We start from the raw sequence: 72089 nt of genomic DNA on the forward strand, positions 1-72089 counted from the left end.
AGACCATGATATTTGAACCAAGCTAATGGAACTGGAATTATATATTACAGAGAACAAAAGGCTGGGAGAAGGAATATTAATGGAAGGGGGCATACTTGCTAGCAGTCATAGGAGCAATGCTAAAAGCACCTGATGATTTTCTGCTAATACTTTGGTGGGCTTAAACAGCTACAGAAAAGATACGCTATAGTGATATTTAAATGTTTTATTAAAGGTGATATTAAAAGGCAATTAAAGGTGAACTCTCTTCTTTCTATGTCTGGCCTATTTAGTATATATAACATGGCACTTATTATATGTAGTCTGGAAGTCTAGTTATAATTGCTTTGTATCCAGGTCCCACTCTGGATTATGGGTTTCCTGCAAGCAAGAATACTTTGTACTTAGTTTTGTACTTCTGACACTAGCTTGGGTCAGGCACATAGTAGGCACCCATCAACTGAATAAATGAGTACATGAACAAAATAACAAATTCTAGCACTGGTTAGTTTTAGAAACTGGAAATGGTTTTTGAGAGAAAAAAATGAGAGTCTTACTTAGAGTATATTACCTGTAAACTTGAGGAGCAGGTTTGATTCTTACTTGAGCACTAGGAAGGAAAAGAATGAACTACAAGATCTTAGAATGTTCATTCACTCATTTAACAAATATTTACTAAACTCCTGTAGCTTCCGAGCAGTGTTCTAGGTACTTGTGGTATATTAAAAAGCATAATACACAAAACATCTCCCTCATATTGCCCACATTCTAGCAGGCAATAAAAATAAGTAAGTTATATTTGTGTTTCCCACTCTTACCTGCCCTTTTCTAGAATATCTGTGATATTTAAGTCTAGGTTTATGGACTTGGATAATACAACCATTTGATGAGGAAAAGTTGGAAGAGTTTTGAGGGCCAACAAACGATGGTCAATGTAGTGTTCAGTATATATGTAAAAGAAGGGGAAGGATGGTCAAAGAACATGTATAAGGACCCACAGACAAAGGCAACTGTGGGGCAGAGGAGGATTGAATATGGGAGGTGGGGGTAGGTAGGCAGGGGAGAGTAATGGGGGAAAATGGGGACAACTGTAATTGAACAACAGTGAAAAATAAAAATGAATTTCTTGTTGCATTCCTGGGATAAAAAAATAACATATCCAAAATAAATTATTAAAAATAAAAATAAACAGAGCCTGGCTGGTGTAGCTCAGTGGATTGAGCGTGGGCTGCGAACCAAAGTGTCGCAGGTTCGATTCCCAGTCAGGGCACATGCCTGGGTTGCAGGCCACGGCCCCCAGCAACCGCACATTGATGTCTCTCTCTCTCTCTCTTTCTCCCTCCCTTCCATCTCTAAAAATAATAAATAAAATCTTTAAAAAATAATAAAATAAAAATAAATAAAAATAAATCTGGAATAGCCAGGTCCACAAGGAAAAGTTTTTACTAATCCAGCTGTAAATGACACAAAACCTCAAGAAGAAATTTGACTTTGAGGATAAAGAGGAGAGAGCAGCACAACGAGGCACCTGAAAGAGGAGAGACAAAAGAAAGGAAGAGTACCTATTACCTCTAAGATTAAGGACAACATAGAAGAAAATACAAGAATAAGAGCAGAATTAAGTTTAGGACATTTGTATTGGTTGAATTCTTAAGGGGATACTGTGTCCATTTCAACATCCCTGTTCCAGCTGGACTTGTCAGCTTTTTCTACTTCTGCTTTGCTCCCAAACTAGTGAGATAGAAAAATTTGATTTGCTCAAATGTTTTCAATTTCTGTGGTCAGTGAGAGCCCATGACCTAGCAGGGCACAGAGCTACTCTTGGTCAATCTGGAAACACTTTAACAGAACACATGGGGTTCCACTTCCAGACCCTCAAGAAATGGTCCAGGTGTGTGAAAGATGATAGCTGTGCAATGGATGTATGGAATGTGCCAGGGAATGTTTACTCACTCTCCACTTGAATTAACCTAGGTGGTGTGTGCAATATGAAGGAGCACAAACTTAATCACACAGAACAGGGTAACATTCCTTGTTCTACTATGTGTGACCCTGAACAAGTTATTTAACTTTAGAGCCTCTATTTCACATATAGAGTGATAATAACAACTGACAGTTGAGATAATGCATGTAAAAATGGTTCAGTTTCCAATAATCTTTAAGAATGAAAATATCAAGCTTTCCCATCCAGGGAGCTCCTTTGCAGGTTATCAGATATTCTGCTCCCCACAGAAAGGTTTAATACAATTTTTGCTGACTTTGTTTGGTAGTATGACAAAGTCATCAAATCATTATCTGAATGTGAATTGTCTATTTTTCTTTAACATTTTTTTTCTAGCCTCAGAAACAATGCATAAAAATTAGAGCAATAAATACAAAGCAGAATAGCTAGCATTAATTAAGCATGTACATGCATTTTCCATCTTATCATCAAGACAACCCCATGAGATATGTACACTTTTTAGCTTTCTGTAACATATGAGAAAACTGAGCTTAGAGAGAGAAAATAACACAAGGTCCCATGCCTTAATACATAGCAGATCTGTGATTTATATTCAATTCTCCTCATTTAGCAGAAAGTGAAAGTCCCCCATAGTTTCACTCCATAGATTAGTTTGTCATTTGCCCTGCACAGAGTTGTACTGTGCATAAATTAACCTTTTTTGTTTTCTAAAAATGGATTCATATTATATATTCTCTTTTAAAATTTGCTCTCTTCAATTAAGAATATGTTGTAGACATCTCTCTTTATCTGCTCATATTTATTTACCCCATTTAAAAAAATAACTATAATATTCTTTATTATATTGATGAACTATATGGTATTCAAGTAATTCTAAATTATAATTCATGTCAATAAACATATTCACTTCCATACTGATGGACATTTAGGTTGCTTCTAATTTTCTCTATTATAATCAATGATGCAATAAACACACTCATTTTTATGTCACTGTACACTTGTCTAAGTGGTTCTATAGAAAGGATAATATTCTAAAACTCCAATAGCACAGTATATCTGTTTATCTTGTTAGATATTGCCAAATTGCCTTTCAAACTGTTGGCACCAGTTTAATATTCTGGCCATCCCCATGAAAGAGTGCCTCTTTTCCCATACTTTCACCAACAATGGGAAGCAACCACTAGGTTTTGCTTATTCCCGTGTATTATTAGCCAAATGTATTGTTTCTTCTGCAAGTTGTCTCCTGATTATTGCTTATTTTTTCACTGATTAATGTAAATTATGTTATTTATTTGTAGATACTACAATATACAATGAACATTTTATGGTATTTTCAAATGCTTTAGTTTTGTCTGTTTATTAAAATAATGAATTTTAACTGTAGAAAAATTTGAAAATTATAAAAATAACAAGTTCAAAAGAAAAATTTAATTGTTTTTAACTAACTGCAAACAAATATTAACAGTTCATGCTTATTTTACACACACATAATTGTAGAAACAAAATATAGGATCATTGAGAAAAATGGGAAATACAGAAAACTTAAAACATTAAACACTATATGCAAGTCCATTATATTTTTAATCTAATTGGGGTTATGACATGTACAGCTTAATATTCTTTATTGCTTAACATTGTATTCTAAACTTTTCCCAAGCCATTAAAGATTCTTCCAAAATTGTAATGAATTTTAACAGCTTTATTGAGAATTTACAGAACATGAACTACACCTATTTAAAGCATACAATTCAATGATTTTTAGTATGTTCACAGAGTAGTGCAACCATTGTCATCAATTTTTGAATACTTACATAACCCCCAAAAGAAACCTTGTACCAGTTAGCAGTCACTACTCATTCCTTCTTGTTTCCCAGCCCTAGGCAACAACTAATCTATTTCCTGACTCTATAAATTTGCCTATTTTTAAATTAAATTTTAATGCTGGCTTATTTGTTTCTTCCCACCAATATGATCACAGATACCTCCTTGATATCCTATAGATGGTACATGCTCAGGAAATGTAAACTTATGCCTAGTACAGTAGATATTTTATTACATAGTGTGCAATTTCATAGCTTTGGGTATACTATAGGTCAAATCCTGTCCTGAGGCAAAACATGGGAAATACAGAAAACTGAAAACATTAAACACTATATGCAAGTCCATTATATTTTTAATCTAATTGGGGTTATGACATGTACAGTTTAATATTCTTTATTGCTTAACATTGTATTCTAAACTTTTCCCAAGCCATTAAAGATTCTTCCAAAATTGTAATGAATTTTAACAGCTTTACTGAGAATTTACAGAACATGAACTACACCTATTTAAAGCATACAATTCAATGATTTTTAGCAAATGATTCACATTTGCTTATGTCTTGGGGTTGAAGTCTGGAATATGAGTCAAGACTAGAGGCACTGAAGAGAAAGTCATCCATCCACACAAAAGTGACCCTGCTTCACCCTGAATTTCAGCTTGAAATAACTCATTCATGTGCCCCATTCATCCTATAGAAGACCTACCAAGTCTTCAAAGTCCACTTAAAATGCCATCTCCTCCTCAATGCTTTTCTTGACCCTGTGGGGATTTAATCCTTCATTCTCTTATGGTTTCATAGTACTTTAAATTCTTAATTATATCACCTTCCACATTAATTTTGGTTAAACCTAACAAACACTAAACACATACCAGGCCTTGACTTGACTCCAGAATTACAGAGATGAAATTCACAGTACAAGATGCACAGTAGCCAGAACAAGGACTCTGGTACAGACTGTATAGGTTCCATTCCCAGTTCTGCTTCAGATTAGCTATGGAGCCTGAGGAAAGTTATCTACATTTCTTAATCCTTACCCTTGTCATTAGTAAGATGAGAATTAAATTGGTACCTTTCTTGTAGCCTTGTTATAAGGGTTAAGTAAAAGAGTGTCTGTAAGTAACCTAGCACAAGCCTGACACAAGTCAGTAATAAAATCTTTTGATGGAAGGAATTGAAAATAAATTGAAAGTCCATTCAAGACATGGTGAGGGGAAAGGCTGGCATGTCCAGCTGCCAAGGATCTTCTTAGGCATTGGGATAGCAGTGGCTCTTGCTTAACTTTCCAAGTCAGTGGGGCAAATGGGTGGGAGCAGGAAACGTGAAATTTGGACAATGCATATGTATATCACATCCACCCACTCACAGCCACAACTCTTACTTCCTTTATTTTTTGTCACCTTAAGAACCAGAGCTCAAGAAACTTTGTTCAGTAAAAAAAAAAAAAATCTGGTGGCATAGACTTGTTTTATTTTTTGTTTGTTTCCCATTCTGTGTACATGCATGCAACCAATGGATCCAGTCTTGATTTTCAAGTGTATTCTTTGCTGTTACAGTAGACTGATCAATTATATTGCCTTTATATTTTAGAGAGACAAACCAGGGCCCAGTAAAAACAGAAACAGCTCCACTCTGCTAAGGGGCTTTTTCCAAATACATTACTTATGGTGACTGAGCACAGTCTGTAGAATTAGGGGATATAGCAGCATAAGTGACAGTGTGATGTATTGAAAATTAGTCTGAGTTTTAGTCCTGCCTTTGACACTGACCTTCATTGTGTGACCTTTAACAAATTCCATTTTCTATCTAGGCTTCAGCTTTTCCCACCTGTACAGTTGAGGCAAAATGGGACCCATGGTTATCTCAAAAGTTTCTCTAGGGTTTAACTTTCTGTAGTTCTAGGTATGGGCCTGGAATCAGTGGCAAAGGAGGGAGTAGAGTGTACTATAGGAACAGTTACTTCTCCATCTTTGACTCTCTGCTTCTTTCTCCACTCTCCTCTCCAAGCTCCAATGGCTTCATCATCACCTCTCTCTAAATTATTGTCAAAGATCTGACTTGGCATGCCCTCTTTTCTGAGCTCCATTCCCTACTACATACTCCCTAGGAAGATATCTCAATGCAAAAGTCCCATCACTTCTATTCTCATTTGGCTGGTCCCAAATTGTCTCCTGATAAAAATAGCTTCTTCCCCTCAGCATTTCTTGAGTTGTATTTGTGGCCTTACTTTTGCCCAAGCTATCCAGATCTACCGCATGAGTGGTATCTGTGCATTTTACTTAGCCATCATTCATTCTGACACATACCCAAGTTCTAGCCATTCTTCCCCCAGTCTCTTGCATTTACTTTGTCTACCCTGATTTAACTGCCACCATCCTATAGTTACTCATTTGTTTCAAAAGCATCCAACTGGTCTCCCTGCTTCTACTCTGCCCCTCTAGAGTTTACCATAGACTAGTGAAGAAAATCCTTTTAAAACACAAATCTGATCATGCCATCCCTATGCTCAGATTCCTTTCATCATTTATCTCAGAGTAAAAGCTAAAGATCCTTTAAGTGACCTACAAGACCCTACCCTCAACCATCCACTTTCTCATCACATCCTCTATCAATTTTCCACTTCACTCACTCTGTCAGCCATGCTCCCTCCTCAGAACCTTCCACTTACAGACCTCCATTCCTCGAATTGTCTTTCCCAAGATATCTGCCAAGCTCCCTCCCTCATTTTATTCAAATCTCTATTCAAATGTCATTTCCTCAGAGAGTGCATGGTACCTTAGTACCCCTGTATTAGTTTTATATCATTGTCATAACAGATTATCACAAATTTAGTGGCTTAAAACAACACAAATTTACCATCTCACAGTTCTAGAGTTCAGAAGTCTGCCATATATCTTATTGAGCTAAAATCAAGATGTCAGCAGGGCTACATTCCTTTTTGGAAAGCTCTAGGGGATAATACAAATTTTTGTCCTTCTCAGCTTTTAGAGGCTGCCTTCCTCCATCTCCAAACCAGCAATGGTGTACCGCTCTGTGTTCTTTTTCCATAGTTAACATTTTCCTCTAACTCTGACTCTTCCATCTCTTCTACTTCTAAGAGCCTTTGTGATTACATTGACACCACAAATATAATCCAAATTAATCTCTATGTTAAGGCCAATTGATTAGCATGAGTAATTCCATCTGTAAATTTAATTATCCTTTGCCATGTAAACTATCATACTCACAGGGAATTAGCATGTGGGCATTTGGGGGAGTCCAGTATTCTGCCTACCACTGTTTCTGTCTTATAGCATTGTTTTATTTTAACTTCATGATACTCATCACCACCTGACACATTATATACTATACATATATTTCTAATTAAATGTGCATGTAATAAAAGCAATCAAATTGTTTTATGATTCTTGTTAAAACACTTCCCCCTCTTCATAGACAATAATTTCAAATGTTTTAACTGTTTTTTTTTTTTGGAGAGGGTAACTCCATAACACTAAAAAATATGTTTATATTGCTAATCCTTCTTCTATATTCTATAGCAGATAAGAATCTAGCTCTCATTTGCTCCCACACTTCCTTTCATCTCAGTCCTGCACATGCACAATCATGAATATTTTCTGTCTTCCCATCTTCTCAATAAGTTCATGGATAATTTTGGTGGTGAAAAAAAGATTCAGTGTTTTTTGCTAGAACTTCATGGCTGAGCCAAATCACATATATTTTTACTTTTCTATATGTATTTGTTTGGTTTATTCATTTAATAATGACCATTTTTCATTAGAAAGTAATCAGCATAATATACATGTCTGTTTAGCTCACTACTATATCCCCAGTACCTAGAACAGTGTCAGAAACCTTGAAGGTACTTAATTTGCATTTTTTCAGTACCTACTATGTACCTACACTCATGCCTGTGGTCTTGCGCCAGAGCCTTGTATAATCAGGCTTAGCAGGGCCCTTAAGAATGAGCTAGGTGTATAATTTTTAAATCATCCAAGTCATAGATTCCTTTCAAGAAAATGACATGTTAGAATCCCAACAGGTCTAGCAGATAAAATCAGAGGTGTTTTGCTTAATGTGGGTTTGAAGAGTTGAAACAAGTAGTATGTGGATGAATGTTTAAAAGTAGATTACTGAAGGAAAAAAAGAAGGCCAGGATTATGATATTTGTTAATTTTTGTGCTATAAATATTCCCACATTGGTCAATTTCAAGCTACCAACATGATGTTGCTGAATATGGATTTGGGAAAAAAAACATGTACGATCAGCTCTTGGGATTCAAGTTGGCTATACCACCTCATTGGTTGAAATAGTCACCTACAACTCCCTCTCCCCATTCCCTCCAGATTACCCTTTACAATTATATCCTAAAGGACCCTAAGTATCTCTAGATATAGCTTAAAACCCATGAGTGAACATGATATCTTTAGGGTACAGATGGGAACACTGATGCCCAGAGGAGAGGATGAACCCAGCTCTCCTAATATCCATCCCAATGTTTTTTTCCCATTGCATTTTGCTTCCAATAACCTAATTAGTCTCCCATCCCTCTACCTCCAATTTCTTTACCTTATTCCATTGGTATTTTAGCAAATAAATTTGGCCCTAAATTACCTCTTTCAGCAGCAGCATGTCCCAGCTCCACTCTAAAACCCTCTATGGCTCCCATAGAAACCTATAAGATCGAGTTTAGGCATCTTAGCATGGTCTTCCAAATTCTCCACAATCTTGCAAAGCTTTTCCTCTCCTTACTTTTCTACATATACACCAAGCTAAAGTCTAACAGATTTTCTCCCTTTTCACCAGTTTCCTTGTCCATGTTGCTTCTGAGTCTCTCTCTCTCTCTCTCTCTCTCTCTCTCTCTCTCTCTCTCTCTCTCCCTCCCGATATTCCTTTCCCATCCCTTTTGCTTCTACAATACTGTCCAAATCTCAGGTTCCATTCCACACCACACTCTAGTTCTTCAGGGAAGCCTTCCTAGAACACTAAAGTCCATTGGGTTTGTTACCATCTCTCTACTCTCATTGTATAAATGAGTTTTCATCCCCCTCCATTAATGTGTGAGGTTTGTTATTGTTATTTTGCTTTTAAACACATATGCCTATCTTTCTATGTATCTTTGAGTTAATGTTTATATGTGTGTGTCTCTGTGTTTATATGAATGTTTATATGCATATATGCATGTATTGTCTGCTTATGCTCTGCTTGGACATATGAGTTTGTGTTTCAATGTTTCTTTCTATATGACTGTGCATATCTGTATATTTCTGTCTCTGTCACTGTTTTGTATGTCTGTGTATTGTGAGATGTGTATCTCTTCATGCACATTTTGTGTGTTATGTATAAATGTGTTAATATTTTATGCCTATGGCAGTTTTATACACATATGTACATCTATCTGTATGTTTTCATGTGTCCATGTGTATCTGTGTATCTATATTTATATGTGGCTTTTCTGGTTTTGTATGTATGCATGTTCTCAAACTATTGCTTTCCACAAGGTACAGAGACATACAGGGTGGTCTTAACTAATGTTTTCATGGTAATGAATTGCTCCAATATGCCTTTTAAACCTTTTTCCAGGAAGGCGGGCTATGGAGATGGATGTAGGCACAAAGCTACAGTAACCTCTGGATACTCGAATTCAAAGTACATGGGTTGCTTTCTCTGATGTTCACCCACAATCAGTAAGCTTTTACCACATGCATACCATCATCCCAGGGAGCACTGTGGTTGAGAATAAAGAAAAGGTAAACTCTCTGGATTAAAGCAACTATGCATCTCCTTCTCCTCATCCATGCAGCCATCTCATCTTTCTTGGTAAAGCTCATGTATAAACCCTAGGGAATGGAAGAGAAAGGTTCAGGCTTTAAAAACAAACCTACTTGAATTGGAAATCTCCTTTCTGACACTTACCAGCTGCATGACCATGAACACATCTCTTAGTGTCTCTAGACTTCAATTTTCCCCAACCAAAAAAAAAAAAAAATGGTGAGATTCATAATGTCTCCCCTGCAAGATAAAGCCTAGAGATAATGCATCCAGCCCAAAGCAGAAGTACCATAAATAGTAGTTGTCATATCATTTTCTCTAGGAAGTATTTTCACACTACTCACTAAATGTTATTTGAACCACAAGGTTTAAAGTTCAATAATCCACCTTGTATCAGTGTGTACATGTGTGTGTGTCCATACATGTGTGTCTTGATTCTATATATACTAAAATATCACAAACACAGGGATCATATCTAAAATTTCTTCTTTCTACCTTACGACATCCAGAGAATGTCTGGAAATGCTTTATAAGTGGTCATTAAAGATGTGAAGGAAGCAAAATAGTGTGGTGCTTAACCGTATCATTAGTAGAGACACATAGATATTAGATCTTGTCTAGGCATCTGCTATACACCTGAGTGATTTTACCATTCTAGTCTTCATTCTCACTAGTAGAATGGTCATTTATTCAATTAATTCATTTAAAATTATTGAGTATCTATTATATGTTAGGTACTGTTTTAGGCATGGAGGACATAGCAATGAACATGAAATACAAAATTTCCTGCTTTCATGGATTTAAATTCTAGAATGAGAGACAAACAGCAAACAAGCAACCAGTAAATATACACTATGTCAAGTAGTGGTGAATTTTACAAATAAAAAGTAAATCAGTGTAAGGGAGTGACAGAGTGACAGAAAAGACATAGGAGCAAATACAATAATATCCATCTGAGGCTGTAAGTATCAAATGAAATAATGCACAAAAAGTGCTTAGTACAGTGCCTGGAATACTAAAAGATTAAGAAATAGTAGTGCACTGCACATGTGGGAATATCCCAGAGATGGCATCCTGAGAATCGTGGGTCAGCCTTCTTTTCTCAAGGTTGTGTGGTAACTCCCCAGGCCATAAGGCAATGGTGTGTTCATCTGTGGCCCAGCCCAGTCAGGTGCACCTCTGAGCAGGTCCCAAGCCCCATTACCATTCAGCTCATGCTTGGCTCCAGGAATTAGTATATTGGGGGTAGCAGGAGAGCTTGCCAGGTATGAGGCCCAAGGGCTGCCACCTGGGCAGCATGAGTCAGGTGCAGCCAGCTAGGAAACTGTGCAGCCTACCTGTGGACCCAACAGATGAGACATGCATGTCTCATAACATGGAGGGCCTGCTGCCACCAAAAATAAGGATTAATTGAAAAAAAAAAAAAAAGCAGACTTCCGGCAAGATGGAGGCATAGGTGGATGCACCATACCTCCATGCACAACCAAGATTGGAACAACAATTTAGAGGCAGAATAACACCCAGAACTGACAGAAAATTTATCTGAATGGAAGTCAGACAGCCAAGAAGTTGAAGTAGACCCGTTTATCCAGACCAGTAGGAGGGGTGGAGACAAGCAGCTGGGCTCGGGGTCGTGGTGCAGAGAACAGGGAGAGTTGGGCACATAAGGCAACCAGAAGAGCATAAGGCATCTGGGGTGCACAAGATTGCAGCAGGTGGACCCTGAGTGCACAAGCGGCAGCTGGCAGACCCAGTGAGGCTGAAATTATGGAACAGGGCAGAGCGCACAACTAAGGATCCCAGGGAAGGGACTGAGGTCCCACGGAGAACGGACCTACCGCCATTGTTCCCTCTCGACCCTGCCCTGACATACAACGTCACAATCTAGCGACTGGGGTGCCCAGCTCTGGTGAACACCTAAGGCTCCACCCCTCAGCGTAACAGCAGCGACCAGACCAAAAAAAAAAAAAAAAAAGAGAGGGAGGGAGAGATGGCTCAAACAGAAGCACAAATCCGTACCCCAGAACTCATCCTTTTGAGCAACCAAGAGATAGCTAACCTATCAGACGCACAGTTCAAAACACTGGTGATCGGGAAGCTCACAGAATTGGTTGATTTTGGTCGCAAATTAGATGAAAGAACGCAGGTTACCATAAAAGAAACGAAGGAAAATGCACAGGGAAACAACAGTGATGGGAAGGAAACTGGGACTCAAAACAATAGAGTGGACCAGAAGGAAGAAAGAAACAACCAAACAGGAAAGAATGGAGAAATAAGAATTCAAAAAACCAAGGAGAGGCTTAGGAACCTCCAGGACATCTTTAAATCTTCCAACATCTGAATTATAGGGGTACCAGAAGGGGAAGAGGTAGAACAACAGATTGAACATGTATTTGAACAAATAATAAAGTCCCAATCTGGCAAAGGAAATAGACTTCCAGGAAGTCCAGGAAGCTCAGAGAGTCCCAAAGAAGTTGGACCCAAGGAGGAACACACAAAGGCACATCATAATTACATTAACCAAGGTAAAAATGAAGGAGAGAATCCTAGAAGCAGCAAGAGATAAGGGGACAGTCACCTACAAAGAAGTTCCCATCAGACTGTCAGCTGATTTCTCAAAACAGATCTTACAGGCAAGAAGGGGCTGGAAAGAAGTATTCCAAGTCATGAAGGACAAGGACCTACATCCCAGATTACTCTATCCAGCAAAGCTTTCATTTAGAATGGAAGGTCAGATAAAGTGCTTCTCAGATAAGGTCAAGTTAAAGGAGTTCATCATCACCAAGCTCTTATTTTAGGAAATGTTAAAGGGACTTATCTAAGAAAAGAAGATTAAAAAAAAAAACATGTATAGTAAAATGACAGCAAACTCACAATTATGAACAACCACACCTAAAGCAAAACCAAAAGAAACTAAGCAAACAACTAGAACAGGAACAGAACCACGGAAATGGAGATCACATGGAGGGTTAGCAACAGGGGAGTGGGAGGAGGAGAGAGGGGGAAAAGGTACAGAGAATAAGTAGTATAGATTGTAGGTAGGAACTAGACAGGGGGAGGGTAAGAATAGTATGAGAAATGTAAAAGCTGAAGGACTTATAAGTATGACACATAGATATGAACTAAAGGGGGGGGAGTGAGTGGGAGAGGGTGTACGGAGTGGAAGGGAGTGAAGGGGGAAACTGGGACAACTGTAATAGCATAATCAATAAAATATATTTTAAAAAAGAAAAAAAAAACAAGGATTAATTTAGAAGATAATGTACAAAGTGTGTCCATGAGTAAAACTCTAAAAGAAAAGAGAAGTCATTTTGATGCATCACTGGCTTATTTAACTCAGAAATTTATGGATATTTACAGAAATGTTCCTGGATGTATTTTTAGATCTTTTGACATAAATAAGGTTGCAACAAAACTGGGAGGATGAAAATGAAGAATATATGACATCACCAATGTATTAAGTGGAGTTGGCCTGGTTATAAAACAATCTAAGAACCACATTTGATGAATAGGATCTGATCTCAGCAATTTGGGAGCAGTTTCCCAACAGAAGAAGTTCTAGGAGGAACTTTCTGACTTACCAATGATGGAAGATGCTGTGGATGAGTCCATTAAAAATTGTGCTCAGCTGTTGAGTTAACAGATAACAATAAAAATATAAAAGGACTGGTATGTATAACATATCAAGATCATCATAGCATTGGAGATGTCCATGAACAGATGTTATTGCAGTTAAAATTTCAGCAGAAACTAGACTGGATATTCCAGTTCCCAGAGAAGACTCTATCATGGTACATATGCGGAGCACCAAAGGGTCCATTGATGTCTATTTGTGTGAAAGGGAACAGGATTGCTCGAGTAACAAGGTGTATGAAGGTGTACGGACCTTTTCATCTAAAAGCAAACACCCAGAACACCATGATAAAAAAAGAAAATCCTCCACAGGAAAGTGAAGAATTGCTTGAAGTGATATTTGTCTTTCACTGACAGGCTTATTTCACTTAGCATAATAGTTTCCAGTCACTTATAAGGAGAATCTAATGACCAAAATTAGCTAACAAGCAAAACTGAACTGAAGATGTGGAAACATGGAACAGACTGACAGTCACTAGAGGAGAGAGGGCAGGAGGAAGAGTAGAAAGAGGAAGGGAGTAGTCAAAGAACATGTATGAATGACTCATGGACATGAACAAAAGGGTGGGGATTGACTGTGGGAGCGAGGGGTGGAATGGGCAGAGGAGGGCAGAGGGGGAAAAATTGGGACAACTGTAACAGAATGAACAAGAATAATACAAAATAATAAAAAAAATAATTTCTTGAAGTGAGAGCAATTCACTTGATTTGAGAATTCGTGTAGTCAATTTTTTTTTAACATCCCATATGGAAGTTCAAATGAATGACCCCTGAAGTTCCCTCATTCTCAGTGGCAGCATTAAGGCCAATAGTTCTTTGAGTAGTTCAGTACTTAGAGTACTGGATAATTATGGTTTCCACATTTAAAAACAACTCTTTTTATAATCATTTACTGCTTTTTGTCAGTGAAATAGACATCCTGACTACTGAAATAACTTCATCACAAAGGGTATCACTAAAACAAATGCTGAGACCTGAAATGGATAGTTTTTCATGGACTCTGTCCCTTCCTTCAAGAATCACATGTCATTATCACAAAAGCCAAACAACATATATGTATAACCCATAGACACAGACAACAGTGTGATATGGCCTGAGGGAAAAGGGAGCAAGGGCTGAATGGAAGGGGACAAGGGGGAAAAATGGGGACATCTATAATAGTGTAAACAATAAAAATTAAGTTAAAAAATAAATTCTTACACAGTTCATATCTGTAATTAGCTGTTGTGCATTGGATGGGTGTACACACGAATATAAATGTGATGTCTTTGTATACATCTGTACAATGTTTAGGTAACTTATGGCATATGTCTATGTGAAACTTTTCACCACTGTATAGCCAAAACAATGTATATATGGAAAGTAGCAAATTATGTAATTTCTGTAGTATCTATAACTTATTAGATTCCTGTGAATAAGGGTTATGGTAGAGTTTTTTCCAAACTTCTACATGTAGAAGTATCATAAATATGCTGTATCATTAAAGTTCATGGATTTAATTAAAGAATTTTAGTATGATTCCCAGTGCTAAACTTGGATTTCAAGCTACTTACAGTTATTGCGACTGAGCAGACTGGTGGTATGCCCCAAGCCTTTAGGGGCAAGTGTAGAAATGCCATAAGATATTGGCTTCATTGATTACAACACATGAATTCAATGATAGTAACAATTGGAAACTATTTTAACCTTTTTGCCAGCAGATTATGTATTTCTGTATGCAGCCTTACTCTTCAATCAAAGGGGTTTATTTATGGTGAATAAGATGTAACCTGTCTTCTCTCCATCACAAGCCCCTCACTTACTAGTAACTAGCTAATTCTATCTCAGTGGGTAAGTCATTTACCAGTCTGTGCCTCAGTTTATCAATATTTTACCATTAGAGAGTGAACTCCTTCCAGGACTTTCTCTTAATTATTGTTATACACAGTGCCTTGCACCGTGCCTGGCACATGAAAGTACTCGATAAATGTTTGAACAAATAACAAAAAGAAATAGTAGCTATCATTGCTATACTTGTTGTCGTATGTATAGTATAGTTTGATTTTTAAAATCTGAAACAATAACAAACAATAAGTCTAATAGTGTTCACGTTAAAATTAGGGAAGCTGTGGTTCAGAGAGACTTAACTTGGCCAAAGTCTCAGAATGAAGTAAATGCAGAACCAGGTCTGTCTCTGGGCTTCCTGACTTCCCCTTCAATGTTCTTCTTGCTTAAGAGGACTACAGAGCCCACTGAAGGACTGGAAGTGTTCACCAGAGAAATGCTGCCCCCCTAGATATTTATTTATCTTCAGATCCAGGAGGTTCTAACAAGAGGCAAGAGGGAAGTTTAAAAAACATGCATCCATCAGGCCAGAAAGAAATTGACATCAGTGTAATGGGGCATGGGCCTTAAGATTTTTATCATGTAGAGGGCAAGGGTTGTGTGTGTGTGCACTCACATGTGCATGTGTGTGTGTATAGATGTATGGTGGTAGTGGTGGTAGGCTGTTGGTTGGAAAATATTGGCCTTTGTAGGACCCAATAGGAAAGAATCCCTAGAAGTTCCAGTGATGTGGACAGAATGAAGTAACCAAAAAACAAGCGATGACAAGACAAAGGGGACTGAATTTGGGAAGCAGAGGGTCTTGACAGCATTCCATATGGTAATGACAAAGGTTAAAATGCTAGAGTTTCTTCTTAGCCCTTGCAGAGCCCCAGATCATGTGTATGTAACCACCCATTGGCAAGCATATGAAGGAAATAATGTCTTTTTTTCTAATCTTACTCCACTTCTCTGCAAAGCTCACCCCTCTCCTATCAAGGTCTCTCTTATCCCACTAATTAAAATGAAAACTAAGATTAGATGTTATTTACAAGTCAGGATAAATTTGCTGGGTGCATTTCTCCTTTGGAGGTGTTTATATTTTGAAAGCTTAGTAGACTGTGGGCAGTGCAAAACCTAGATGTAGTCTGCTGGTGGATTTATAGTCATTCCAGGACCTGTGAAGAGAAGAAATTAAGCTTCCTAGGAGGCTTACTATCATTCTCTTGTTTGTCAGGGGTCTCTATCAATTGAAAGTCATTAAAAAGTTCAACCTGAAAAACTTAAGTTTCCCTTAAAAATAAATAAAAGATCCCTTATGAGCACTAATGGGAGGCTTTCCCACCAAAAATGTTGAACTGTAGGAGAAAGTGATTCAGAACAGAGGAAAGAAGGGGAAGGGTCATCAAGGAACATGTGTAAAGGACCCATGAACAAACCAAAGAGAGGTAGGATTGAGGATGGGAGGTGGGGGTTGGTGGGGCAGGGGATAGTAGTGGGGGGGAAATGGAGACAACTGTACTTGAATATCAAAAAATAAAAAGAAAAAAGATGCCAAAATTAAAAAAATAAAGAGTATTATGCTAAATGAAATTTCTTCAGAGAAAGATAAGTACTGCGTGATGTCATTGATATGTGGAATCTAAATAACCAAATAAACAAATAAAACAGAAACAGACTCATAAATACAGAGAACAGACTGATGGTTGCTGGAGAGGAAGGAGGTTGACAGGCTTGGTGAAAAGGTAAAGGAATTGAAAAGTAGATATTGGAAGTTACAAAACAGTCATGGGGATGCAAAGCACAGCATGAGCAATATAGTCAATAATATTCTAATAACTATGTATAGTGCTAGGTGGGTACTGGTAATATCAGGGGGACCTCTTGTGAAGTGTATGATTATCTAAGCACTATGCTGTACACCTGAAAATAATATAAAATAATATTGAGTGTAAACTTTAATTGAAAACATTTTTAAAAGAGTTTTTCCAATATGAGAAATGGGAGTATATTCCCCAGTGACAGCCTTATCCAGCTGAACAGGCAGTAGTTAACACTATGATCCTGAATATTACATAGGCTAGCAATGTGGCTCTCTTCTCTGTAGTCCCACCAGAAAGAAAAACATCCCCAGACTGGAGGGAGCAAGCTTATCCCAAATGCCACCCCCAACCTCTAAGTCTTGCAGAGGAAACCTAAAATAAACACATCCTGGGACATCAAAGACCAGAGAGCCCTACTGACTCCAGAGAAAGTCAAATCAATACCCTAGTAGGGGGAGAAATTTCTTCCTCCACCATCAAACCTCTAACCTCAGGCAGAGGAGGGAGGGGGATGCTCATGTGACTTGTGCTGAAATAGGGAAGGAAGGGAAATGTGAGATAGGACTGGGAGTCCAAGTAAGAGATATAGGGAAGGAAGGGAGCTGAGCAGGCACAGACACTGGCAGCAATCAAGAGTTCAAGACTCTTTGACAGCAGGAGCCTGGAAGAAAGGACAGAAATGGCTCTGGCTGTGATGGGGCTCTTACTGGGCCTGCTGCTTCCGGACCACCTAATTGTGGTCACCTATGGTAAGGCAGAAAATGGTGGCCTGCATGCCACTGCTGACTCAGGCAAAAGGCTGGGGAGGGAGGTGGGATTGAATGTCTACTGAGGAAAGCTTATTTCTGCTGAGCAGGTGAGTTTCTCAGCCAATGGTGCAGACTTTCTCAGCTTTGAGCAGAAGACAGGGAGATAGTTGAAGGCTAATGAAGAAACCATGATGTAGGTTTCCATAGAAATTGAAAAGAATCCTCTCTTGGAAAGTATCCACATAATTTCATAGTACTTGTTTTATCTCAGGGACAGTCAGAAGGTGCCCAATGCCATCCAAATCCCTCCTCCATCTGATGTCTTTCAACTTAAATTCTACCATTATAACTTCAGAGTTTGATCCCTATTAATATACATATCTTCCACAGAAGGAATGCTGTTGAAGAGCTAGATGGGACCTTAAAAGTAACCTACATCCCCCCTTCACTATAATGAACAAATATTCAGAATATCTGTTCACATAGTTCCAGTGGCTGGTAATTCATTACTTCCCCAGGCCATCTAGCTTATACAGGTGCATCTCCAACTCTTAGAAAGTTCTTCCTCATGTTGAAGTAAGTACACTTCTCTGTGGCTTCTATCGAAAGGTCCCAGCTCTGCTTCTTGCAGACACACTGATTACAACTGTTCTCTCTGTACTGTGACAGCCCTTTACATTTCTGAGAACAGACATTGTGCCCCCTTGACTCTGCTCCAAGTTAAACAGCCCCAGATCCTTCAATTCATCTTCACAGAACTTGCTTTCTTACCACTTTCTGGAGTAACTCACTTCCCTGTGGATATGGCCCAGTTTGTCTGGGCTAGTTGTGGGAGCTTAATGCTGGACACATATCCCAAAAGTGGTTTGACTGTCCCATAGTAGCATTATTTCCTTGGGTCTTCCTCCATCTTTATTTATATCCCTGAGAATTGAGATAGCCTTTTAACAAACTAACACTAAGTAATAGCTAAATGCAACCATGAGAGGTCAAAGGGGTTCTTGCTGAACCCCTGCTTATTCCATATTCTTAGAGTGAGAGGCTGGAGGGTGTTAGCTTGGTGTCATTTTATGGTCAGAATGAATTCAGCTTTTCATAGCTGACTCATTTTAGACTATCCTATCCTGGGGCTCTGTGATCCATCAAATTCTAGAATATCAAGATAGAATTAAGTGGCCTAAGAGGTAAAAGCATTACTGGCACAATTAAGGCTTCTAAATATAGTGTTCTTTCTATAACTACAATATTTTCATTTTTTAGAGTACACTTCCCTACCTTCTTCAAATGTATTGGTTTGAGGTGGAACTTGTAGAGGCAGGGCTGGGGCTAATGGAAGCAGTTTGTAAATGGTAAATTTAAATCATGTGTGGGCATGCATGTGAGAGTTCATGTGTGTATTGTTTCTTCCTCAGACTGTTAGGTACCCCATACTTGGGAGCAGCGCTTCCATTTGAGTGATGGGTCTTACCTTACAGACCCGAGGTTCATGACTTACTGAATTGCCAACACCACCTTCCCTCTCCCTGAATCTTAGTGTCCCCAGCTCATTTGTACAGTGAGGAGATCATCTTGGTTGGTCTCAAAGGGCACTGCCTGCCAGCTGGAAAGTTCTGTAGGACTGTGGCTTCATTTCTAAAAAGCCTCTAAGGGCCAGAACCAGCTGTTAAATCTAAGATGCATGTTTAAATAAACATAATAAAAATAAATCCTAACATTTGAATTTTATAAACATCTATTACCTAAGTTACTCTTCTATCCAGGAGATACCCCAACAGAAGAAAAGTAGCCAGACACAAGGGCATGGGGTCATGGGAAGATACTCCCCTCTGTGCAATAGTAAGAGGAGGAAGATTCAAAAAGGGACCCAGTCTGAGTTCTATACAGGGGCCCACACCCAGAAAACTAGGTCTTTCCTTTCTTTAGGACTTTTGCTTTTATAGGTCCAGGGCCAGGACCAGAATGGACCCCAGTACTGTTCCCTCTTTCTCAAGTTAAACCCTTTTCCAACCAAGCCCTGGTCTTTCCCCTGAGGGGAGACAATATTTAAAGGAAATTCAATTGTTTCATGAGGAAAAAAAGAACAAGGCTTTAAAGTTCTAGGAAAGTCTTTTTAGAAAGTAGCCAACAGATGGGGGAATTCTTTTGCAGGCAGTCAGGGGACATTATCCAGCCCTAGGATAACATCATTTCAAACCATGCCAAGTAGGCCTAGGTAAGAGGTTGCTGGCTTCGGGCACAAATGAAGCCCACAAATCCTTAATAAGTTTAGGAACTTAAGAAGGTAAGAAGGCAGTATAGCTTCTGAAAGCTTTTATTTTAGAACTCCAAGCCCAGCTCTACTCATACTATCTGTGTAACTTCAGATAAGCATCTTCTGTCTCTGGGCCTCAGCCTTACCCATATGTACCATGAGGGAGTGCAACTAAGTGGTTTCTAAAAGCCCTTGGATCTGTGTCATTCCATACATCTCCAAAGTACTATCTTGCCTGGTCCCTCAAGACCTGCTGTACTAAGTACCTAACCATTTGGTAGTTTTCATGGATCCTCTCAGGTGTTGAGGTTTTCCTGAAGTAGATTTTTCCTAACCAGTCTTCCAGGAAAGTCAGGAGTATTGCTTAATATGGGCAACATTTCACATTGATTGTTATGCCAGTCCTGTTTTTGGAGGTACAGGTTACCGTGTCCTCTCTGGCTGCCCCCAAACCCAGGGATAGCCTATTACCTCCTTGTAAGTTGACAGATTCCATCAGTGTGGGAAGGATAATTCCTTACTTTTTCATGTCTTAACTTCTCCTTCAGGTAATTATTAAAGCTGACAATGATCTAGTCCAATTAATCTATTCACCCTGCAGAAAACATAGTGAATACTTCTATAGAATAACAAGAATCAAGATAAATATGAGAAGTTTCTCTTGAGACATTACACAGGACTGGCATGCTAGGTACTTTCATACCTATGAGTTCATTTGGTATTCACAATAACCCTTCATGTAAAGTTTATTTTCACCTCTATCTTATTGATAATGACCCAAAGCTCAGACAGGTATAGCAATTTATTCAAGGTCACACAGAGAAATGTAATGGTATAGCAGACTTTGAATTTATATTGGTATATATACTGGTATAAGAATACTGGTTATTCTTACTTATCATGCAGTCTTTCACTACCCTCCTGATTTCACTTGGTGCTCCTACTTAATTTTTCTTTAGATTCTCTGAGTACCACAGTGTAAGGGACCAGTTTGTTTCAGCCTGGCAAATGTGACTCAGCTCTGTATGGAAAATCTGCAGAAGTGAAGTGGTGGGCAGGAGCCAGACTTTCAAACCAGGTTTTCCCGTGGGAATGAGGCCTAGAAAATGCATACAGACTGTTATGTCTTGCTTTTGCTAAAACTCCATCACCCTGGTCCAAAACAACAAATGTGCATTGTCTATCTTCAAGGTAATTTCCAAAGCCTGTGTGAATTTTCCCAAGGACAGAGCTCATCAGCTCGCTGCCATTCCCCTCTGCTTGTTATTTTCATTTCCTTGATTATACCTAAAATGTAGACAATAATATTCTGTGTAATAGATAATAAATCTTTCTCTGATGTAAGACCCAAGAAAAACAATAAAAGCCTGTCTAGGCAAGGGTCAGGGTGCTCTCCTCTTGAGAGAGTGGCCGAGGCACTCATAGGCTCTCTCTCCCCTTGAGAGAGTAGCCGTGTTGTCCCCTTTTTCTCCACAGGACTGCTGTCTCCTGTGCATTTATTTTCTTTTTCAGTCACAATAGGCAGGCTCTGCTAGCTGGAGTCTGCCACACCACAGGATTGTTGGAAGGTATAATTCAATGCTATTGAGGTTACCCTCACTTTGGAGATTAGTACATGAGGAATAGTATAATGTTTCTTTTCTTGTGATGCCCTTTGCCTACTGTACTCTTTCTTTATGCTGCTAATGAAGGAGGATAAGAGGAGAAAAGAACAAGAAAAAGAAAGAGGATGAAGAGAAAAAGATGAACGGATGGGTGGAAGAAAGGAGAAGGGAAGGAAAAAGGAAAAAAAAATGTGATTTTTAGAAGTTTGGTCACTAACTCTGTCCCATGCCCCTATTCTGAGATGGAAGAATTGTGTCTGACTTAATTCTAGAAGTGATGTCCAGGATTGAGAAATTGGGACTGGCTGTCCATGTTCTTGACAAACAAGAGTAGGCTATGTGAGAATCCCCAGAATTTCCCAGAGAGGGTAATATGAGGCAGGCATCATAGTTCCCCCAAGGTTGGAGGGAAGACATACAAAGGCATTTTCAGCTGCTCCAGATGTCCTTACAGCAGAATGCTGCTTTGTTTCTCAGGAGGGTAGTGTGAGAATGCTTTTAAGAAAAAGGGACAAAGATTTGGGAGGGCTGGAGGAAGATTAGTGGAAAAGAGCCACCCTAGCTCCCAGGTGGATGTGTTATCAATGTCTGCATTCTTCCTCTGTTCCCCACCTTCAGGCCATCCAATCCTTGAAGCACCTGAGAGTGTGATAGGGCCTTGGAAAGGGAATGTGAATATTCCCTGCACCTATGGTCCTCTGCAAGGCTACACCCAAGTCTCAGTAAAGTGGCTGGTACAACGTGACTCTGACCCAGTCACCATCTTCTTACGTGACTTCTCCGGAGATCATATCCAGCAAGCAAAGTACCAGAGCCGCCTGAATGTCAACAATGAGGTTCCAGGAGATGTGTCCCTCCAACTGAAGACCCTGGAGATGGATGATCGGAACCACTACACTTGTGAAGTCACTTGGCAGACCCCTGATGGCACCCAAGTGGTGAGAGATGAGATCATTGAGCTCCGTGTCCAAAAACGTAAGTTACTGTTGGGGGTAGGAAATCACTGATAGGCAAAGACCTAACAGAGGACTATAATCTTAGAAAATCCTGAGAAAGTCTGAGACATCTGTTAATGTATACATAGTCTCTCATTAGTTATATGCACTAATAGGAGGAAATGGAGAGGCAGAGTATCCTCAAGGTCATCCATTTCATGGCATAATTTATTTTTTATTTAGTCTTTATTATATTTTTTCTATTGCCATTTACTTTCCTCATACCCCCCCATCCCCCAGCAATCACTATACCATTCTCCATGTCTGCTTCATGACATAATTTAAAAAGTATTGGGAAGTGTTCCTGGCTTTCAACCCTACTACTTCAAGTGTCCCAGAAATTCTAGCATCCATAACCTTGTTGCCCTTCTTGGGCTCTGGGTCTTAAAACTGATAAAAATGAGTGTATCTATTAGGATATTGGAGAATGAATTGGTACTACCAGAGAAGCTCTAGGGAAAGGGATAAAACTTAGCCAAGATAAATTTTGTTGGCTTGACAATTTTACAAATATCTGCCCCTATAATCCCAAAACTGTAGATAATCCAAAAACTCTACTTGAGCTTAAAAAACTTTTTTTAAGAGTCAGTTGAGTTTTAGCTCCAGATAATCACCCCCCAAAAAAGACAGATAGTATAAATGGTACCTAATCTTCTAAAGGAAGCTATTTTTATTTATATTGTCCTATTTGCTGCCTCCCTCCCATGTCAGGAGCCCATTTTAGTTCCCTTTGTAGATATAAACATACCCCTATACCCAGAAAGGATGATTCAACTTTATGTTCCGATATTCTTACAATTTCCCAGAGCCTCCTTTCTTGTCTTCCATTTGCAGTCTCTGTTTCCAAGCCCACAGTGACGACTGACAGTGGCTATGGCTTCACAGTGCTCCAGGGAACGAGGATTAGCCTTCAATGCCAGGCTCGGGGTTCTCCTCCCATCAGTTATGTTTGGTACAAGGAAGAGACTAACAACTCAGAACCTATTATAGTAACAAGCTTGGGTACCTTAGTCTTCACGGCTGCAGTGGTGGCTGACTCAGGCTACTATTTCTGTACTGCCAAGGGCCGGGTAGGCTCTGAGCAGCGCAGCAACATTGTGAAGTTTGTCGTCAAAGGTGAGCAACACTCTCTCTTGGTGAACATCTCAATGGACCACCTTATTCCAGATATACCTCAGTAGAGTGTCTTTATTCCAAAAAAGAGAAATTGATGTGTGTATGTTGGTGGGGGTGGGGGCTGGGAGGTATTCATTGTACGATCACAAAGAAAGAAAAATTCTGGACTGGGCACAGTAGAACTGGAGATAATGCCTGCCATGCTGTAAGTTAAATAAATAAAAGATAGTAAAGGGAAAAATGATGCTTACTAGGTACATAGTATTTGCCAGATACACTGCACAAGAACTCAACACGTGTTTTCTTATTGAATCCCACAACTATCTCATATGATAGCTATCATTACCCTCATCTTATTTTATTTTTTGGTGTGGCTCTTTTTATTTTTTATTTGTTGATTTGTTTGCAGAGATAGAGGGAAAGAGAGACATTGATTTTTTGTTGTTCCACTTATTTATGCATTTATTATCTGGGTCTTATATGTGCCCAGATCAGAGACTGAACCCGCAACCTAGCTGTATGGGGACAACACTCTAACCAAATGACCTACCTAGCCAGGGCATATCCTCATTTTAAAGAAGATACTGAGAGTCAAAAAGGGGAATCTACTTACCAACGAGCTCACAGCTAAGAAGTTGACATCAGGATTTGCACTCAGATTTTATGTTTTTTCCACTATATCCGACTGTTTCTCATGGTTGAATCAATACCAGCTCCTAGACACCCTTTGGAAACTTTTTTACTCTTTGTTTGGTTTGGTTAGTTTTTTATTGTTATTTTGTTATGTTTTGTTTTGCTTTATGGTTTTGTTATTTTGTTATGTTTGGTTTTGCTTCAGATTGCTACATGATTTCTTTAAATTTCCCTCACTTCTTTCTAAAGCCAAATGTGAGTTCTAGTTTAGGTGTCAATGAAGACTGACCCTGGTTAACCAATGCCTGGCTATTTCTTATAGCATTGTCCTGGGAACACTACAAACTATGTACATGAAGACTTCAGATGGGGGCTTAAAAGAACAGCCTAGCACTTACACATCCAAACGAGTCTTGCTGCCTTCCAGCAAACCTCTTTGGAAGGGAAGACACATATTCCAACAAATCTGCCATTGCTTAAAACATTTTGGGAACTAACTGCTTTTAGGGAATTATCTTCAGAATCACCTGAAAACTGCTATCCTCTGAGGATAGCTCTATATAAGGAAAGTGAGCAAACTGTCTCCCTCTAAACTGTGTTAGGAAACTGATTTTAACCTGATACTCCTGTGTTTGACTGAAGGGATTTGCTTCCCAAATTGAGTTGTAGTGACAATGTGAACGCTGTAGGTTTTGGTCTGCTAGTTTTGGGGGACACAAGGGCAGTCTCACTTTGAGCGAATTATATGAATACTGGCCCAGTTCACTAAAAGTTTACAATCTGGTCAAGCAGAAAGGGCAGGGAATGTCCAAAAAGTCCAACAAAATGTACTGCATAGTACATGTTGAACTTGTATTGAAAAACAAGTTAAACATTTTCACCTTTCCATAAATTAGTTCCTAGTACATCTGCTCAGGACCTTGCTTACAACCAATCAACCTATTTCTTGTCACAGTTCATACTTTCAGGCAACAAAGCAATGCTCATGATTGCTCCTACTGACAAATAAGGAAACTGAGGCTCAGAGAAATTATTCTGAACCTTCCACCTTTTCTGCTCTCTGAGCCAAGCTTCTCTCTACTGAATTTATCTGTGTCCTTCTCCTCTTAAACCTTGTCCCATCAGTCTGGTCTGCTGTTTCATCTCTGCCCCACATAGTCTCATCCCCTCATCCCTGTGCCTCACCCACTGTGTTGTTTCTCCTTTCTTGGATGGCTCTAAAGACCATGTCTTTGCTCATGATATTGGACTGTTGAGCTCTACTCACACACAAAAAAGTACAGACCTGAATTGCCCCTATGTTAGTTTTATGCTTTGCGACATCCACTTCTGGTCCCCACGCTATTATGCCAATCAGTTTGCTCTTTTTCCTATTCCTAATAGCAGCTATTTATCTTCTCCTTATCTAAGAAGATCAAGAACCCCCTCAAGATATTAATTCTATCAACCACCCTTTCTGCCTTTATATTTCCCTATGCATTTCCTCTTGGCTTAAACTACAATAAGATGTGCTTTGCTTCTCTCCACAGCAAAACTTCTACCTGAGCTCTTAAACTCAACTACTCCAACTTCCAGTTATACTAATGATTCTCTACCTAAACCTAGTATGTATGCATATATGTATGTATATACTATCTATGTAAATATGTATATATGTATGTATGTAAGCATAACACATATATATAACACATATTTGATTTTTTCTAATTAATGTTATTTAGTATTAGTTTCAGGTAAATATCACAGAGATTAAACAACCATATCCTTTACAAGCGATTCCCCCAACATTTTAAGTACGCACCTAGCACCATACATAGGTATTATACTATTATTGATTTTATTCCCTATGCTATACTTTACATCCCATGACTATTTTGTATATACCAATGAGTGCATCTTAATCCCTTCACCTTCTTCACCAACCCAACCAAACCTCATCTCCTCTGGCAACAATCAGTCTGTTCTCTGTTTGTATAAGTCTGTTTCTATTTTGTTTGTGTGTGTGTTTACTTCTTTAGATTCCATACATAAGTGAAATCATATGGTATATGTCTTTCTTTGACTGACTTATTTCACTGCATAATAGCCTCTAGGTCTATCCATGTGTCACAAATGGTAAAATTTCATTCTTTTATGGCTGAGTAATATTCCATCACATGTATGTACAACCACTTTTTTAATCCACTCATCTATTATTGGACAACAGGGTTGGTTCCATAACTTGGCTATTGTAAATAACACTGCAGTGAATTTAGGAGCGCATATATACTTTTCAAAATAGTGTTTGGGGACTTCCAGCCAAGATGGAGGCATAGGTAGATATGCTTTGCTTCCTCACACAACCAAAAGAAGGACAACAACAAATTTCAAAACAAAAATAACCACAACTACCAGAAAGTCAAACTGTATAGAAGTCCAACAACCAAGGAGTTAAAGAAGAAATATCCATCCAGACTGGTAGGAGGGGCAGAGATGGGCAGCCAGGGCACAGACTATGTACAGCAAGGTGGTGCTGGAGGACTGGGCAGGCAAGGCAGTGGATGGCAGACGAGGTGGTCCCACATTTGTGTGCAGATAAACCACAGGAGGAACAACTGGGGAGTGAGACAGACAGCACAATCCTAGGTTCCACTGTGAAAAAATAAAGCCTCAAAAACCTCTGGTTGTAAAAACCTGCAGGAATTTCAGAGTTGGGAGAAAATCCCACTCTTACAAGAAAGTCCATTAGAGAGAACCAAAGGGTCCCAGAACATACACAAGCCCATCCACCCACCCAGGAATCAGCACCAGAAGGGCCCAATTTGATTGTGGGTAGCAGGGGAAGTGACTGAAAGTGGGGCAAAAGCCAGGCAAGAGCCAATCAAGCAGCACTTATCCCTCTCTGACCCCTCCCCCATATACAGCACCACAACACAGCCAAGTGGGTTGCCCTGTCAGGGCAAATACTTAAGGCTCTGCCCCTTACTATATAACAGGAGCACCAAGACAAAGAAATATGGATCAAATGTAAGAACAGATCAAAACTCCAGAATCATAGGGGTGCCAGAAGGAGAAGAGCAAGAAGTTGAAAATGATTTTCAACAAATAATGAAGAAAAATTTCCCCAATCTGGTCAAGGAAATAGACTTCCAGGAAGTCCCGGAGTTCAGAGAGCCCGAAAGGACTTAAATATAAGTTGAGACACTATCAAAGTCCTGGAAGAGAACATAGGCAGGAAAATCTCAGATATTCCATGCAGCAATATTTTCACTGACATGTTCCCTAGAGCAAGGGACATAAAGGAAACAACAAACAAATGGGACCTCATCAAAATAAAAAGCTGCACAGCTAAAGAAAACAGCATTAAAATGAAAAGAGAACCAACTGTATGGGAAAACATGTCTTGATTATTGAAGTATTTTTTTTATTTTGATGTTGTGATTGAGTATTTTCTGTTACCTTGTCTTCCAAATTGCTGATTTGATCTGATTTATCCAATCTGATATTAATGCTTTTTAGTGTAGTCTTCATTTTATTTATTTATTAATTTTATTGTTATTCAATTACGGTTGTCTGCATTTTCTCCCCACCACTCTCCACCCCCCAGCCCAGCCAAACCCACCTCCCTCCCTTGCTCCTACCCTCCCCCTTGGTTTTGTTCATGAGTCCTTTATAGTAGTTCCTGAAAACCCTTCTCCCCTCTGGCCCCTCCCCCTCCCCTCTGGCTATTGTTAGATTGTTCTTAATTTCAATGTCTCTGGTTATATTTTGTTTGCATTTTTCTTTTGTTGATTATGTTCCTGTTAAAGGTGAGATCATATGGTATTCGTACTTCACCATGTGGTTTATTTCACTTAGCATAATGCTCTCCAGTTCCATACATGCCATTGCAAAGGGTAGGAGCTCCTTTATATTCTTCATTTTGAATATTGTATTCTTCATTTTTGACTGGCTGTTTTCTTATGGTTTATATGTCCTTTTTACACTGCTGAAGTTCCCAGTGAGCTCCTTTCTTGTAACCATTGCTTTGAACTATCTGGTAGATTGCTTGCCTATGTTTGATTTTGTTCCTTTTTGAGATTTCTCCTGTTCTTTTGTTTTGGGCATGTTCCTTTGTCTCCTTATTTTGTCTTCCTCTCTGTGTTTGTTTCTAGGTATTTGGTAGATCTATTTGTCTCTCAGTCTTGGTAGGGTGGCCTTATGTAGTGTCTTGTGGGTCTAAGTGGTACACTCTTTCTGATCACTTGGGCCAGGTGCTCCAGCAGTGTCTCTTGTGTGGGTTACATGAGCCCTGCTTAGTTGAGTCTTGATGTGTTTTTGGCCCATCTGTGAGTATTGGCTGACCCTCATGAAGACTGACACTGACCACAGTGTATAAGCTGCTTGGAGATGAAATGTAATTTGCCTCAACAGGGACTGTTGCCTATTGAGCCCTCCCTTTGGTTATATTGTTTGTGGAGCTAATCAGGTAGTGTTTTGCTGTGGTTTGAAGCCAATCATTGGGTGTGTTAGTTCTGAGGTTGCTTGGGAGAGTCTCACATGCAGGTCAATGTTAGATACTGCCTGTGATCATATCTGGGCTTCCTGTTAGGAGCTACATGTGATCCATGGTTGGTAGCTGCTTTGCTGGGCCTAGGTGAATGTGAGTTAGGCCAAGCTGCATACCAGGTCCTGGTGCCATCAGTAGCAAGTCTGGGAAAGTTCAGAAAAAGTCCCAAGGCACCCCAAGATCTGCTTCCACTTGCTGGCTGCTTGTTAAACTCAGCCTCAGAAAGAGCCTCAGGCAACACATGAGTTACATAAAGCAGGTTCTCAGTGAGTCACCAGGTAGGGGCAAGTGGTGTTCACCAGGTTAATATAGATTCAAACTTGGCACCAGTGCTGGGTTAGAAGACATTCAGCAAAAGTTTCAGTGTACACCAAGCCCAGCTGCCATTCCTTGGGTCCTGCAGACGTTTGTAGTAGAACAGTGTTTCCGGGTATCATCAGGGTGGGGCCAGTAGTGTTCAACAGGATAAAACACATTAATATTTGGCCCTGTGAATGGAGAACTCTACACAGGAACAATGGGACCTGTTGAGAGTTTTTCTGGAAAGACTGCATATGGGCCCAGTCTGGCTGCCACCAGTAGATCCTCCAGCCAGGTTCAAGCTTGTCAAGCCAGGGCCTCAGGGGGTCAACAGGGTGAGACTAATGTAGGCTCCCAGGTTAATGCCATTTTGGGAGTGGGGGCTAACCCAATGCAGAAATGCTGGTGCTGATTTGGCACATGGGGAAAAATGGCCCTCACTCTATAGCCACATAACTCTGTCTCTCCTCGTATGTCTTTGACACTCCCTCAATGTGCCTGAAATCCTTCTTCAAGAGTTTTTCAACAAAGTTTGCAACCAAGATCCAGGCTGTGGGATGCCAACAGATCACTCTGTCAGGAGCATGCTTTAGAGTATGGAACCTTGGGGAGTTGGCAGGGTTGGGATAGGGCATAATCCCAGGCTAGTGCTGTATGCAGGGGTGTGCTATAACTAGGAAAGATGACATCTTAGGTGGTATGGGTCAGGGACTCAGCACAGGGACATTAGTGGCTATCTTTCCAGCCCTCCCCACACAACCCAATCTCTCCCTGTATGACTCTCATCCCCTCTGAGTTGATGACCCTCTTCTAGAGCCCAGGGTGAGTGCTCATGAGTGAGATTTTTTGTGCCGACCCTTTAAGAGGACACCTGGGTTCCTAGCAGTCTTCCTCTCACCTGGGCAGACAGAATCCCCTCTGATTTTCACAGCTAGATATCATGTGGGCTCTTCTTTCCAGCACTGGTTCCCTAGCCTGGGGAGCCTGACATGGGTTTGGGAACCCTCACTCCTACAGGGAGACCTCTGCAGCTAAGATATACATTGGGATTCTCAATACCTCAGGTGAAAGTGGGGCCAGCCCCTTTTTGCATCTCTTACCCTTTTACCAGTCTTTATGTGGCTTATTCTGCATATCCTTAGTAATAAATCTTGTTCAGCTAGTCCTCAGATGGTTATCCAGTTTGATTGTTCTATAATTTAGTTCTAATTTTGATATGGTTCTAGGAGGAAGTGGGTATAACTTCCACCTCCTCTGCCACCATCTTGGATCCCTCTATATATGTTAAATTTAAAAAGCTTTCTCTCTATCTGTTGCCCCATCTCTGTGGCCACTACAAACCTCATGAAACAGGTAGTTTCTGCTGGAAGTTCTTCCCAATTTACCACAATATAACTTTGTAAATTGGAGTTATTACTGACCTCCAAATTACCAAAGTTCAAGACCTGTCCATTCATACCCATCCTCCTCAACATTTCTGTAGCAATGGACCCTGTTAAACATTCCTTCCTCTTCAAGCTCTTTCAAACACTAATGGTGTATCAACACCACAACTCTATTTTGGTTCTCCTAAGACCTATCTGACTGATTCTTCTTAGAACCCCTTGCTGGTTCTTCCTTCATTCATACTTCCATTATAAGTTTTCCCAAAGACTGAGTTCTTCTTCCTTTCTTCCCATTTCCCTATAGCATTTTATCAGAATTTATAATCTTTTCTCTAAGCAGTTTCAGCAGACTTTTAAATAAACTTCCCATGTCCATCTATTATCACCAAACCATCAACTTCTTCAGCATATATTATCTATTTTATGTTGTCAGGTGTAAAATTCATTACTAGTTCTCCATAGTCCAGGGAAGTATGTGGCACAGAGGAGACACTTAATGAATGTTTGTCAATAAATGGACAAAATATGCTTTTCATCACTTTGAATATTCCATGTCAATCTCTTCTGGCCTAAAATGTTTCTGCTGAGAAATCAGAAGACAGTTTTATGGGAGCTCCTTTGTAGGTAATTAATGGCCTTTCTCTTATGGCTTTTATTGTTCTCTCTTTGTCTTTGAGCTTTGCCATTTTAATTATGATGTGTCTTGACCCTGGCTGGTGTGACTCAGTGGGTTGAGTACTAGCCTGTGAACCAAAGAGGTGCCAGTTTGATTCCCAGTCAGGGCACATGCCTTGGTTGCTGGCCAGGTCCCCAATAGGGGGGCATGCAAGAATCAACCACACATTGATCTTTCTCTTCCTCTCTTTCTCCCTCTATTCTTCTCTATCTAAAAATAAACCAATACAAATTTTTAAAAATAATTATGATGTGTCTTGGTGTGGGCTTTTTGGGTCCTTCTTGTTTGGGACTCTCTGCACTTCCTAGGCTTAGTGTGTCTTTTTTCTTTATCAGGTCAGAAAAGTTTTCAGTCATTATTTCTTCAGATAACTTCTCTATCTCTTGATCTCTCTCTTCTCCTGGTAGCCCAATGATACAGATGTTATTACATTTCATTTGTGCCAAAGGTCCCTTAAACTATCTTTATTTTTTTAATTATTTTTTTTCTTTTGCTGCTCTGAATGGGTGTTTTTTTTTTCTACCTTGTCTTCCAAATCACTGTTTCAATCCTCTGCTTCATCTAACTTACTGATTATTCCTTCCAGTGTATTATTTATTTTAGGTATTGTATTCTTCATTTCTGACAGGTCCACAGGTATGGTTTCTATGTCTTTTTTCATGCTGTTGATCACCCTTATAATCATTACTTTGAATATTATATCTGATAAATTTCTTGCCTTCATTTCATTAAGCTCTTCTTCTGGAGAATTCTTTTTCTTTCATTCGAAGCATATTTATTTCACTGTCTCCCTATTTTGGCTGCCTCTTTGTATTTGTTTTTATGTGTTAGATAGATATGTTATGACTCTCAGTCTTGGTAGGGTGGTCTTATGTAGTAGGAGTCCCATGGGACCTACTGGCACAGTCTCCCTGATCACCTGAGGTGGGTGCTCTAAGAATGTCCCTTGTGCATGTTATGTGGGCCCTCCTGCTATAATTGAATCGTAATTGTTATCGGTCCATCCACGTGTGGGATTGACCCTCAGGCTGGCTAACTTTGAGGCTCAACCCCCAACACAGTGTGCAAGCTGCTGTGCAGGTGCTCATCGAACAAAGCAGAATTCAACTCAGTGGGTTTTGGTGCCTGCTGAAATCTTCCTGTGGATATGCTGCTTTTTAAGCTTATTGTATGCTGCTCTGCTCTTGTTTGAAGCTGGCCACTGGGTATGTTCTGAGCCTCTTTGGAGGGACTCTGTGGAGACCAATGTTAGACGCTGCCTGTGACTGACCCTGGGCAATTTGTTATGAATTTGTTATGAATCTGGAGCTATCAGTGATCCACAGCTTGTGGCTCCCTCTGCTGGGCCTGGGTGAGTGCATAAAAGACCAAGCTACACACTAAGGATGGCTTTTACCACCACCAGGCCTGAGAGTGTGTCAGCAAAATTCTCAAACCACCCAGATATCTGCCTTCAGCTACAGGTTGCCTGTTAGGCTTAGTAACTGAAAGAGCCTCTGTCTATACTGCTCAGCAGGGCTTAAACTCCACAGGGTAGAGAAGAGGGATTTCAGCAGGTAGCTCTATTATTTCCCCCCAGGCTGATGCCGCTTGGAGAGGAGTAGAGTGCCCAAGAAAGATGGCTTCTTTAGTATGGGGGAACGACTCAGCAGAGGGATCCTGGCAGCTGAACTTTCAGCTCTCTCCCCAAAACCTCCAATCCAAGAGTCTTTTCAAAAGCTCTAGTCTGTTTGAAAAAAGAGCCTCAGAACATACCCAGTGGCCTCTGCTGGAGCCCAGGGTGAGTGGCTGTGAACAAAATTTTGTGTTTTGGCCCTTTAGGAGGTTGGCTGTCTCTCTAGCCATCTTTTCCTGGTGGGCAGAAACTCTGCTGCTTTTCACAGCCAGATGTTATATGAGCATCTTTCCTGGTTCTTGTGCTCTAGTCTAGGAAGCCTGGCTCAGGGTTCAGACCCCATACTTCTCAGGGTGAACCCCCCTCATACATCAGATATCCCTCTAGAACTTCATCTGCTTTTCTTGGAAGTCTGGCCAGTTCTCTTGCACCTTTGTACTACCCACCAGTCTCTATGTGGCTTCTTCTGTATGTTCTTGGTGATAAGACCTCTCTTCGCCCTGGCTGGTGTAGCTCAGTGGATTGAGCACGGCCACGAACCAAAGCATCGCAGGTTTGATTCCCAGTCAGGACACATGCCTGGGTTGCAGGCCACGGCCCCTAGCAACCACACATTGATGCTTTTCTCTCTCTCTTTCTCCCGCCCTTCCCTCTCTAAAAATAAATAAATAAATCTTTAAAAATAAAAGACCTCTCTTCAACCACTCTTCAGCTGGTTATTCAGGATTATTTTTTCTATAATTTGGTTGTAATTCCAGTTTATTCCTGGGTGGAGATTAGTGTAGCTTCCACCTAATCTGCCATCATCTTGGATCTGCATTCTTCTACCATATAAATTTAGTTATTTACTTGGTCATTACCAAAGAGACTGCCATTGATTCTTAGTATACTATAATATAGTTTGGATTATGCCCACTTAATTTCAATAGCATACAAAATTTTTGTTTCTATATAACTATATTCTTCCTTTTTTATACTGTTATTATAACAGATTATATTTTATACATTATAATCACATCGACACAGATTTATAATTATTGCTTTATGTAGTTATATTTTATTTTTATTTTTTAAATTTTATTTTAGTCATTGTTCAAGTACACTTTTCTGTCCTTTACACCCATCCCAGCCCACTCATCCATCCCTCCCCACCTCCCTCCCATTTCCACCCCCCCCCAGTTTTTGTCCATGTGTCTTTTATACTTGTTCCTGTAAAACCTTCCCCTTTTCCCCTGAAATTCCCTCCCCTTTCCCCTCTGGTTGCTGTCATCCTGTTCTCTATTTCAATGTCTTTGGCTATATTTTGCTTGTTTGTTTGTTTTGTTGTTTAGGTTCCTGTTAAAGATGAGATCATATGGTATTTGTCTTTCACTGCCTGGCTTATTTCGCTTAGCATAATGCTTTCCAGCTCCATCCATGCTGTTGCAAAGGGTAGGAGTTCCTTCTTTCTTTCTGCTGCATAGAATTCCATTGTGTAAATGTACCATCGTTTTTTGATCCATTCATTTACTGATGGGCACCTAGGTTGCTTCCAGCACTTGGCTATTATAAAGTGTGCTGCTATGAACATTGGGGTGCATAGGTTCTTTTGGATTGGTGTTTCAGGGTTCTTAGTTATCTTTTAAAACAGATAGAAAAAAGTATTACAAACAAAAACACATTTACAATCTATACTTATGCAGTTTTATTTACTGATGCTTTATTTCTTCACCTTGATTCAAGTAACCATCTAGTGTCTTTTCATTTCAGCCTGAAGAATTTTCATTAAAATTTCTCATAAGGCAGATCTGGTAGTGATAAACTTTCCCAGCTATTGTTTATCTTAGTGTCCCTTAATTTCTTCTTCATTTTTTGAAGGGTAGTTTTGCTAAATATGAAATTGTTGATGGATACGTGGGTTTGGTGGGGGCTTTTTTTTTAGTACTTTAAATATGTTGTCTCAGTATCTTATGGCCTCCATATTTCCAATGAGACATCAACAATTAATCTTACTGAGAATCACTTTGTATAATGACTTGCTGCTCTCTTTTTCTGCTTTCAATATTGTTTCTTAGGTTTTGACTTTCATTATGTGTCTAGGTTTGGGTAATTTTCCTACCTAGAATTCATTGAGCTTCTCTACCTGCAGATTAAATATTTTTCATATAATTTGAATTCTTTGACATTATTTTCTAAAATATTATGTCTACCCTGGCCAGGTTGCTAAGTTGGTTGGAGCATCATCCCATACACCAAAAAAAAATTGCGGGTTTGATTCTTGGTCCGGGTACATACCTAGGTTGCAGGTTCCAGTCAGGGTGTGTATGAGAAGAAACTGATCAATGTTTCTCTCTCACATTGATGTTTCTTTTTCTGTCTTCCCCCACCTCCTTCTGCTATCTCTAAAATCAATAAACATATCCTTAGGTAAAGATTAAAAAATAAAGTATTATGTCTGCCTTTTTAAAAATCTTTTTTTTCCCTAGAACTCCCATTGCCTGTATTTTGGTATACTTGATGTTGTCCTATGATCTCTGAGGAGCTGCTCATTTCTTGTCATTCATTTTTTTTCTATTCCTTGAAGTGGCTCATTTCAACTGTCATATCTCCAAATTTACTGATTTTTTTTCTGCCTGTTAAAATTTGCTCTAGTATATTTTTCTCCCCATTAGTAATTTTTTTCCTTTTAATTATTGTGCTTTTCAACTCCAGTATTTCTAGGTGTTTCCTGTTTTATAATTTCTGTCTCTTTATTGATTTTCTCTAATTGGTTTGAATTGTGCTCATTCTCTTAGCTTTTTAGACATGATTCTCTGTAATTTTTAAAACATATTTAAAATAGTTGTTTTTTATTAAAATTACTTATTTATATTTAGAGAGAAGGGAAAGAAAGCAGAAAGAGAGGGAGAGAAACATTGATGTGTGGCTGCCTCTCATGTGTCCCCCACTGGGGACCTGGCCCACAACCCAGGCAAGTGCCCTGACTGGGAATCGAACCGGTGATCCCCTGGTTCATAGGCCAGCACTCAGTCCCCTGAGCCACACCAGCCGGGGCTAAAATAGTTGTTTTAAAATATTTTTCTAGTACTTCCAATATCTGTGTTTCCTCAAGGACCATTTCTACTTATTTTATGCCTGTTTGTAACCAATACTTTCTACTTTCTTTTCACGTCTCATATTTTCTTTGAAAACTGAACTTTTTAAATATAATATGGCTGCTCTGCAAATCTATTTTTTTTCTCTCTTTCTTACCAGCACTTGTTGTTGGCACTACTTGTTATACTAGTTGCTGTTTGTTCATTTCATGGCTATTCTGAACTTATTCTGTATAGTCTTCTATATTCATTGTCATGAATGGCCACCACATCTCTACTCTCTACTGGGTTACCCTAGTGGCATGCTAATAACTGAATAAAGATTTCCTTAGGTACCTAGAACCAAGAAATTTCCCTGTCTTCACTAAAGGGCTTTATTGCCTTTTAAAATTATCTTAAACACCTACCTAGGAAGTTTATAACTGTCTCATAGCCTTCATTTCCTGCTTTTCAGAGCCTTCAGGCTAGACAAAGGTAAAAAATTATGGCCTTATCACGTATTTCCTGAGTATGTGCCCAGCTCTATGTATGTGTGTTTTTCAAAGTCCCTATGGATATCTCATTCCTTGGTTTAAAAAAAAATGTTTTTTTTTTGTTATGCTCTTGTTTCTGTCAACTGTTATTCATTTCTTCAAGCAGCTGTGTGACAAATTTTTCTCCCTGGGGAGAGTTTTAGCACTGACTGACCAATAAAGACAAGCCTTTTGAATCAGGTCTTTTAAGAAACTGTTACACAAGTCAAATAATGACAATTGTTTGGGAATTAAATCTTTTCTGTTTACTCCAGCACTTGGAATTGGGTTTTATTTCAAGGCTACTACTGGACTGTTGAGAGATAATGGGGCTAAGATAAATTAAAATGCCATGAAGTGGGCACGTTCTTAACAAGAATGGGGTGTTTCTGGGAACATGCAAGCATTTGGCTAATTTCCAAAATTCTAAAAAGGAAGCTGATTATAAAAGTTTTGCCAGTCATTTTGTACATTTATGAACAGGTAAATATTCAGGGGTTATTAATCTACCATTTCCACTGACATTACCCACAGCCACCTTCTTTGCAATACTTTGTAATTCTCTAAAGAGAATAAACAGCCAAAAATTAGTTAACATTACTAAAAACAAAGTCTGTTTTTCACATCCAACTTAAAAGACCCTCTGCACTCTACCTACACATTTCTTTTGTGTCTATGAACCCTGGGTAAATAATGCGGCCTTAGAATGATTTTAAGTATAAAGAGGTAACACACAAATTTTTACCATCATGAGAGAATTGTTGAGATAGGTCCAATGGAGGACCTTACCAGCCTTTACTTACTTTTCAATTTTTCTAGGTCATTTCTGTTCTCTCAAGGGTGTTGGGGACCTTGACTGAGCTACTTTTCCTTTACAGACTCCTCAAAGTCACAAAAAAACCAGAGTGAGGCACCTACAACCATGCAATCCCCTTTGGCAAGTAAGTTTTACTAAGGTTGTTTTTAACTGAGAGGTCTGAAATGGTGTCATAAAAGCCAAGTGGGAGTGTCCAATGACATTATATAGTGAACAAGAGGTCTCTGGATCCCTCAGAGAGAACAGCAATAATGCAATAAAAATAAAATAAAGATAGCAAGGATTTAAGGGTTATGAAAAAGTAGAACCATGAATATATATATTCTTCTTTGTGAGAACTTCTGAAGCAAAAGTAAGGAAATAGAATAATCCCATGGGAAAAGAGAAAACTGAAGACTTCTGCCCATAGTCTCACTTTCTGTGGGACTTTGAATATGTTACCTCCTGTATTTGGACATTCTTCCCACTTCCAACAGTAATAAACTAATGAAATAATAAACTTGTACTCATCTCCTAGTACAAGTGATCAATGGCATGGCCAGAAATTCTGGGAAGCTCAGTACAAATGTCCAGAGAAATATCCCAAACTTTACAGTTGCTCTCTATATTCCAGTTCCTGGATGTAAGAGGGTTCTCAGATCCTAATAGCCTGTTTTCATAGGAACACCCACAGTGAACTCATCCTGGGCCTGGACCACTGAAGGGCATAGCTACTTTGGGGATACCAGTGCTAGGCCAGGTAAGGGCAATGTCACAACTTCTATTCATTCTTTTTGGATTTAAAGTTTACACCTGACACTTTCCATGATATACCTTGTCCTAAGGAAATTTAACCTCGCAACCACTACTTGCTATGGTTTACAGTTTAGGCAATGGTGAAAGACCCTGGAGATGAGAAGGGTAGGTGGGCTGGAGAGGGAGAGATGTAGATCCAGGGATGAGCAAAGTCAGAGTGGGGTTAAGGGAAGTGGTAGATGTGTTCTTAGTTGGTTCTTATTGCCATACTTTACAAACATTTTAAGCAAGAAGAAAAATGGTTGCCCTGGCCTATTTCTCAGAGCTCACCAGACCACCTCATGGTCCTTCAACAAGATTATTGGTGTCTAGTGTTGCAGGGATCCTAGACTCCTAGTCTACAATAGGCATCTGTTTTGATCGGTTTGTGTTAGTTCAATGACTATCATTCTTGATCTCATCTTCTAGCTACCTATAATTCATGGTGGACTTGTTAATACTCCTGTACTTTTGCAGTCCAGGTTGCAGAGCTTCTTGGATGTCTCCAATCACAGCCCATACCTAATTGGTGTGCCACCTTTGTATTGCCACCTTTGGTTTGAAGGCTGCCATAACTGTATACCTCTCCCAGGGCAATATCCAGTGGTAGAAGGGAGGTTAGAAGATACCTCTTGGAGAGCTGGTTTGGGAAAATGATAAATTAATCCTGCGCAGAATAGGGATTCTCAAAATTCAGGTCTGTGCTTTACATTCTCTATCAAGTTTTTCACTACTTAACTCCCTCCAAGGAAGAATCTTCCTTTTATCTGTGTCACTTTATAGTTTGGGTTCTCTCAACTCCAACCAGAGATCTGAGGACCACTAATACCAGATTTCTAAGAAAGAATATTTTGAGATCTGGTAAAAACAAAGCCAGCTGCAGCAGCAAATTCTAAGAACATCGGGATTATTTTACCTGTCCCTCTTTATCCTTTGATCCTGCCCCCTAGATTCAGAATATTGTAGCTGCAGTACATTAGACATGACCCAATCTTTTTCTTGAAATTATAGGAAAGTTAGGGCCTAGTCAAGAATTTGACTAAAGTAATTGTATTTATTTTTCTATGACTGCTACAAAGATTACGCCAAACTTAGTGACTTAAAATAACACAAATGTATTATCCTACAATTTTTTAAATTTTATTTTAATTGTTGTTCAAGTGCAGTTTTCTATCTTTTACTCCCATCCCAGCCCACCCACCCAGCCCTCCCCACCTACCTCCATTTCCACCCTCCCCTAGTTTTTGTCCATGTGTCCTTTATACTACAGGAACAAGTATCCTACAATTATAGAGATCAGAAGTCTGAAACACTTAGCTAAAATCAAGATGTCAGCAAGGCTGTGCTCTTTCTGGAGACTTTGTGACAGAATCAGTTTCTTTGTCCTATTCATCTTCTAAAAATGACCCACATTTCTTGGCTCTTGGCCCCCTCACACCATTTTTAAAAGTAGCAAATTTCCTTCCTTAAATCTCTGATTCCTACCTCTTTTTCTGTTTCCCTCTTTCACTTTTACAAAACCTTTGTGATTACATTGAGTCCACCCAGATAATTCAAGATAATTTCTCCATCTCAATGTCAGCTAATTAGCAACCTTAAATCAATCTGCAGTATTAACTTCTCTTTACAACATGAACTAACAGTGATTCTGGGGATTTGGATAGGAACATCTTTTGAGGACCAATATTCTGCTTACCACAGCAACACAGCAAGTAAATAACAGATCCAGGACTAGAAGCCCAGTCTAGTTATTTCCTTCAGTTTGTAGACATGATTGGAATAGGTAACCCAGGAGACTCCATGGAAATACGTTTTGAGGGAAAAGAAACCTGAGTACTTGGCCAGAGAGTGTAAAGGAAAGAATTTTATGGTTACAAGTAATTAACAAAACTCTCAGCATTTTTGTGAAGCTGATAAGTTAGGGTACTACTGTCTCCTCTCTAATAGAAGGTGAAAACCTCTTGTCTTGGTCCCAAGAAAAGCATGGAGGACTATGAGGCATATGAGCCATCAACCAGTGGGTTTGGAAGAACTTGTTTACACACGAAGTCTCTAGCTTCTCTCAAGTCTTTGTCATAGGAGTGGGATTTTGTTTGTCTCTCTGACTAGCTTAGAAATTTAGGAGAAGATAGAAAATGAAAAGAAAGATGTGTGGGTCAGTGTGGGCTGATTATTTGAATCTCAGTTTCTGAAAAAAATTTTAACCAAATACCACTTAGTGTTGTTTTGCTTTCTAGGAAAGGGCCTGCCTATCTTTGTCATAATTCTTATCATCTCCCTGTGCTGTATGGTGGTCTTCAGCATGGCTTATATCATGTTCTACAGGAAGAAGTCCCAACAGGGTGAGTTATGAGTATGACTGGGTGACTCTTGGTCATTCATTTATTTCAGCAGCATTGTTGAGTATAAACTCTGTATCAGGCATTTTGTTAGGCATTTCAAAGAGTTCCAAGCCTAGTTTGGGAGTGAAGGTAAGGGTAAGTAAAGACAGACATGAAAGCCAACAGTAATAATACCACTTATAAAATTAATTTACAGATCTTTGGTATGCAACATAGTGCAGCCATCTCTGTAATGAGATGTCTAATAAGGATGAAAGAGAAGGAGAAGTCATAATCTTTGGCTTTGAGTTGCTTACAATTTATTTAGGGGATTTAATGCAGAAGCATGGAGTTTATCAGTAATGACACATAGCAATAAAACCTATGGACTCAAAGCCTGGAGTTCAATAAAATAATTTGTTGTGGTGTAATGCACACATTTCCAGTTGAAAGATTGTAAGTTCGTAGAGAACAGTAAAAAAAGACATTCATCTTTGTACCAAACTAGCCTTTGGAATGTAGATATTCCAAACATTCCACACTTGCATGGAATATAGATATTTCTCCTAGGGGGCAATGGTGACCCACTTCAAGACCTATTTCTGGACCTTTCCTGGGTACAGGGTTGGGATGAGTGCATTTGGGAATGGTGTAGGCCATGGTTCCTGATCTCACACTAATCAGCCCCTACTGTCTAGACTCTGTCTGGCCTGGCTGCCAAGTTTCTCACAGGGACTCCCTGGGTATTTTAAACAAGACTCCTGGGTGGGAAGTGGATTCAGGTCCAATGCCCTGAATAAGAAACTGTTCCAGCCCAGTGTCCTGAGTCACAGTACCAGGTGTGCTTTCTCTTCCTTTCCCTGAGAAATCTATATCCCTGTTTCAACTCATCTTCCCAGTTGTTGGAAAGCTGAACTAATTGATATCCTTCTCTATGCCTCCTTTTCCCATACCTTTGACTGGTACCCAGAGCCCATGCTTAGCCCTTGTCCACTCCCGATGGAGATTTCTGACCTGATTTCTCCTTCTTTTCTAGATAATGTCTATGAAGTCTTCAGGTAAGACAGTCTCTCCTCTTTTATCTTCTCTTCCCCTGCCCTCAATTCTATAGGTCATTGGCATGGAGGAAAGGGGGTTTGGCACAAAGGCCTTTAGGGTCAACACAGATTTCTTCACTTTCCGAAACACTCCCTGAAGTTCTGTAGTGGCCCCCAAAATGCACAGAATAATTCAGGTCCACTAGCCCTCTGTTCCTACAATGTATGGGTGACAGCCTGTGAATCAGTTGACAAGAATTGGGGTACAAGGGTGGGAAACCAGAGTCCCAGCCTCAAGTCCTTTCTTATGTGTGGTGGGCTCTTGGGCCACAGGGTGAATTCCAGGGAGGCCAGTGACCCTGATGAAACAATGAGAGTGCCCATCTTCAAAAGTGGCTGCTACAGTGAAGATCCAGCTTCCTGGACTCTGGGCAATGGCTACTCTGATGAACCTTGCCTGGACCAGGAGTACCAGATTGTTGCCAGGATAAATGGTGACTATGACTGCCTGCTGAACACAGTTTCCCTGGATCATGAGCTTCTGACCGCCGAGGGCAAGAGTGTCTGCTAAAACTGCCATACTAGGCCAAGGTTGCTGACATAATTGCCTTTTAATTCCTGTTTTTTTTTTTGTATGGTCTCTCTTCTCTTCCTGGATAGCCCAACATATCTTACCTGCCAACACTGGTATCCCTAAGTGTGACTGGCTTTGCCTAAGAAATTGCCACAGGCACACAAGCAAGCCTGCTTCTGGGTTAGGTCCCGAGCCTTCTAGTATCCCTGCATGGGGCTTCTGCTGTATCTCTCCAAGCACCAGAGGGAAATTCTCATAGCACTAAGACACCACTTACCTTTGGCATCTTCTCACCAGAAGACCAGAGGGAGGTTCAGTTCTGCCAGCTCAGGAGACCAGTTATGTCTAGAATCATTTCCTTCTTTCCAAAACTATGTTTTAACTTGAAATTGTCATGTAATAGGCCATGGTTCAGTTCTTCTCTTTACTGTGAGTCTAGTGCTCTGATATTCTTCTGATGCTCAATAAATATCTAATTATAATTGCAACCTTGGTTGTATTGGTCTTGTCTCAAGCACCTACCAAGAATGATTAAAGTGAGACTAGTTGAGATGATTGGGGCCCTGGGAGTATAAACAGCACCTTTGTTTTTTGGTTTTTCTTCTTCCCACCCATGCCACCCTTACCTCACTTCAGCAGTGGGCCAAGCTAAAACACAATGAATCTTTGGAAAAATAGTACTCAACTGCCTTCCATTATTCCCTTCTCAATCATCCTGCGGGATCCCCCTGGATGACTCTTACCAGGTCGATTGCAAACCTGAAAAAAAGGAGCCCATATTCTATCTCAGGAGACTGTGGTTGCAGAGATAAAGGGGCCCTCCTCTTTCCAAAGTACACATGCACCACCCTCAAGGATTTCCACTTCCTGGAACCCTAAGAAACTTGAAATACTTATATTCTTCATAGGTTATCCGTATCGCCTGGTCCCTCCTTTCAATGTTGAGTGGAGTTCAGAGCAAATAAGTTTCTCTCCTCAAGCAGGAGTGGGAAATAGGAATGTGAGTGTGTGTGTGTGTGTGTGTGTGCATGCACATGCATATACTTTAAAAATCATTCTCTTCTTTGAGGACTTGCTCTGGAAAAGTTCAGCACTGCTTCCTCTCCTTCATATAATTCATGTGAGATCAACTTCTCCATTCATCATAGAAGCTGACACGTTGCCACTTTCATTTCCAACACAGCCCCAAGATCAGTTCAGGTTTCACCAGGAACTTCTCTCCTTTGGGATGATTACAGAAGTCATAATAGTACCAAAAGTGAACAAGGAGGAGTCCTTCACTTCACCACCCTTAAATTGTCAAGCCCATGGTCAAAAACTCAGCATTTTCCTTATCTCCAAATGCCAGTTTCACATAGCCTGTGAAAGGAGCAACTTCTTCCCTGTTATGAGTACAATCACTTGAAACAGGATCCCCACGCAGTAGAAACCTCAGCTTTCTTCATGAAACAGCTCTGTGTCCAGACCCCACAGCCTTTGAAAATAGCCATTATTTATTTCTACTGTTGAGGTTGGGAAGAGAATCCTAGTTGCATGTTCCTTAGTAAAAGTAGCCCCAACTCCAGGGACTACCCCCTCCATAGAAGCTATGGACCCCCAGGGATATCTCAGTCTCTTCTCTTAGAGAACATGGAGATTATTGATTCTAATTCTCCCATATTGCAGATGAGGAAACAGAGCCCAAAGAGAAAAAGTGATTTGTCTAAAATTAAACACATCAAGTCAGTAGTGGGTAGAACAGAGACCAAATGTAAGGTCAGTGAAATCCTACAAGAATATATTCATTGCAGAAGGAAAACTTATGGAGATCATCTGTGTTCCCAAACTGATCACTTTTTTCATACTAGACAAGCCAGGAAAGAAGTCTTAGATATAGGGCTACCCCAAAGCTGCAGGATAAGAATAAACAAAAATGAGATGGTAACATAAGACCTGTCTTAGATAGGTTGCTGGTCAGGGGAAAGTACAGGAGTAAAAAAAAGGAGATCTCTAGAAGACAGGGAGGTATGAAGTTCCCCTAGGGCAGCTTTCAAAGTTTTGAAGTTTCCCAAATTTTGTTCCATGGAATAGTAGACTCAGGAGATAGTCCACAGGAAAAAAATTCACAATCAGAGAGGTATGGGAAATGCTTCATTCTATACCTCCCTCTTGAAAAATTCTAATGTAGCATTAGAATAGGAAAGTTTATGAAAAATTCTGATAAAGCACCTGTAAACTTTTAGTTACCAAGTAATTCTAAAATGTATTTACCCTCTGAGCCTATTTTTGTGCCTTCCTTCTGCAGCCCTTGACCCAATCTCTGAGGGAGAAAACCCCTTCATGTTGGCTATACCTTTCATGTCCTATAGCATTATGTTGACCACACTTTAATTTTTTTCCTCACATAATTCTTGGGTGACATGTGTCCCAAAGGCCAAAAGGTAATGAAGTAATGGAAAGCCAATCAATCAATGAACATTTATTGAGTATTTTCTACAACCAGAACATTGTGCTAGTGGTTGGGTTTGAGGTGGAATAGAGACAGCAATCAAGGAAACACAGTCTTGTCCTCTAGAAGCACACAACCTAGTGGGGAATTCAAAAATATCCTCTGGAAAAGTTCACTAACAATTCAAGTGCTATCATTGGGCAGTAGGAGATAAAGGAGTACATAAAAGGAACCAGGCAAAAAGTGATTTGAGAAGGAAAAAAGAAAGTGTAATTTGACTTTCAAAAGTCACTGGAGAGACTGGATTCTGGCTAGGCGAGGAAATATGGAAAGGAATTGGATAGGTGGAAAGAAATGTAGAGGGTATTCTCAGAAGGAGAAAAAGCAAAAGAGAGATGGGTGATGTCAAAGTGTGTTTAGAGCCAAGGCTGGCTTTCAGGAAAGTGGGTTTCTAAGCCTTGCCATGGCACTTGTCTGAGACTTCTGGTGTCTTTGCTGGCAGATGCTGGAAGGGGAATGTGAAGGAAAAAACAATGAATCAAGTAGCACTTACATTTCCAGGCCCTGGATACCTTTTTAAGACAACTGTGCCCACCTCAGACTCCCACAGTGTGTGCAGAACCCACCCAGGACTGTGGCTCCCAGAGCTGCCTGATTTTTCCATTAGTAACCTCAGATAAAATGCTTACATTCCCTCAAAGTTACCAAAAATAAATTGTGAGAGCTTAGTTGGTGTTTTCCGTATGTTCCTTATCCAGCTGATAGTCTATTTGTTGTATCTGAAGTGCCCTGGCCTGAAGTTGCTAGGCACATGCCGCACTTGGGGTATTTGACAAACTGACACTCTGCCACACGGAGTGTCCAACTCAGCTTGTCAAATACACGGAGCGTGGCACTGCAGAAGGCTGGGCCAGGGTCTTCAGTGGGGAGGCGAGATCTTCGTAGGAGATGTGGCCCTAGAGAGAAAGAAAAAGAGTCACACCCTGAACCTCAGGGAAACTTCACAGGCTGTTGGGATTAGCTGAAGCACCATAATAAGGAAGTGAGTAAAATAGACATAAAGCTTCTAATCAAAAGAGGGATCTATAGAATAAACTGTCTGTTGACAGAAAAAAAAAGAAGAAGAAAAAGAAGGATCTGAGGGTAAGTAGGGAACACTCCATTGAGAGTTCAGGCGAGGCCCCAGTGCTCAGCTGGGGATTCCTCAGGCCTGAGTCTTATAGCATGTTGGGGGTCTTGAGCTTTAGTGGGATCTTCTATGTAGCATAGAGAGAACAATTTGGCTATCATCCTGCTTCACTCCCCTCAGGAAGGAATCAGGTCCCAGAGTCAGTGTCATGTCTCATCTACCCAGCCCTCCCAGACAATGTTCTACAGTGTTGTGGGTATGAACTTCAGCATTGAAGTCAAACATGGGCTTGAATCCTGGGTCTGCCATTAATTATCTGGGAAACCTTGGATAAACAATTTCATTTCTTTGAACTTGTTTTTCCACATCCTCAAAATGTGTTATAAGTACACTATGTACCTAATAAGTTAAAGTGAGAATGACATGAGATAATGTGATTTAAAGTCCTTAGTTCAGTATTTGATACACAAGTTCTCAAAAAATGGTGGTTGTGCTGACAGAAAGAAAGCAAGGGTCAGTGACAATTGATTTAACAAGGTCAGGACAGATGAAACACAAATTTCTGAGAGCCTCAGCCTTACCTAATGTGATCACCTTGTACCATCAAGACTCCAGAAAGGCAGCTATAAAAAGAACTAGCATCTAGTCTCATCTACTCATGTTATAAATGAGGAAATGGAGGCTTATGTTAGGGAAGAAAGTTTCTAAAGGTCATACAAGTTGTTCACAGTTTGGAGTCTTGCCATATACCAACCCATTTTGCCTTCCAGATTTACTCATCAGTCATTTCACCTCCTTCCTGTACTTGTCCCTCTGGGAAAAAGTGGATACATCCACAAGAAAGGAAAAGGACAGGCAGTTGTCTCCACAGTGAGGCATTGGAATACTTCAACCCACAACCATAGGAGAAATAAGGAAGCTGCCAGGAGAATGGATAGGCTTGGAAATTCTGGGAGAATTCCTTTGACAACACCCAGATTCTATTGCTAAATATTCCAGTTGTCTGAGTCAAATTTACCCCCTTCTTAGCAGTGGCAGTTGATCTGTAAGAAAGTAGTTGGCAATATTAAATACTGACATGAAAAGTGGTACACATTCCAAGGTTATCAAGAATAGAAAACTGCCCCATGAGGCCATAAGGTCCTATCCCAGCTAAAACAAGTCAGAAAGCTTCTCTTTCAGAAAAAAAAGTATGTTTTTGTTTTATTAACTCTTTTAGTTGAATGTATGCTGATAAGGGGGTGACATGGCCTTCTAAATTGAAATCTTAGACTGATTTCAAACCTAAGGATCTAACATGTATTTTCCATTCCTCCATTTTTCATGCTACCTACACAATTTATCCCAAGCCACTCAGAAGCGTGGCTTTTTTTTTTTTTTTTTAGCCAAAGCAGCAATCATTGCCAATGGATATGGTAGAGTGGAAAGAATCAGACAATGTAGAATTCTAATAGTGCTTTGGGCACCACCTAGCCAATCATGGAATTGGGAAAGTCTTTTTTGGGGCCTCAGTTTTCTTCTCTAGAACTGGGGACAAGAAGACTTACCTGGCAGAGTTGTTAGAAAACTGTTCAGTGAGCTTTCCAGAGCTTCCCAAAAAGTAGTCCATTGGTACCTTGGCTCATTCCCTGGAGCTGGCCAATTAAGGAAGCTGATTAATAGAATTTGAATTCAGGGTAGCAGGGGAGAGGCAACTGGTGCCTTTCTTCAATCATTACCCTCATTGGTTACCAACCCCAGGGAGAAGACCTGGATAAACTGGAGGAATCCAAGCCTGCTGAACATCTTTTATGACTGTCAAAGAGGAAAACCAATGTGAGGGAAGTAAAGATTCCTTCTTAGTACACTAAAAACTGAAGAGCCTTATAGAACATATCACCCCACTATGAACGGAAGGAGTTGGTAGCTGATCTAAAACCAATTTGTATTTCTACTCTTGATGTCCATGCTTCTCCAATAGAGTGTATATAAGAAAAGCGGTTCACTTGAGAAAAGCTGGCTAGACCCAGAGGAAGAAGAGGTGAATACGTATATGAAGACATATTGAAAAATTCCCAAAACTCATTTCTTGGCCCATAATGCTATATAAAATATCATCATTTATCCCCTGCTCCACTCCAGAAGGGCTAATACACCAACCAGCAGGACCTGCCCTGCAACTAACTCATTTGGGCCTTCTCATACTAGGGGCAGTCTGGATTTTTTTTTAAAGCATGGCGCAGCAGCCTGTTCAACCCCACCCAGAGATATTTACTTAGTATCATTCTCATTTGTCAGCAGAGGGCTGACAATCATCAAAATAAGGGATATAAAAACTAAAAGTGTCTCTAGACAAAATCATCCTTCCCCTCCTCTTCTTTGCAAAAGAGGCCAAAATATCGAGTCATAGAATGGAAAAAAGACTTGCTCAAAGATACAGTGGGTAGACGGCAAACCAGGACTGCTACTCAAATATCTTGACTCCTACTTACAGAGTAGTAGGAAATATTTCATTTCCATGTGGGTATTTCCTAAACAGAATGTTTGGGGGGAAAATATCATCCTTCATTCTCACTATTAGAAGCTCCAGGATAGAAAACCAGTGAGAACCTTCTTCTCCCCAATCCTTAACTCAAGATCCCTGATGAGGGTTCAAGGAGAATGAAATGGAAAGGTCCAAGCCATGTTTAGTAGCCATAGACACTAGCCCAGGTTGGGAGTCCAAGAAGAGAAGGCAAATGGATACTGTACCTGTTACTGAAGTGGTGCCTTTGTCTCAGAGGAGGCACAGGTTCCTTGGTGATAGCCAACCTACAGAGGCCAGAGGGAACTGGACTTTATGTGGTGAGCAGGATCGTCGTGTGTTTTGAAGGGCCCTTGGTGTCTTCAAGAGGAAACAGAAATGAGGAAGATAAGGCTGAGGTTAGCCAACGGAAATCTGGGTGCAAAATGACAAAACAGTGCTGTTGTGAAAGGATCCACTAGTGCAGCAACAGTCCCCACTGCCATGTGCCCGCCCACTCCCAACAACCTCCAAAAGACACTGGCTCTCCTAGTTGCAGAAAATCGAAGCAAAAAACCCCTAGCTACCCTGGCTCTGCCTATGGGCCAAGGAGGTTCTCCAGAGCTACTGAGGGAATTCTAGAATATCATAGCTGAGATATTATCAAATGAAAATCCCTATTGTCAAATTGAGAAATTGAGCTTCTGAGGGCTGAAAGAAAATGTCTGATAACAAACAGAAAATTAGGGGCGTAGCTGGAATTCAAATCTATTTCTATCAACTCCAAATCATGGGTTCTCTCACTTTGTCAGAATGCCTACTAGCAGCAGAAATACCCTTTTTATCCCCTCTGGAACAGCTACATAATTTGCAAGGCCAAGTCCAAAATGAAAATGAGGGGCTCCTTATTTTAAAACAAAGTAAGAATTTCAAGATGGCAACAGCAGAACATTAAGCCAAGTATGGGGCCTTTGTAAGCATTGGTCCCTATGGAACTTTACAGCTCACATGCCCATGAAACTGGCCCTGACAGCATTGCTCTGACCACCTTCTGGTATCCAAGAGTCATAAATGTAGACAAAGAAGGAAATTCATATATATTAAAGAACTTTGTATGTGCTTTACATATATTATCTCATTTAATCAACAATTATGTGAATGGTGTTTTCATTACCCTTATTTATAGGTGAGGAAACTGAGGCACATAGAAGTAAAATTACTTGCCTAGGGATAAAAAAAAAACTAGGAAATAATGTAGAAAGGGGCATCTGCAAGCATTTCTTTCTGGCTCCAAATGTTAGGCTTTTTCTACTCTCCCATGTTGGGTACAAAGAGAAGAAAGAAAAGTAGTTGACATTGAGAAGGAAGAGATGGTACCAGACCCTTAATTATGACTTTCAGATTTCATATGAGACATGGAAGGTATGAGAAGAAAATGAGTGGCTTTACAGCATCTTGTGTTTGCAATCTTTTGGCAGCCCCCATTCATGGTTAGGAAGGTGCTTGATTCCCATTATGCAGTGCTCTACATTGTGAATCCTGATGACATGACAGATGGGAGAGGCAATTACTGCAATGCTTTAACAGTATGCTTGGGATCACCTTCAATGATTGCAGTGCCCAAGTTCCAGTCCTTAGCCTGTACAGCAGATGTAGGATCTCAGGAAGTACTCAAGCACCTGTGAATACTCTACCCAAGCTACATATGAGGTCTGTCCAGAAAAAGTCTGACCATTGTTAATATAATGAGAATGGTTTGTGTGACATTGATGTAATCTGGCAGCCAAGGAGAGTGGACTGGAATGTGCATGCATGAACAATGACAACACTGTACTGGTCAGTGGGGGCAGTACACGCTACTGAGTGAGCATGTGTACTGTGTGGTCATCACATTCAAAATGATTGACCAAGTAGAGCAATGAATCTGTATCAAATTTTGCGTGAAGCTTAAACATTCCTCTACAGAAATTATTTGGATGATTCAGAAGGCTTTCAGGGATGATGCAATGAGTGCTGTGCAAATAAAAGTGTAGTAGAAATGCTGCAGAGATAGTCGAGAATCTGCTGAAAGTGACCCACATTCTGGAAGGTCTGCAACAAGTAGAACATCTGAGAATGTTAAACGTGTACAGGCTACAGTCAATGAACATTGGTGACTGACAGCGTGAGAACTAGAAGCTGATCTGGGGCTTCCAAAACCTACTGTGTCTGAGCTTTTGACACAAGATCTTGCCTTAAAACACGTTGTGGCAAAATTCGATCCATGGCTTCCGCTACCAGAGCAGAAGGAACATCATATTGCAGTTGGTAATAACTTGATTCAAACCTCTGCCAATGAACCAGGTTTCCTCAAGAATATCATAATGCTGAGAAAACTGTGTGAGGCCCTACTATGCTAACTTTGAAGGGGACTGAGTCATCATTGTCTATGTATAATGTTTCTTGTATCTTGTATCTTCTTCAATAAATGTGTTTTTCATCATACTTGCTGGATACTTTCTTGACATGTCTCATACAGTCTTACAAATTCAGGTTCAAGAGAAAAAAAAAAAAAAAAAAAAGAACATATCCCAGGAAGCAGGAGTTCTGTGCCCTACTCCCAGATCTGCCAACTGTGTTCCCTCCCTTAGCTTTGGTTTTCCATTTAACTAACTGAAGTTGGACTAGATGATCTCCATGGCTTCTTCAACTCAAACATTTCCTGGTTCCTTTATAAACCCTCCATCCCTGCCCCCTCACAGTAGGCTTTCCTGTGAGGGCCTAGAGGCTCTAGGGACAGGCTAGGTTAGGTATTCACTTACACTCATACTACTCTACAGAAAACTTCCCTACCAGAATAAGTAGTGGCTTAGTTCTCATGACCAGTTTCTCCACATCTGGCTTCTAGAGAGATTCAGTTCCTTTTTCCCCTCTCTTACTAAAGTTTAGGGTGGAAGAAGTATTGTACTGTGGGCAATTTCTCAAGGAGAAATTTCTTGTTTCTGTTCACAATATAGTGATTAAATTAATCTACATACTTTTTCTTATTTCCCATGTATAAGTTAAAGTACTCTACTGGTTTGTTTTTTTAACAGGGGCTTTCTGGAGACATTGTCTTCACCTAAAGTAATAATTAACAATGGCTACTTTGGGCCTCACAATAGGTCTATAAAAGAGAGCAGTAGGAGCCAGGAGGACCTGTAAATCATTCTACCTATGCAGAAGGCCTAAATAAGTGCAAAAGGTACTGGGTTCCTTGGAGTTCTTCTTCACCTCACAAACACAAACAATGGCAGGAAGGGCCAAGTTTGCAGCAATAGCGCAAAGGGCACTTATCCTTTTTGTCTGTTGTCCATCCAAAGCACACAGAGTCCCCATTTTGGATGCTCTCTGAGTTGGCTATGCTTATAAAGGGGGATGAGGAAGAAAATAGTTGGATGGGGGCTCAGGAAGGCAGCGCTTAGATCCCACACTGTAGACACATTCATTTATTAACTCAGTGCTAGAATGAAAAAAAAACACACTAAATTTTTTAGTCAGATTCCCCATGTCTCAGAACCTAGGTTATAGCCCCTGGCTTTTAGATGCAGCTCTATAACTCATTAATTAAATTCCCTTGAAAATCAAGGGAATGCACAGCCTGTCTGAGCTTCAGCTATCACATCATAGAGGGATTCTTGGGCCAGAGGGGAGAGGAATGCAGGCATGAACCTAAGGAACTATGTCTCTATAGAATGAGACAATTTATTTGACAAAGGTACAAAGTACTATAAGAAATGTTAGTAAGAAAGGCATGATTCTCCAGAGCAGAGGGTGAAAAGGTGGTAATGTTTAGAAACATTCTTTAAAAAGTAGGGTTTTAGCTAGATCTTAAAAGATAGAGAGAAAAAATAGCAATGTTCACTGTGATTGGAAAGCCTTCTCTAACTACTCCTCTCAGCAAAATCCCTGCTCTGCCCACTTCTAGTCTTTAAAAACTGTCCATTCTGCAAACTTATGTACCTGTCTCTCACCAGAAGCCAAGAACTTTGCAAAGTAGGGACTGTGTCTGATTCTTTCCTTTTTTCACAGGGCCGGGAGAAAAATAGTTGCCCCAGATTCTGAGTTGAACAAATGAATGTGTTGCTGCACAAGTAAATGCAGGCAAACTCCCTAGCCCAAGAACCCCATTTTCCATAGCTTACCTCTCCTCCATGAAGGAACTAAGAAAGTCCCCCCTTCAACTTTGAGTTCATCTTCCTGCTCACCTACCCCCACCTCCTATCAGAAGCCTGCAAAGAAAAGGCCCCAAGGACAATTGCAAAGCTGAGACCACTTCCTGTGCAAGAGGCTGGTGTCCACACACTCCACCTCAACTCTGGTTATTGCTGTGCATATGATTGCAATGGGGTTTCCTCTGAAAGGAAACCCAAAGGCTGATGCAATGTATAGGGCACCCCAGGCCAGGGTTGAAGAACTTCATGTACATCTGGGCCTGGGGACAGAGGGTTCAGTGTGAGGTTCCTCACAAACCCAGTGATATTGACAAGGTATTTGGCAACAATTAACCTATAAACTACAGTTAAACTTCATTCAACAACAGTGTGTTGAGTTACAACTGGCTACAAGCTTTATACTTGGCACTAAATGGGAAAAAGAAATATACAACAGAGCAGTAATATACATCTAATAGAAATGTAATGTGAGCCACAAATTTTCTAATAGCCACATTAAAATTTTCAGAAATAAACGGGTGAAAGTAATTTTGATAATATATTTTATTTAACCCAATACATCTAAAATATTATCTTAAACTGATAGCGATGTAAAAAATCATGATGTATTTCATAGGCTTGGTAATGTGGTATTTATTTTACACTTACTGTACATTAAAATTTGGACTACCTATGTTTCCAAGTTCAATTGTCACATGTAGCTAGTAGCTACCATACTGGACAACACAGGTATAAGAGGTGGCCCCTGTCCTCAAAGAATGTACAGCCTAGTCCAGGAGTCAGACTAATCCATGAGCATGTACAAGAAACAAATACTGTAGTAGAACTGCATGTATGGAAAAGAGCACTGTATCACAAGTCAGCACAACTGGGCTACAATCTTTTCTCTTCCACTGAGTCTCTGTGTGGCCTTAAGTAAATCCCTTCCTCTCTATGTGCCTCCATATTTCCATCTCTACAGTCAGTCTGGACTAGATTTATTTGGTCAACAAATACATGTTGAGTGTTTTCTAGGTATAGACATTGTAGGAGCCACTCAGGGTACAGAGATGAACAAGATTCCTAAAATGCCTGTTTTCTTGACATTTGTAGTATGGTGGAAAATAGGGATTAAATAATTCCAGGTGAATATGAGAAGAAATATGGAAGCACAGAGACCTGGGAGAACACATAACAAGGGAACCTATTCCACCAGGCTTGAATATGGTCAAGAAAACTTCTCAGAGGAAGTGACATTTGAGGTGAGACTGAAAAATTGGAAGGAGCAAACCAAGTGAATAATTGGTGAAAAGTCATTCCAGGAAGAGGAAACAGCATATGTCCAAGCTCCAAGATGAGAAAGAATGTGGTGTAGTCCAGGAAGATAAGGAGGGTAATGTGTCCTACAATAGAGTATGCAAAGAAAAGAATAGCTCAACGCAAAGTAGAAGAGGCAAATAAGGCAGCCTGAGGAAGGCTTTGTATGCTAGATTGAGGGCTTGAAACTTATCCAATGAGGAGGACACATAAGGAGCCAGGAAATATACAGATGATGTAGTGTCCTTCCATCTCCAAGCCAGAGCTTTGGAGTCTATGCCATGGAAAGAACAGTTAATTCTAAATGTTTAAACTATAAACTTCACAGAAGTGGTAACATTTTAAAAGACCTCTGAAGGATAGTAAGATCAGAGAATGGTATTCCAGGCAGAGGGATGAATGAGAGTGAAAGTGCAGAGGCAGGAAAGAACATGGTGAACTTCTGTGAATGGAGGGACCACTGATTCAACAGGATAAACATAAGCCTAGGAATATCTTTGAACATCTATAGTTATTCAAACACATAAAATATGTTCTGAGAAAAACCAGGGAAAAAACTTGGACTTACCAAGAGATTAATTTTGTACTGTAATGATAATAATAAACACATATTGTGAACTTACTAAGTGCCAGGCACCATCTCAAGCCCTTTCCATGTATTAGATTATTTAATATCCTCATGACATTATTATGAAGGAGACACTATAATTAGCACCATTTGAAAAAATGAGGAGCTGAGGTTCAAGGAGGTCATGTCACTTGCCTAAAGTTAAACAGTGAATAAATGACAGAGGCAGGAGTCAAATGTCATGTGACAATTTATGAAGGGTAGGGCTTCTGAAGCAATCTACAAAAATATACAATATGGCTCTGGCTAAGAAATATCAAATTCAACTCAGTTATCATCTCAGTCTACAAGGGCTGTTTTATCCAGAAAAACCTCAATTAATTTCCAATTCATTATCATTAGACAGGCTGAGCTGAAGAAGACCTCTACTTAGCTTCTAGTAAACAATATAAATAACATAGGAGTTCCAAAGAGTTGTCTAAAGATTAGGAAAAGAAAAGTGGTTCCACTCTTCACTCCCTATATCTTATTCCCAGTCAGAGTCCTACAAAAGCTCTCATCTGTGACAAAAATAACTGAAATTACTCTAATCAATCTTTCTTATTCTATTTTCTACAGTCGTCCACCTAATCCCCTAGAAAGGAAGGAAGAGGGAACCAACTTATGATAGCTCATTGCATATATTTGGAAGAAACAAAACTTCATTTCTTTGAAATACATATTCTTTAATTCAGACTGGGGTGGATGTCTCTGGAATCATTGATCTGGCACACACTACTGCATTGGCTCTGCTCTCAATCTTCCTAGTATTTTCTTCGACTAAAGCAAGGGCAAGGATGATGCATTTTGTGGGGATAAAGTAAAATTTAAGCCAAACCCTTCAGCTTACACAACAGCTACACATCTTTTAGAACAAGGAGGCTAGAATTTGGTGTAGCAATGATTATAGAGGCAATCAATTCTTATATACTTCTCTCCAGATTAGGTACCAGACACTTCTCTTTAATATTCCTGCCCTATATTTGCATGTGTCAGTTTTCACAGTCTTATCTAAAGAGTGTCAACCATCACAATTTGTGTAGTAATGGGTAGTTCAGAATTTCCAATGTCTAACTTAAATTTTTCTAACTCCAAAACAGATGCTATGATGTAGATGGCCAAGTGTTTCTTACTGTTAAACAGTGTTACAACTAGAATAATTGGGGAAAAAAACATCAAAGACAATCACAGTGGGCTCTGGACTAATGACAGATAGTTCAGGTTGTCATGTGAGGCTTGTGTTATAGTGACAAGAACATTTAGTTTGCAATTCAAACACCTAGATTTGAATTCCAGTTTGCCACTTGCTAGCTGTGGCAAATTTACCCAGTTTGCCTTGGGTAAATTACTATTTTTTTTCTCACTATCCATTTCTACATCTCAAAATTAAGCTAATAAATAGGTATCTTATGAAATTTCAGGAAAGTAGTATACTTGAGATCTCCTGACAAGGCCAGATAATACAAGGTAAAATGTTTTTTTAAAAGCTATATATTGGGGAGTGAAGTGAGGTGGCAGCTAGCGGTGGTCAAGTTGATTCTGAAGGGAAGTCAAGATGACCGGTTCTAATGAATTCAAGCTGAACCAGCCACCTAAGGATGGCATCTCCTCAGTGAAGTTCAGCCCCAACACCTTCCAGTTCCTGTTGGTCTCCTTCAGGGACACGTCGGTACACCTCTACAATGTGCCGGCCAACTCCATGCGGCTCAAGTACCAGCACACCAGTGCTGTCCTGGACTGCACCTTCTATGATCCAACACATGCCTGAATTGGGGGATTAGATCATCAATTGAAAATGCATGATTTGAACACTGATCAAGAAATCTTGTTGGAGCCCATGATGCCCCTATCAGATGTGTTAAATACTGTCTAAAAGTAAATGTGATGGTTACTGGGAGTTGGGACCAGACAGTAAAAGTGTGGGATCCCAGAACTCCTTGTAATTCTGGGACCTTCCTCAGCCTGAAAAGGTGTATACCCTTTCAGTGTCTGGAGATAGGCTGATTGTAGGCACTGCAGGCTGCAGAGTGTTGGTGCGGGACCTGTGGAACATGGGCTACATGTAGGAGCGCTGCGAGTCCAGACTCACTGCATCTGAGTGTTTCCAAACAAGCAGGGTTATGTACTGAGCTCTACTGAAGGCCGAGGAGCAGTTGAGTACTTGGACCCAAGCCCTGAGGTACAGAAGAAGAAGTATGCCTTCAAGTGTCACAGGCTAAAAGAAAATGACATTGAGCAGATTTACCCAGTCAATGCCATTTCCTTTCACAACATCCACTATACATTTGCCACAGGTGGTTCTGATGGATTTGTAAATATCTGGGATCCATTTAACAAAAAGTGACTGTGCCAGTTCCATCGGTACCCCACCAGCATCGCATCACTTGCCTTCAGTAATGATGGGACTACACTTGCAAGAGCATCATCATATATGTATGAAATGGATGGCACAGAACATCCTGAAGATGGTATCTTCATTAGCTAAGTAACAGATGCAGAAACAAAACCCAAGTCCACCTAATCATCTTGTGAAAGTCCCTTCTCTGTGGAAAGATTTGTTTTCCTTCCTACAAATACATTCTTATCCCCTAACGGATGCATTATAGTCATAGTACATGTTACTTAGTATGTGGATTTCTCTGATTTCTGTCTGACAAAACTTGTCTGCATCCGTTCATGTTGACTTTGTGTAGGATGAGGAGACTCGGTGTCCTTGTGCAGTAATCAAAGAATTATTTTTCTCCCATCAAGCCCAGTGCAGCTTGAGCTCTCTTTGTAAAATAATCTGAACCTGTGATGTCCATGCTGTCTAGTAAATCATAGATTCAGAAAAAAATAGAAATAAATAAATATACAAGAAGGGGTACTGCACCTCAATTCTCTGTTCTGGGCAGAATAAGAAGTACGAAATGGAGGGGAAAAACTTTTGTTGAGTGCTTGTTATATACCACATACTCTCACATCAATTATATCACTTATTCCTCTCAACAACACTTCAGAATAAGAATTATTTCTATTTCACAAATGCGGACATCGACACTCGAAGAAATAAAACAATTCCCCTCAAAATCATATACTTAGTAAGTGACAGAGGTGAGATTCAGGTATAATTGTTCAGATACATTTCAGAGCCCAAGAGTGCCTATAACTACATATGAGGCCCACTTCTCTGACCCAATGATATTATCAGATGTCCAGGAAACTCCCTGGTTTGTCTCAATGTTTGGCAATGGAGGTGGGAGGAGGAGCACATTGCAGGCCTCTCTGGCCAGCCTGACTCTATCCAGGAGATGGTCAGCTCTTGGACACTGTGGCATGAATTCCCAGAATCTGCAGGTTTTCCCTTCTTATTATTCTCAATTAAGAATAAACAGAGGAAAGAAAGGGGACATCTGAAGACTCCTGCACACTGTGTTGATAGGCAAAAAAAAAAAAACAGAAGTAGGGAAAGGGAGCCAACAGTTGACTAATGGCTACTATGTCCCAGGCACTCTGCTGGATGTTTTAGGCACATCATATCATGTAATCTTCAGAACTATTGTTGGAGGTGGAAGGTGTTTTCTGCTTTCAAAAGATGAAAACCATGGAGTTCAGAGGGCTCAAATGACGTACTTCAGGTCACTCAGTAAGCAGTTGTGCTGAAGTACAAACCAACTCTTCTACTTTCTTCTATACCACATGTCATTTGGGAGAGTCATTTTGCTACTTCCCACTGCCTACATACTAGACCGTACCAATTTTTACCACAAAGCAGAGGTATTATTGTTTGTAATTTTGGGAGAATGGCAAATATAGAGATTCTCTCACTTCTCTTGCCATGAGTTATTCTCCTCTGTCAGGAAGTTGATTCTCTCATCTTATCTGAACCATGCTTGTTGTGGTTTAAGTCAACTTCCTCTCCCCTTATCCTACTTCTCCTCCAAACATTCTTCCCTGAATTACAATCTGCAGCCTCCAACCTCTGGTATATCTTTTGAACGTCTCACTTTGACCCCTAAGTCAAGAAAAGGGGTTTCAAAACTAAAATTAGGACTATTCCCACCTCACCTGCCTCCACTACACCATTGGCTCTACTCACAAAGTTCAACAACCCAATGGCCTCCTTTGAGATGTCATCTTATTTTTTTCCTCATTTGTTTATCTCTCAGCCTGAATGCATAGTCAAGTCACAACCAAAAATATCTTTCTGATGCCCACTCAATACAACCTCCTTGAAAAACTAGTTTCTAAAGGTTACATTACTGTTTAACCTCCTAATTCACTATAACTTAGCTTTTTATTTGTTCTCCATCTCAATTTATGCACTGGCCCTGCTATCTGGTGTCACCAAATTAACCATAAACTCCTAATCAGCAAAGCCAAAAGTCTCTCCACTAGCTCTCATTTCCCTCAATGTCTGCCACAGGCGACTCTGTCAGCCATTCCTTCTTTCTTAAAGCCTTGTCATGAACTGGTTTAGAGGATATGTTCTCTATTCAGACTGAATTCTATCATTAGAAGCTACACAAGCATGCTTCACATGAGATGTAAAGATCAGCTTCCTGCCAGGCGATCAGAGCTCATGGCAGCTTATTTGTTCCCTTAGTGTCTAACATAGCACCTGACCCAGAATAGTGTTCAGTGAAAATTGCCAAATTTGTTTATCTGCAGCCCTCTGATTCACCCATCCTTGTGATTACTCTCCTTGGTACTCTCTATAATCTCTTCTTTCTTTTTCTGCTTCCTATGGTATGTTATTGTTTCCCAGGCTTCTGTATTTTTCTTTGTATGTATATGAATGTGCCTACATGCTTGCTCAGTCTCTTTATTCTCCCACCTGCAGATCAGAAGACTCAATTGAATATTGAACATATGCCCTTGAATGCCTAAGTCCTCATGACCCTAACCCTACACCTCAAACAAATCTGCTCACCATCCTGGAGGAAATCCATATTTCCATGGAGGGAATCCAAGATAGAATGATCAGTCACCTTTGAGCATCATTATATGTTTGTTAATACTAATTAAAACATTTACTACCTTATAACATGATATTTTATGTCCCTGTCTTTTCCTTGTTATAGCCTAGATTGCTTCAAAGACAAGAATGTCTATCTAAATTAATTTCTGTATCCCCACTTTTTGACACAGAGCAAGTTACTATTTAGAAAATGTTAGCTAAATGACTGAAGAATAACAAGGTCAGCTTCCAGAATGCCTATATTAAGGGAGAATATACTCTTGTTCCTAATGTTCAAGGTGAAATATTTTTAAATAAACAGGATATTTAATTTTAGTCAATAATATGTTTCTTCTTAAAGATTAGTATTTATTGTCAGGATTATCTTTTTACAACACAGTTCTGATGGTGTTACTCCACTGCTTAAAAGGATTCATTGGTTCTGCATTCCCCAAAGCTAAAAGTCTAAGTTCCTCAGCAGGTCATCAGGGCCCTTCACAACCTGTCCACAACCTAAGTCTTCATTGCTCTATAGTCATACAACATGTATGACTACAGCATATCCTATACTCTAGTACACTTCTGACCTTTCCAAATTTTCAGGTCTTCATTTCTCTATGGACCTGAAAATTTTCCTGGTCCCATCATATCTATCCAGCCAGAAGATCTTATGTTTGTTCTCCAGTCCTGGGTCAATTATCACCTCCTCTGGGGAACTTTTCCTGGACAGTGTGCCCTGTACCTTGTGTGTACCTCAATTATGGCTTGATCATATTGCATTTAGGTTATATATATTTATATGGCTAAAAGGTGAGTTATACCAGGCAGAAACCTTGATTTACTTCTTTTTCTTTTTCTTTTTAATTCAGACAGCCTAAGCTAAGTGCCATTATGAAGCAGTCCCTGTGAAAATTCTTGTTAAATCTAATTAAAATGCCAATTGAAAAATTATTTCCATACACATTCAATCAATAGCTACAACCCCACCCAAGTCCAAATCTCTTCATATGGCAGCAGTATCTGTTTCCTTAGGCTTCATACCTAGCGTAGATCTTTCTTAGTGAAAGAGCTAGATTTAGGATCTAGCTAGAAGTGAAGATAGAATGGCACAGCCACTGGGTTGTCTTCTAAACCTCTGCTCTCTTTCCATGTCCATAGAGGGACAAAGTTTGAAAAGAAACGAACACAGTTTCAATCATGGTTATCGTTCTGTCACTTTAGGTAAGGAAGAGGAGGCAATGAAAATCAGGTAGAAGGAGAAAAGGGTGGGGTGTTGGAGGAAGGAAATCTTTCATCCTAAATCAAAAGGCAAAGCTGTGAATAACCTAAGTCCATTGTGCAGTTACTGCAAAACTATCTAGATTCCGTTTATTTAATAACTATGTTTCTAAGAGTTTACAGAACTCCTTACCCTGAATTAAGAGCTAACAAACAGATTTCAGAATGCAGACATAAAGTGTTGTAAAATAAAAGCCAAGGTCAGATAAGGCTACTTGCCCACTTGGACAAATTTCTTCCTCTCTCTGGGCTTCAGTGCCCCTACCTGCAAAATTATGAGATTGACTCTTTAACTTTACAAAGTTAGAAATTCATTATAAAGATATGGGTTTACTTGTTAAGCAGAGATCTCTCACCTTGGGGCACATTCCATTTTTGAGAAGAGACCTGAAGTTTACCTAATTGTATTCCATGAACTGACTCATGTAAGTCAAACTCGCAGAAAGCAGATGTAATACAGAATTTTGTTTCATTTTGTTTGTTTTTGTTTAATTCCAGAGAAAATGTAACCCTCAAACAGCTGGGGATGCTCATGTTGGATGATAAACAATTACAGTCTTACTTGAAAAATTTGTTCTGGAAGCCAAATTAATGAGAAAGTTGTTTGATGAGAACACAGACAGGACAAAAGAGATTAGATGAGCTTAATTAATTCTTTCCTTCCCTAAACTTCTTTAAACTAAGATGGGGTTAAAAAAAGGGGTAAAACTAAGATGGGGTTAAAAAAAAGAGGTTCAGGGTCATCTATTTCTTTTCTCTGTTCCTTGAACACTACCATGGATACAATGACCACATTCAGCTCTTGCTCCTCTTTTTTCCCCCAGTGTTCGTGCAGAACCCCCACTCACCCTTTTGTATCATTTTGCAGTTAAATTAATCCTGTTGATGAGGCTTCTGTAACTTCTTTAACATTCAGTCAGACCTTATGAGATTCCACCTTAATTAGATTTCTGATTTCTGTGAAGCTTTGTTCTTTCCTACTTTGATTAGTATGAATTTTTGTCCCCTTAAGGACTTTTGCAGGTGGCTAATCTGTTACATGCTGATTTTACTGGGTGAAAACTCAAAGGAACCTTTTGCTTTGGGTGGAGAGAATGGAGCAGGAAGGTCTCACTTTGCTGCTATTACTATGTACAAAGATCTCTGCCCTCTCCCCTGGTAGAAATAAGAGTGAGCTTGAGAGGTTCTGGAAGATTCTGTGGATTTTCAGATACACTTTATTTCTTTTGACATTATTGATTTGAGGAACTTGGTGACTACAGTGCTGGGTGCTTATCAAGGTCAAAAACTATTTCATAGAAAAAGACTTAGGCGCCAGAGAAGTTGTTCTGTGGTGAGGCAGGATTGGTGAGCCTACTAGTCAAAGAGAGGAGGTTATCTTTTCCTTCTTTCTCCTACTGTCCTCTGCTCACCTTCTCTTCTTCTTATACTCATTCTTCTCTTATCTCCTTTTCCTTCTTTATCTTTTTTTGCTCTCCTCCTCTCCTTTATATTCTCCTATTTTCTGTGATAAATATTAGGACAAATGTTGGGATAAGCCTGAGCCTGGGCTTATAACTAGATGTAGTCACTGTGAGCACTTGGAGCTGCAGAGAAAAAGAGGAGGAGGCAGAGAAGGAGGGAGATAAGGAGAGGGAGAAAGAGGAGGAGAAAAGGTTATTGGAAGCAAATGGAAATGCATATGAAACCCCAGGTTCCCTGCAAGGAAAGCAGATAGACTTGAGGCTTTATATCTAACACTATTCCAAGGCCTCTGCCCCTACCAGGATAACTCTTATCCACCCAAAACACTGTGCTGCAGTTCCTGTTCTTCCTGGAAATGTGTGCTGTTAAGAAAAGTTCTGTTGGCATCCAAAGACTTAGCCATACTGTCAAAGGCTCACAAGATGACTTCCTCCATCTGCACCCAAGATGGACTCTCCCATTCACAGCTTCATAGGCAGTGCCAAGAGTCTGGTGAGTCCATTTAGTTTAGATGAGACTGTTTCATTCCTACCCAAGTCAATTAGGCCTCAGACTGAACAGGGATGTACTTATCTATCAGACAGCCTGAGGCAAAATCACTTCATCTTCCAGAGATTCAGCTTTCTAATAGAAAAATGAGGCTCTTATAGCTTGGAGAGATAAACTAGTTGTATCTACAGTCCCTTTCAGCTTGTTATAGAGATGAAAATGCCAAGACAAAAATTTTTAAAAATTAAATAAAATAAAACACTGGAAAGAGACCAACTTATTCCTGGAATATAGTATGCATTCAGTAAATGCCAGTTCTCTTCTGCTCCATTTAAAGAACTCTTAACAGGAATGGGTCTAAAAGCAAGGGGATTCTTGTGGTTGCATCCACTGCCCTTCTTGCACACTACATTGCCTCTGGATGGCTATCAACCCTAGTCAGCTAGACTATGTACACAGATGCTCTTTTTAATCTCTGGGTCTTTGGACTTTCTTTGGCTGACTCCTTCCCATTCTGTAGCTTAAAATATCCCTTCCATGGAATGAGCTCTCTGCGGTTGGAATTCTAACTAAAATAATTCTCCTTACCCTTTCCCCTCACCCTTTTCCCCTCACATATTCAGCACCCTGCTGATTTCCTTTATGGTACTTGCCATTATTTGGAATAATTTATTTTTGGTCAATTTACATGTTTATTGATGGTCACCTTCCTGGTTTTGGACACTGCATTTTGTATTTGAGAACTCTGTCCAATAAACAGTAGCTGTGTTTTATTAATTGATGTATTAGCTAGTGCTTAGCATAGTACCTGGCACATGCTAGAAGATATTAAATAACATTTAGAAGATAAATGACTAGTGTCCCAATACAGCATAAATCAGGATAAGAGGAGTTGATATTACTGGGGTCAATATTATGATCAGGTTGAAATGGAGAAGTTGAAGGCATGGAAAGGTTAAAGAGCTGTTAAGTTGAATGGACCTGAAGCTCCAGTAAGAGCAGAGCTCAGTCTCTGTGCATGGAAAGACCATTAAGTGAGGAAAGTTGAACAGTTGAGTATGGGAAAGATTATCTCATGGCCCACTTCTTTGGACCTTGATACCATCAAGTGTAAAACAAGTTACAATCTTTGGCCTGCTTACATTACAGTACTGTTGTGAGGTCTGATGTAGTAATAAATGTGAAGGAAAAAAGTAGGATGGGGAGGGAATTCAACAGTGAGTGGTTTATCTGCTACCACCCCTGCCCAGACTTGGCTTGAGATGGCCTCTGTAACCGCCTCCCCAGCCTCTGGACTGCAGAGTCATTGTGAAAGGGAAGTCCCAGTGGCAACAGTCTGGACTTTTAGCCCTTACCTCCTCAGTTGCTCAAGAATGACAGTTAGCTTTTGCATCAGTCCCTCTGCACCATTCTGCCCCCCCCCCCAATACTACCTCCACAAAGCCTATGTGTGGCAATTTCCAGGCTAGCATTTCACCACCACAGTGGCCATGTTTTGGTCTCCCAGTTTCAGGGATCCTAGGGTGGGGATGGGAGTGGGAAAAACCAGGTTTCCTGGACCCCTCAACATGACACAAGGTCTACAAGGTCTGTCTGGGAACATGTCTGTCAGACTATCCTGTCATCCACTCAACTACTTATACTTTTGGAGGGTTAGGTTAATTTGACAACTTAGGTTGATTTTCTTAGGGCCCAGTATTGGAGAGTCAGCTTAAATCAGGTCAGATCCCATAACTGGTAAATAGGCTAGAAACTTAGGCTGAGCTATATGTACTTCTACTTCATTCTTATTTCATCACCCTAATGACAAAAATCACATTGATCATGTTGGAGGGTGGGAAAGGTGAAGACACTCATCCTTGGCAATGTCCTTTTCCTATCATTTCATTCATTTAACAAACACATAACTACTTACTGTAAGCCAGGTCCTTGTGTAGTGAGAAATATAGCCAGATAAACAGAGTGTTCCAATTAGCCCAATGTGCTCATCACTATATGTCCTATAAGCTACAGTGGCAAAACAGGAATGATCAACTTTCTGGGGAGGGCAGAAAAAGTCTCACAAAGATGTGAACTGAGACTTTACAGATAAATGTGATAATAGTGGGCACTTTACAGGTACAGGTGGGAAGAAGAGCATCATATGCACTCTAAAAGAGTATCCTTTAAAAAGGATGTGTAGCCCTGGCTGGCATAGCTCAGTGGATTGAGCATGGGCTTCGAACCAAAGTGTCGCAGGTTCAATTCCCAGTCAGGGGACATGCCTGGGTTGCAGGCCACGCCCCCCAGCAACTGCACATCGATGTTTCTCTCTCTCTCTCTCTCTTTCTCCCTCCCTTCCCTCTCTAAAATAAATAAATAAAATCTTTTTTAAAAAAGGATGTGTAATTATTTTGATGTATGAAGCATACAGGTAAGTTTAGGTGACTAAAATTATGTATGGTTTCAATACAACATTTATGTTGAGTGGTGGCAGGAGGTGAAATTTGACAGATCTGCAGGTCTACTTCACTGAGGCACTTGGATATCAGTATCAGTTTAGAATTTGTCCCCAAAACAATGAAAAGTTATTAAAGGGAGTAGTAAACCTCATTTAGCACCTCCCCAAAGTATTTGTTTACAAGGCATATTTTCTAAGTAAACTCAGATCCAAACAACCAATCTGATAAATGTGTGTATAGTTATGGGAGCAACAGGACCAAATTTCTGGAACTGAAGGTATGCTGAAAAATGTAAAATCTATATCCACCATACTTATGATTACCACTGCCTAAAGATATAATTGAACATTTCTGAATCAAAGGGAAATAGACCAGTCTTATTTTGAATATGTGTTTCTAGAAAGGAGCCCAAAATTTTCTTCAAATCATTAAATATTGGCCAAAAAGAAGAAAAGAGACAATTCAGCAGAAAAGCCAATATTTTGCTAGCAAGGTTGCCAAACATCCCTGAAGTTCTAGGCTTGCTTGGTGTGGAAGAACTGGAACTTGAGGGAAGAGGTGAAGATACTGGATGGGAATTAATATTTTGACCCCTACCACCCTATATTTTTCATCTCAAAAATATCTTCTTTGTGTGTTATTTTATGCAGCTGTTCTGTCGTTATTTAAACCTAAAAAGTGGACTGGTTTCAGCCCAAGCCATGAGGAATAATGAGCAGTGTTAAAAGTTGAATTGTGTCTCACCCAAAAATTCATATATTGAAGATGGTAGTGCCTTAGAATGTGATTATATTTGGAGACAGAGCATTTAAAGAGGTTATTATGTAAAAATGTGACCATCAGGATGAGCCCTAATCTAATATGACTGTTATCCTCATAAGAAGAGGAAGTTTGTATACATAAACAGACACCAGGAATGTATACATGCAGAGAAAAGGCTATGTGAGGACACAGTGGGAAGGTGGACATCTATAAGCTCAGAAAAAGGCCTCATGAGATTAAAATGCGGACACCTTAATCTTGAAGTTCTAGTCTACAGAACTGTAAGAAAATAAATTTATTTCTTAAGCCACATAGTCTGTGGTATTTGGTTATGGCAACCCTGAAAAACTAATGTAGGTAGAGACTATTTTTAGTCCATGTCCACTGATCCCCCTGTCAAGATACCATGAGTCCATGAAAAAAAAAAAAAGAGGCCTTTTTAGTAGTCTGGTTTCTCTCTTCCTCTTTAACCACTATGACCAGGTCACTTCACGGGCAGCAGAGCTTAAACAATGAGGCCTGCTTTCTGTGTCTTCTACTTTATGTCTGGAACAAGGTACAAAGTAATTTTTTCCGGGCATATTTTTCCCTTCTTTGGTGTCCCCAGAAGTGGCCCAAGACAGTGTAGCCCTGGAAAGAATACAGCAGGTGGGAAGCCCCACCAACTTTTAGGAAAAGCCAATGAAAAGGCAGAAACTACCTAGATTTTGAGTCAAGAGACCTTCAGTGTTTAACTCTGCTGGTAACTAATTGTGGCTATTTTTAAAATGTTTTAGTCTCTCTAAACCCTGACTTTTGCATCTAAGCAGGTGACAATGTATATCTCACTGGTCTCTTATAATGAGTAAATGTAATCATGTATAAAAGCTGGTCATTATACATACTGGAAGAGCTGAACCTTGGATAGTTATTATGAAGATGTGCCAAACCCCACAAGGGGTAAACCCTTCATCCAACACCAGCTCCTCTACTTCCTCATAAAGAGGCCAACGTAGAGCTAACTTGATTCTGTTTGGAAACTTACCTAAACAGAATCAACAAAAAACATGTGAGCTCAGACCTTTTGCAAAAAAAGTTGAACCTGAAAAAAGAGTTTGGACACATTATTACTGATGTAACAGGAATCACATTTGTCCTAGGTCTCCATCAAAGGAGCAGGTCATGTCCCAAGTCTCATTCCTAGGAAGACATACCAAAATGGAATTTGGTATATGTTGTGGCTTGGCTGAAGTTACTGTTGCATTGTCATAACAGAGAGAAGGTTGTGGGTGGTTCTTCATGGAGGCTAAAGAAGAGACCAAAGCAAAAGAATGTATCGATGTGGCATTGACACTCTCCAAAGAGAGAGACCTCTCAGTCTATGGCTCAAACTGTGCCCCAGAGACAGAAATCTCCCAAAATCTAGAGAGACCAATTCATCCAGTTACCTAGCTCCAGGGGTATGTCCCAGAAGGAATTCCAAGCCATTTTGCCTTAACCCTCTGTTTTTCAAACTCCTCTTTTGCACTCCATTCTGCTTTCCTGTTTAGACTCGGAGCAACTTGGATAAGTAGCAGGTTGGAGTAATTCAACTTTGTTTATAGAGAATGGAAATCAGTTCCCCCTGTACTTTTTTAAAAATATATTTTATTGATTATGTTATTACATTGCCAAATTTTTCCCTCTTTGCCCCCCTCCACCCAGTACCCCCCTTCTTTCCAGCAATCTCCCTCTTATTTCATGTCTATGGGTTGTGCATATAAGTTCTTTGGCTTCTCCCTTTCCTATACTGTACTTAATCACCCCCTATGTATTTTGTACCTAGCATTTATGCTTATTCGCTGTACATTTTCCCCCATTCCCCCTCCCCACTGATAACCCTCCATGTGATCTCCATTTCTATGATTCTGTTCCTGTTCTAGTTGTTTGATTAGCTTATTTTTTAGATTCAGTTGTGTGTGGTTGTGAATTTGTTACCTTTTTAATGTTCATAGTTTTGATCTTCTTTTTCTTAGATAAGTCCCCTTAACATTTCATATAATTAAGGGCATCGTGATGATGAACTCCTTTACCTTGTCTAGGGAGCACCTTATCTGCCATTGCACTCTAAATGATAGCTTTGCTAGATAGAGTCATCTAGGTTATACATCCTTGCTTTTCATCACTTTTAATACTTCTTTCCAGCCCCTTCTTGCCTGCAAGAAGAAATTTGGAGAAATTTAGTTTCTTTGGAGAAATTATCTGATAGTCTTATGGGAACTCCTTTGTAGATAAATGTTTCCTTTTCTCTTGCTGCTTTTAAGATTCTCTCCTTATCTTTCATCTTGGATAACATAATTATGATGTGCTTTGGTGTGTTCCCCCTTGGGTCCAACTTCTTTGGAACTCTCTGATCTCCATGGACTTCCTGGAAGTCTATTTCCTTTGCCAGATTGGGGGAGTTCTCCTCCATTATTTTTTCAAATAAGTTTTCAATTTCTTGCTCTCCGTCTGCTTCTTCTGGCACCCCTATGATTTGGATATTGGCACCTTTAGAGTTGTTCCAGAGATTCCTAAGCCTCTCCTCATATTTTTGAATTCTTGTTTCTTCATTCTGTTCCAGTGGAATGTCTATTTCTTCCTTCTGCTCCAAATTATTGATTTGAGTTCCAGTTTCCTTCCTTTCACTGTTGATGTCCTGTACATTTTTCTTTGTTTCACTTAGGGTAGCCTTCATTTCTTCCTTTTTAATTTTTTTAAAAAATATATTTTATTGATTATGCTATTACAGTTGTCCCATTTCACCCCCTTCCCTCCCTGCCACCCTGCACACCCCCTCCCACCCACATTCCCTCCCTTTAGTTCATGTCCATGTGCCATACTTACAAGTTCTTTAGCTTCTACATTTCCCATACTGTTCTTACCCTCTCCCTGTCTATTTTCTACCTACAATCTATGCTATTTATTCTCCGTATCTTTTCCCCTTCTCTTCTCCTCCCACTTCCCTGTTGATAACCCTTCATGTGATCTCCATTTTTGTGGTTCTGGTCCTGTTCTAGCTGTTTGCTTAGTTTGTTTTTGTTTTTGGTGTGGTTGTTAATAATTGTGAGTTTGCTGTCATTTTACTGTACATGTTTTTTATCTTCTTTTTCTTAGATAAGTCCCTTTAACATTTCATATAATAAGGGCTTGGTGATGATGAACTCCTTTAACTTGACCTTATCTGAGAAGCACTTTATCTGCCCTTCCATTCTAAATGAAGGCTTTGCAGGATACAGCAATCTTGGATGTAGGTCCTTGTCTTTCATGACTTGGAATATTTCTTTCCAAGCCCTTCTTTCCTGTAAGGTCTCTTTTGAGAAATCAGCTGACAGTCTGATGGGAACTCCTTTGTAGGTAACTGCCTCCTTATCTCTTGATACTTCTATGATACTCTCCTTAATTTTGATCTTGGATAATGTAATTATGTGTGTTGGTGTGTTCGTCCTTGGGTCCAACTTCTTTGGGACTCTCTGAGCTTCCTGGACTTCCTGGAAGTCTATTTCCTTTGCCAGATTGGGGAAATTCTCCTTTATTATTTGTTTAACTAACTTTTTCACTGTTGTTCTTCCTCTTCTCCTTCTGGTACCCCTATAATTTGGATGTTCAAATGTTTAAAGATGTCCTGGATGTTCCTAAGCCTCTCCTCATTTTTTTGAATTCTTGTTTCTTCATTCTTTTCTTATTGAATGTTTCTTTCTTCCTTCTGGTCCACTCCATTGATGTTAGTCCCAGTTTCCTTCCCATCACTATTGGTTCCCTGTACATTTTCCTTCATTTCACTTAGCGTAGCCTTCATTTTTTCATCTAATTTGTGACCAAGTTCAACCAATTCTGTGAGCATCCTGATTACCAGTGTTTTGAACTGTGCATATGACAGGTTGGCTATCTCTTCACCACTTAGTTGTATTTTTCTTGGAGCTTTGATCTGTTCTTTCATTTGGCCCATTTTTTTGTCTTGACATGCCTGTTACGTAGTAAGGGGCGGAGCCTTAGGTGTTCACCAGGGTGGGGCAACCCAGTTGCTGGGTTGTGATGTTGTATGTGGGGCAGGGGTCCAAGAGGGAACAATGGCACTTGCTCTGCTCTCTGCCAGATTTCACTCACTTCCACAGCTTCTCCCAAGAAAACTGGGCCCTTCTGGTGCTGATTCCCATGTGGTTGGGTTTGTGCACATTCTAGGAACCTGTGAGTCTCTCCCACGAACTCTCCTGTGATGCTGGGAGTCTCTCCCAGAACCTCAACCCCCAGAGGTGTTTTCAATTGGTGTTTTGAGGCTTTATTTCCCTTTGCTGGAACCCTGGGTTGCATGGTCTGTCTCACTCCCCAGTTTCGCCCGGTTTATCTGCTCATGAATGTGGGACCATCTGGTCCTCCAGCCACCTCACAGGCCAAGTACCTCCACAATCCTCTGCCTTGCTGGGTCCACCTACTGCTGCCTTGCATGCCTGGGGTCCACTAGCCACCATCTTGCCGCAAGTCCTCTCTGCCCCAGCTGCCAAACTCCATCCCTCCTACCAGTCTGGATGAATGTTTCTTCTTTAACTCCTTGGTTGTCGGACTTCCATACAGTTCAACTTTCTGTCAGTACTGGTTTTTCTTTGTCTTTAAATTGTTATTGTCCTTCCCTTTGGCTGTGCAAGGGGGCACAGTGTGTCTACCAAGTGTGCCTCCATGTTGGCCAAAAGCCCCCATTTCTTCTTTTATGTTGCTGCCATACCCAATGAGTTCTTTGAGTATCCTGATAGCCAGTGTTTTGAACTCTGCAGCTGATAGGTTGGCTAACTCCATTTTGTTTAGTTTTTTTTTTCCTGGGATCTTGTTCTGTTCTCTCATTTGGGCCATATTTCTTTTTTTTTTTAATTTAATTGTTGTTCAAATACAGTTGTCTCTATTTTCCCACCACCACTTTTTCCTGCCCCATCCATGCCCACTTCCCACCCTCAAACCTTCCCCCCTTTGGCTTTGTCCATGTGTTCTTTATACATGTACCCTGACAACCCTTCCCTTTCTTTCCTCCATTATCCCCCTCCCTCCTCTCTCTGGTTATTGTCAGTTTGGCCTTTATTTCAATGTCTCTGGTTATATTTTGCTTGCTATATTTCTTTCTCTCTTCAATTTGGCAGCCTCCCTGTTTTTGTTTCTGCATATTAGATAGAACTGCTTTGACCCCCTGCCTTAGTAGGGTGGCCTATTTTCAAAAAGGCATCCATCTGGATGAATGTGTCTTCTTTAAATCCTTGGTCGTCAGATTTCCATACAGTTTAATTTTCTGACAATTCTGGGTGTTGTTTTGAGATCTATTTCTAATTCTTTTTGTGACTGTGTGAGGAGGTGAAGCATGTCTACCAATGCCTCAATCTTGACCCAAAGTCCTAGTTCCATTGTGTTGGACCAACACTGAATGAGGTTTCTAATCTCTCCAAGCTAAATTCAGACTGTGAACCCATGGTGGCCCCTCTCTGAGGCCTACTTCTGCTAGGGGTCTCTCTTGGTAGTAGCATTTGATTAATTGGTGAGGCCTTCTTTGGATCAGTTCTTACCTAGTTCTGAATTCTGCCCACTCGTCTCCCCAAACTTGCTTCACACACACACACACACACACACACACACACACACACACACACATCCAGGGTAGAAAACATGTGGTTTGGAAGCAGCATATGTAGTATAGGTTAAGGATTTAGGTGGATAGTGAGCTCAGTATGCTAGTTGTGAGATGTGTCAACCAAAAACCAATGCCATCTTTGGCTGCATTGACAAACATGCAGTGTCTAGATCCAGGGAGTTGACAGTCTTGCTCTACATAGCAATTGTCAGACCACAGAATGTTTTCCCTCATGGGTACCACACTCTGAGAGAAACATCAATAAACTGCAGTAGCTTCAAACTCCACATTTCCCTAGAGATGACTATGGGTTCAATGCTCCCCCTGGAGTAGCCTTAGCCTCCAAGCTCACCACAGCCCAGTCCTGCCCACAGCCTAGCTTCAAGCCATATCAGGAAACTCTCATCATTCAAAGAGCCATGAGTTCTGGAGAATTTTTGGTTTTATATTCTACCTCTCAACATTTAGGGTCTTAAAATCAATTCAAGTGAAGGTCATTCTACTTTGTCACAAAACATCATAAATAGCAACTATTTAGGCCACTGCCCCCTATCACAGCCCAAACTATCTTCTGCCTTTGGAAGACTTTTTTATATCCCAAGCCTAGGTGAGTCTCTCACACTCAAACATGGAAAGAATGGAAATGTGCATAACAGGGGATATAGAACAGATTAAGCAGATTACTTCCCAAAACTATTTGGACTCATCCTCATATAACTGAAGCATTTCTTGCTCAGTATTATGCTTTTCCTCATAGTGGATGGTGTCTTCTCGGTGGATCATTGAAGTTTTTTTTTAATTTTATTTTAATCATTGTTCAAATACAGTTTTCTCCCTTTTACTCCCAATTGAGCCCCCCTCCCAACCCTCCCCACTTCCCTCCCATTACCACCCTCCCCCTAGGGATCACTGAAGTTTGATAGATCACACTCTGGGGCACTTTTTCTTCCATTTCATGTTTTTTTTAAGATTTTATTTGTTTTATTTTTAGGGAGGGAACGGAGGGGGGGGAGAGAGAGAGAGAGAGAGAGAGAGAGAGAGAGAGAGAGAGAGACATCAATGTGCGGTTGCTGGGGGTTATGGCCTGCAACCCAGGAATGTACCCTGGCTGGGGGAATCGAACCTGGGACACTTTGGTTCCCAGCCCGTGCTCAATCCACTGAGCTACACCAGCCAGGGCCCATTTCATGTTTTGAGGCTGAAGATGGATTCTCACTGTACA

The 72089-nt window shown here is 40.1% G+C and overlaps 1 protein-coding gene, 1 long non-coding RNA gene and 2 pseudogenes across 3 annotated transcripts; 3 read left to right on the top strand and 1 right to left on the bottom strand.

Moving 5' to 3' along the window:
- The first annotated feature begins 13007 nt into the window (after positions 1–13007).
- On the top strand, positions 13008–13558 carry LOC114504921 (annotated as a pseudogene).
- A 3825-nt stretch (positions 13559–17383) lies between these two features.
- VSIG4 (V-set and immunoglobulin domain containing 4) lies at positions 17384–42243 on the top strand. Of its 2 annotated transcripts, XM_028522979.2 has the most exons (8): positions 17384–17542; positions 22016–22372; positions 23227–23508; positions 37110–37172; positions 37710–37787; positions 40060–40164; positions 41180–41201; positions 41514–42243. In XM_028522979.2, exons 1-8 carry the CDS (start codon positions 17473–17475, stop codon positions 41749–41751), a joined length of 1215 nt encoding a protein of 404 aa, XP_028378780.1. In that variant the 5' UTR covers positions 17384–17472; the 3' UTR covers positions 41752–42243. The 2 variants fall into 2 exon arrangements, with proteins under 2 accessions (XP_028378780.1, XP_028378781.1); XM_028522980.2 differs by lacking the exon at positions 23227–23508 and having other exon boundaries at positions 41514–41938.
- Positions 42244–44195: 1952 nt separating this feature from the next.
- LOC118498406 lies at positions 44196–48193 on the bottom strand. The gene is made up of 2 exons (XR_004900892.1): positions 48042–48193; positions 44196–46945 (listed from the first exon to the last, which is right to left on the bottom strand). It is a non-coding gene; the product is annotated as an uncharacterized LOC118498406 (long non-coding RNA).
- Positions 48194–55393: 7200 nt separating this feature from the next.
- LOC114505085 lies at positions 55394–56531 on the top strand (annotated as a pseudogene).
- Positions 56532–72089: the final 15558 nt, after the last annotated feature.

This window comes from Phyllostomus discolor, chromosome X, assembly GCF_004126475.2.
Source record: "Phyllostomus discolor isolate MPI-MPIP mPhyDis1 chromosome X, mPhyDis1.pri.v3, whole genome shotgun sequence".
Lineage (NCBI taxonomy): Eukaryota > Metazoa > Chordata > Mammalia > Chiroptera > Phyllostomidae > Phyllostomus > Phyllostomus discolor.

What these genes read in the sequence shown, in the direction of transcription:
- VSIG4 (XM_028522979.2), top strand. Translation starts at nt 17,473, where the DNA reads ATGGCTCTGGCTGTGATGGGGCTCTTACTGGGCCTGCTGCTTCCGGAC. An exon ending in TGAGCTCCGTGTCCAAAAAC is followed by an intron (nt 22,373 to 23,226) that starts GTAAGTTACTGT and finishes TTCCATTTGCAG; the next exon opens with TCTCTGTTTCCAAGCCCACA. An exon ending in TGTGAAGTTTGTCGTCAAAG is followed by an intron (nt 23,509 to 37,109) that starts GTGAGCAACACT and finishes TTTCCTTTACAG; the next exon opens with ACTCCTCAAAGTCACAAAAA.